General features: G+C 43.1%; 1 protein-coding gene across 1 annotated transcript; it reads right to left on the bottom strand.

Annotated features, from left to right (window-relative positions):
- Positions 1–1,241: 1,241 nt before the first annotated feature.
- On the bottom strand, positions 1,242–57,333 carry rab7a (RAB7a, member RAS oncogene family). The gene is made up of 6 exons (XM_063068254.1): positions 57,194–57,333; positions 33,977–34,038; positions 14,209–14,335; positions 13,425–13,643; positions 9,045–9,173; positions 1,242–1,464 (listed from the first exon to the last, which is right to left on the bottom strand). Exons 2-6 carry the CDS (start codon positions 34,027–34,029, stop codon positions 1,369–1,371), a joined length of 624 nt encoding a protein of 207 aa, XP_062924324.1. The 5' UTR covers positions 34,030–34,038; positions 57,194–57,333; the 3' UTR covers positions 1,242–1,368.
- Between the last annotated feature and the right edge of the window lie 314 nt (positions 57,334–57,647).

The raw sequence follows: 57,647 nt of genomic DNA, 5'->3' as shown, positions 1-57,647 counted from the left end.
CTTTAGAGACAGCGGCAGAGTTGAAGCCAAGTCCCTGGGCTGTAACAAGTGTTATGCTATCGTGCTGTACCACAGTAGTATCGGGATTGTAGGCATTCCAGCATGGAGACTGACAACTTTTGATAAAAACAGAAGAATTGCTGGATGGGTTGGAAGGTGCTGGTCTTGTTTATAGCCTTCAAAAGATATGAAAATCACTGGAGTCACTAATGTGAGCCCAACTGCACACAACTGTGGTAGCCCAAACCAAGTTACAAGGTGCTGTGATTGCGAAGGATCTCAGTTCGACTAAAAATGCCGCCACTGGACTGGATCTGTAATGCTCACCTGCAAAGACTAGACTTGGTTTCTTTATGAAAGAATGCATCACAGCAGCACAATGAAAATCCTGGGTCTGTGCAGGCAAACTCCACTGCAAGTCAAATCAACCAGCTTGCTGACCTGCTAAACTGCAGCTGGAATATTTTAAATAGAATTAAAGGAAGCACACACTGAAATTCACTCCTGTTCTATTTATTGGCAATATCCTCATGATTACAGAAATTTGTCCCATGTACTAGACTGTGAACCTTAAGGAAAAAAGTATTTGTAAGCTGTGAAGCAAGACCAGTAACTTTGGCAAGTTGTCACTAGTAGCAGACATTGCCATCAGCAAGTCTGCTCAGAAATAATTCTAGTCGTCTCATCCTTGGGTAGCTTTAGGTAAATCAAATAGACCTCTAACTTAATACTGATTTTCTGCATATAGTACACAAACACGTTTTAAATCAACTCAAACAGAAAACCAAAATGCCAAGTTTAAGCAGATCAATGGTGGTTACACAATATTGAACCAAAGTTACTTTCATTTAGTATTAACTGCCAATAAAAAAAAATTCTGGCTAGGACTTGGAGGAGCCCATGTAGCATTCCACTTGCCTTATGGAGATCAAAGAGCAATTAATATTTGTTTTGAAGTGGGCTCACTTTGCAAGCTGACAGGCATCAATGCAAGACAAGATAGGGAGCAGGTAAGGAAAGGGAATAAACAGAGGTTAGGTCATTTCCAAAACCATGTTCAAAAATGGGCTTGAGAATAGAGAGAACATTGGTCATTCCAGTTCTCACTTTCAGACAGAACAGACTTAAAAATCATTTTACAGTACAATTGTAAAACATGGGTCTTCAGACAATAAACTTAAGTTCAGTATACATTAGTTTTCCTTCCAATGTTACCAGTTATTATACATTAGGTCTGCTAATTAGGTGCAGCTCTTCCTTGTGCACAGAGGCAATATCCAAGGTGCATGAAGAAATCTGGCTTGTGGTCAAAGGGGAAGGACAGAATGAGGACTGGTCAAGGCCTGGACTGTGGATCATCCCTCCCACTCAGCAGCTGCAGCTCTCTGCTGAAGTCTTTGCTCGGTCATTCTTGTCTAGTTTGATTGGCTCTGGGAATTCGTTGTAGAGCTCCACTTCCGTTTCCTGGGGAGGGAACAGAGAGAGAGAGAGAGAGAGAGAGAGAGATGTACACACACACAGTTAAAGTCCGCCCACAAGTACTAGATTGCAAGTCACTTTCTTACAAGTGCTGCAAATCTGTCATTGACAAGTTAACAGGCATGTAGGGGTAAACCCTCTGACAATGCTGGAATAAAGTTCAAATTCAAAACTCAAAGTCATTTTATTCAGGTACATACATCTCCATTTATTACCTTGACATTCATTTTCTTGCAGACATTTACAGGAAAATTTGGAAACTAGACATGGTGAAAAAATACTAAGGAGTTGTAGAGTCCTTGAAAGCAAGTTCATTGATCAGGGAATCAGTTCAGTGCAGTGTGAGTGAAGCTATCCATGTCAGTTCAGGAGCCTGACGGTTGTCGAGCAATAATTACTTCTGGACCTGGTAGTGTGGGACTTGAGGATATTGTACTCCCGTCCAATGGTAGTAGAGATGAGAGCATAGCCTGGCTGGTGGGGGGAAGAGAAGAGCCCTTGATGATAGATGCTGCCTTCTTGTGGCAGCACTCCTTGTAGTGTTAGAGGAAGCTGAGGCGATTCCAAAAGGCCGACAGGAAAGTAGGTACAGTCATGGCACAGTAAGCAATGTGGGTTCTAAGAGTTGACTAGCAGTAAAGGACAGTGTGGGAGGGAAAGGCTAGATTGACCTTAGGAGTACATTAAAATGTTGGCACATCATTGTGGACTGAAGCGTGCCAACCTGGTTTTTCCATTCAGTTACAATACAATTCAGTAAACACGGTTCAACAGGTCAAACATCAAGATTGTGGATAAAGATACTTGGAACAATGATAAGTTTGTGACCAGAAAGAAATTTTAAAAATACTAGAAACTCAAGATAGCAACTATGGAAAATATTAAATTTTAGGTCAAAGATCCTTAACAGAAAATTCCAAAGGAACAGCAAATGCAGAAAGGACTGATAGGACAGGGAAACTGAGGAAATGAGGGATTGCAGACACTAATATGGAACAGAGCAATCGAGGAACTCAGTGGGTGAGGTAGTATTGACAGAGGAGACAGGCAATTAGAGTTTCAGATCAAGACTGTCGTGCCCACACGAACTCAAACCAAAATGTTGACCCTATATTGTGGCTGATGTACGGTAGGTTCCTCCAGAATTGTGCAGAAGCAGACAGTGGGGAAAGTATTGCTGTGGGGCACAAGATGTTGACACTAGAGCTGCTGGATCAACAGACACAAGGAGCAGGACTTGAGTTTGGAAAGGTTGGTCACATGCTCTAGTACAGAATGTTACAATGTCAGTCAAGAAACCAAAGTTTAGAATTTGAAAACAACTTTAAATTATGGGCTAATGGTGACTTAAACTGAAGCTCAAGAGTTGTGTTGACAAGTTTTCAGACAGGCCAGTTATCAGGAGGGGACCATTTATCCATTAAGATACACCTACAAAGAGCACTGCCACAAAACAATATCCATCTAGGACCCCCACCATCCTTCTCACTGCCACTATCGGGGAGGTGGTAGACGAGCCTCAGGTCCCACACCACCAGATTCAGGAACAGTTATTACCCTTCAATTATCTGGCTGCAGCATGGATAAACTTACACTCACTGAACACAGCCTATGGACTCACTTTCACAACATGCCCTCAGGGCTATTTGTTTATTTGCACAATTTGACTTTTTGCACATTGCTAGTCTATTTCATCTCCCATTCGTTTTAGACCATTTCTTTATGCAGTACTGTGAATATCCACAAGACTATTCTGATAGTATTTGGTGACAGGTGTACTTTGATAATAAACTTACATTGAACTTATCAAACAACTTTCTTGTACTAATGGTAAAAGACGACAAGGACAGAATATGTTCAAGTCGGGGATTAGTTTTAACTCATGAAATACCATAGGTGCCAGGCCATGGAACAATGATCACAAAGGGCATTCAACACACGAATAGCATACAACAAGCCACTCCCCACAGTACCTCAAGTAATTTGAAAGATAGAAAGCAAATGGCTTTACAGTTACAAGAGAAACTCAATTTATAAACATGAAGTGAAATTTCCACAAGAGTTTGCAGGGTGATTAATGCCAACAGTGCATGAGCATCAAATCAACAGAAGCTCTGCAAAAGGACAATGCTGGCAAACTGGTTAGAAGGGATAGAATCCAACGGCAAGGACTCCACAACTCATGTTCTCAGTATTATTTAATCATTTTTTCTATTTGCGGTTTTCTTTTGTACATTGGTTGTTTGCCTGTAGCTTTTCACTGATTCCATTCTATTTTTGTTCAACTGTGAATGCCTGCAAGAAGTCAAATACACGTACACATACCACTTATTTGGGTTAACTCTTAAGAACAAAAGCAAATTCAGAAAATAACCAGGATTCCCACATTTATTTGGGATACTATGCCACTTATTTGGGGAAGGAGACTATTGCTGAACAGTTTTTAATTAGCATCAGACAAGTGCACTTGTGTGGCTGCTAGATGCTACACCATACTTAGAGCAAACAGTTTTTAAGTAGCTTGTGCACAAAAAGCAGTGATTTTTTGTGACTGATGGTTGGTGAGAAATAAGCAGCAAAACAATTCAGAACTATGAAGTGTTAGGTATTGAAAATCATTTTGAACATTACAATTAAAATGAACATAGAACATAGAATAGTACGCACAGTACAGGCCCTTAGGCCCACAATGTTGTGCCGACCCTCAAACCCTGCCTCCCATATAACCCACCTTAAATTCCTCCATATACCTGTCTAGTAATCTCTTAAACTCCACTAGTGTATCTGCCTCCACCACTGACTCAGGCAGTGCATTCCACGCACCAACTACTCTGAGTAAAAAAAACCTTCCTCCAATATCCCCTTGAACTTCCCACCCCTTACCTTAAAGCCATGTCCGCTTGTATTTAGCAGTGCTGCCCTGGGAAAGAGGCGCTGGCTATCCATTCTATCTATTCCTCTTATTATCTTGTACACCTCTATCATGTCTCCTCTCATCCTCCTTCTCTCCAAAGAGTAAAGCCCTAGCTCCCTTAATCTCTGATCATAATCCATACTCTCTAAACCAGGCAGCATCCTGGTAAATCTCCTCTGTACCCTTTCCAATGCTTCCACATCCTTCCTATAGTGAGGTGACCAGAACTGGACACAGTACTCCAAGTGTGGCCTAACCAGAGTTTTATAGAGCTGCATCATTACATCGCGACTCTTAAACTCTATCCCTCGACTTATGAAAGCTAACACCCCATAAGCTTTCTTAACTACCCTATCCACGAGGCAACTTTCAGGGATCAGTGGACATGTACCCCGAGATCCCTCTGCTCCTCCACACTACCAAGTATCCTGCCATTTACTTTGTACTGTCTTGGAGTTTGTCCTTCCAAAGTGTACCACCTCACACTTCTCCGGGTTGAACTGCATCTGCCACTTCTCAGCCCATTTCTGCATCCTATCAATGTCTCTCTGCAATCTTCAACAATCCTCTACACTATCTACAACCTCTGTGTCATCTGCAAACTTGCCAACTCAGCTTTCTACCCCCACATCCAGGTCGTTAATAAAAATCACGAAAAGTATAGGTCCCAGAACAGATCCTTGTGGGACACCACTAGTCACAATCCTCCAATCTGAATGTACTCCCTCCACCACCACCCTCTGCCTTCTGCAGGCAAGCCAATTCTGAATCCACCTGGCCAAACTTCCCTGCATCCCATGCCTTCTAACTTTCTGAATAAGCCTACCGTGTGGAAGATTTAGAGGATACAACTGATAACAGCACAAGTGTGTCTGTGCTGATTTTTGTTCATTTACAGTCAAAAGAACACAGAAGCATACCCTGGATTCCTGTTGATGACCATTAGGAACCAATAGTTTTGTAGTAGTGTTTATAACTTTGATGGTGTCCTATTGGATCCATTTCATTTAAAAATGCATAATATTACTCAGTTAAATGGTAGCTTGTCTTTTTTTAATACCGTTAACTATATCCATGAAACTTTCATTAATTGGGGCAGCAGTATAATCAGGGAAAATGTACTGGTCCCCATGTGTCCCAACTAACTAGAATCCACTGCTGTATTGCTTATTGTGATTTATAGTATTTTGCATTACACTGCAGCCGCAGAGCAATTTCATGATTTAAGAGTACATTAGTGATAATAAACATGATTATACTATGGCTAAACGACAATGAGATTAAATACGATCTGCTATCATTTGCAAATGACAGGCCCTTCATACAAACTTATTCAGTAGGCAACTTGCCCGACATGGACACATTCTATTGGCTTGCATTTGGATCATCTCTAAACTTTTCCATGTACAAGACTAAAATAGAGAAGCAGGATTATGCCATTTGGCCCATCAAGTCAGCTCCTTCTCAGTCCCAATCTCCTGCCTTCTCCCCGTATCCCTTCATGCCCCAAACAATCAAGAATCTATCAAGCTCTGCCTTAAATATACATAAAGACTTGGCCTCCAGATCAGCCTGTTGCAAAGAAATCCACAGATTCACCAAACTCTGGCTAAAGAAATTCCTCATCTCCATTCACTCTTTTCAGAGGCTGTGTCCTCTGGTCTCAGACTCTCACACTATCCTCTCCGTATCCACCCCATCAAGGAATCATCTCTATATCCACCCTATCAATGCATATTGAATGGGGAAGAGTTTCAATTAGGTTATTACTCATTCTTCTGAATTCAGACCCACAGCCATCAAATGCTCCTCATATGACAAGCTGTTCTTTTATGAACCTCCTTTGAACCCTCTCCAGTTTCAGCACATCCTTTCTAAGGAGCCCAAAACTGCTCACAATACTCTAAATGAGGCCTCACCAGTGCTTTATGAAGTCTCAACATTACACCTTTGCTTTTATATTGTCCCCTTGTAAAAAGTAATGCTAACATTGCATTTGCCTTCCTCACTATGACAACCTGCAAATTAACCTTTAGGGAATCCTGCACAAGGCCTCCCAAATCCCTTTGCGCCCCAGCTTTCTGTATTTTCTCTCCATTTAAAAGATAGTGTAGGTGACATACCTACCCTCAGATCTTTCAGTTTCCCCAAGATCCCTCTGACACAAGGAACTTCCACCATACTGCTAGTGTCTTCCACAGTGACTGATGCAAAATACTTGTTCAGTTAGTCCATTTTGTTGTCCCCATTACTACCTCTCCAGCATCATTTTCCAGCAGTCTGATACGCACTCTAACTTCACCTTTACACTTTGTATCTGAAGGAACTTTTGGCTGTTCTCTAATATTATTGGCTAGTTTACTTTCATATTTCATCTTTACCCTTTTTTAGTTGTCTTCGGTTTTTAAAAGCTTCCCAATCCTCTAACTTCCACTATTTTCTGCCCTATATGCTCCTTTGCATCTGTCCACATGTCTTCGAAACAATCGTACTTGCCTCTAACAATTTTGTCTATATACCTACCATCCTCCTGAAGTCTTGCTCAAGTTAACCTTTAAATCTTTTCCCCTCATTAAATCTATGCCTTACAGCTTAAGCTCTTGTACTGGGAAAAGACTGACCATTTACCATCTATGCCCCTCAATTTTATGGACCAAGGTCATCTCTCAGCCTCCATTCCAGGGAGAACAATCCAAGTCCTTTCTGAATCGTTTCTGCATTTATCAGAATCAGGTTCATTACCACTGACATTGTTTTTCAGCTGCAGTACAGTGCAATACAAAACTAAATTACAATGAAATACAGGAGAAAACTAAATAGTGAGTAGTCCTAAACTTGATAATTCTCTTTTGAGCCATATGCAGAGTTGCCATCTTGACAAACACCTTAATGGCATGGACATTGGTACCACAATGATAGCTCTTGACTAACAAGGAAAAAACAGTGAAAGCAATGGTGACAGACCAACAACAAAAGCAGCGGAGCTTGTGGCATTCCAAGGATACAATTGTTCAACTCAAAGACAGAAAGTGGACCCAAAAGGAGCACCTGAAAGATGGTGTGTACAATGGTGAAACAACACAAATTCTGAGATATTTAGGATAACAATCATTTCTTGTTCCAAGCTGCAAGACTATTTAACCATTAGACAAGCAGGTTACATGAAAAACAATAAAAAGGCAGAGGAAGAGTAGTGCAACTTCACTGTGATTCAACTTCACTTTACAGAACAGTGAAGTTGAATCACAGCAGAGAACTTCTGGATTTGTGAAATTGTCAAAGGATTGCACCCAGAACTTGAGAATGAAGGTGACCAAAATAACTTTTGGAGTTCAGTGGGTTAAGTCATTGGCTACATTTTAAGCAGAGGTTCATAGGTTATTGATTAGTAAGGAAGGTAGCAGCTTCTTCCCCCAAGCCGTGAGCCAACTGAACTCCCTGCCATTACTAAGTTACATTTATGAAATGTCAGAACATTATACTGTTTACTTTTCAACTTGTCATAAATTCACCTTATGCCAAATGCCAATCTTCTGGAATACATTTTATGTTAAATTATTTGTGGTAAAATTACTATGTGTTGTGACAGTTGCATGTACTGTGTTGTGCACCTTGGTCCAGAGGAGCATTGTCATTTAATTGTATGCATGTATCCCACCAAATGAAACAAACTTGAACTTTAGCAACCATGACAAAATGGCAGAGCAGACTCCATAAGATATAGTAGCAGAATTGGGTCATTTGGCCCATCGAGTCCGCACTGCCATTCAATCATGGCTATTCCTTTTTATCCTCCTCAGCCCCACTTCCTGGCCTTCTCCCTGTAACCTTTGATACGCTGTCCAAACAAGAACCTATCAAGCTCTACCTTAAATACGCCCAAGGACTTGGCCTCCACAGCTGCTTGTAGTAATAAATTCCACAAATTCACCACCTCTGGCTAAAGAAGTTTCACTGCATTTGTTTTAAAAGGATGCCCCTCTTTCCTGATGCTCTGTCCTACCCATCATGGGAAACAACCTTTCCACATCTACTATATAGGTCTTCCAACATTAGAAAGGTTTCAATGAGATCCACCCCACTCATCCTTCTAAATTCAAGTACAGGCCTAGAGCTATCAAACATTCCTTGTATAACCCTTTCAATCCCGGAATCATCTTTGTGTACCACCTCTGAACCCCCTCCAATGCCAGCACAGCTTTTCTTCGATGAGAAGCTCAAAACTGTTAATAATGCTCAAGAGGTCTCAGCAGTGCCTTATAAAGTCTCAGCATCATATCCCTGCTCTTGCATTCTAGACTTCTTGAAATGAATGCAATTATATTTTCCTTCCTCACCGACTACCTACAAGTTAACCTTTACAGTGTTCTGCACAAGGACTCCCAACTCCCCTTACAGCTCAGATTTTTGGATTTTCTCCCCGTTTAAAAAATAGTCTGCACATTTATTTTTACTACCAAAGTGCATGACCCAAAGGGCCAAATGGCCCATTTCTGCTCCAATGCCTTCTGGTCTCACTCACACTTTACAGCCAAAGCTGAGCATTCACTCCTTATTCACCAAAGCTTTAGCAGCCAAGACAGATTAAAGGCACTAGCAAATCAGTCTGTTCCAACACTGAACAGCAGGTGAAGCCATGCCATCCTCTTACCTGTTTAAGTGCATTCCGTGCAATTGTCTGAAAAGCCTGTTCCACATTTATTGCCTCCTTTGCGCTGGTTTCAAAGTAGGGTATATTATTTTTACTCTGACACCATGCCTGTGCTCTTTTTGTGGTGACCTGAGGGAAGAGAATTGATAGTTCACTACCACAGTTGTGCAAGTTTGATAGCATCACTGCAGCCACACCCAGCAGGTTGTAGACACACCCCTATCTGGCTTCCATAGAGATAGACAGATAGACAGACAAGACGTACTTTATTGATCCAGGGGGAAATTGGGTAAGAAAGTTCCAAACTGGGCATGTCGGGCAGCAACCTTGCCATTTTCTTAGCTCTTGTCTATTTTGTGAGGCAGAGTTGTTAGCTCGATGCTCAACTCAGCTCAAGGAGAACTTGTGCAAGGAGCCAGCCGGATTTCCATCAACCCCATGGTTGTTCTGCCTTCAATTCATTACAGTGCCATCAGTGCTGAATCAGTTTCCGGCTAAGGTTACAGAATTACTGCCTTTCCATCTGGTTATTGGCACTCCACCATCTTGGTGGAAGTGAAATAGGTTGTTTGAGCCAACAACCACAGTGTGAGGATTTGCTGGGCACAGACTGTAGTGTCTGCCATGCTTTCAGTGCCAAGGTAGCACATCCACAACTTAGTAATCCTAAACCAAACCCACATGTTTGCAATGTTGGACAAACTAGTGAATCAGGAGAACACCCTGTGGTCATAGGGAGAACATACAAACTCCTTACAGACACAGGCAGGACTTGAACCCTGATTGCTAGCACTGTAAAGTGTTACACTAAGCGCTACATAACAGCACAGGCCAGTTACAAGACTATTGAACAGTTCTTTAGTATGCTAAAGTGGACTCTATGTCCATCTTATAGCCTTGTACCCCATTGTCTGCCTGCATTGCCCTTCTGTAAATGTAACACTTTTTGCACTGTGGAGGTAACTCAGCAGGCTGTTCAACACAAACACCTTTTATTAAGACAGAGGCGAAGACTGCTGTTATCTCACCATAAGACATCTATTTACCCCGAGGCTTGAAGAAATTTGGGTTTTCTATTTCCACATATATAATCATAGCTAACCTGTTTGATATATCTGAATTTATATTACTGTATTGCGTAGTTACTAATAAATAGTATTAGTGAATAACAATACCAGACTCCAAAGTGTTTTCTATTTCTGCTGGTTCATTAACCCGTCACGGGGTACGTGACAGTAGAAATAGTATGCAAGTTTTCTCCCCGATGTATATGCAACAGTAAACCAATTTACCAGAATGCCAGCTTGAGCTTTCGCTATATTGCGCAACCAGCCAAGCATCTCCATTTTATCTGTTTCACCATCTGCACTTTTACTTTCATTCCAGTTCTAAATCAGGCAAGACAGTGTCTAGTTGGCACTAAGCTGCAGTTTCAATTGAGATTGTGGATCAGACTTGTACTTTGAAAAAAAAAATAATAATAAATTGGGATGATTTTGGGGACAGAGGGGGAGTTCGATTAGATTCAGCTTTATTGGCTTTGTATCTGTACTCGGCACAATGTCAATGAAATGCAGTTAGCATCTAACCAGAAATGCAAAGAATAGTGTTTTCACAAAATAACTGCGAATAAAAAGTGCTACAGCACACAAATATAAAAGTACTGAGACAGTACAATATGGGGGCTTAGCGCTGTGATGTGAGGTTCAGCAGGGTCACAGCCTCAGGGAAGCAGCTCTTCCTGTGCCTGCTGATGCGGGAGCGGAGGCTCCTGTAGCGCCTACCGGATGAGAGGAGAGTAAAAAGTCCATGGTTAAGGCTGATTTATACGTGCGTACGGGCTGCACCATAGGCCTGATTTATACTTTTGCATAGCCCTACGCCATAGTGAGCATGCGTAGTTGTGTCTCCGTCACTCTGCAATTCACTGCCAAAACGCTAGTTGGCGGTGGGGTTTCTATGCCACTGTGTTGAGTTTCTTCATGAGAGACATGGACGAGGAAATGCATTTCAAATATTTTCGGATGTTGGCAGGTAGATCTGACGATTTGGTTCATCGTCTCTAACCATTTATTTCGTATCAGTGTACAGACATGGCGGAGAAAAGCAACCGGAAATGTGATGCTACCAAGCAGACCAATCACAGTCGTTGCGGTCTGCGTCGCCACGACGTGCGATTTACATTTTTGGGGAGGTGTGCATCACCCTACGGCATACATTTGACGTACAAGTATAAATCAGCCTTTTAGGGTGAGATGCATCCCTGATAATGCTTTTCACCCTGCCCAGGCAGCGTTTATGGTAGATGTTCTCAGTGGTGGGCAATTGGGTGCTGATAATCCGCTGGGCAGTTTTTACCACATGCTGGAGTGCTTTGCAGTCCGATATGGGACAATTACCATACCACACTGAAATGCAGTTGGTGAGTATGCTCTCAATGGTACAGCGGTAAAAGTCTGTCAGTATCCTGGGACAGAAGTGAGCTTTCCTGATGCTCCACAGGAAATAAAGGTGCTGTTGCACCTTTTTGATCAGGATGGAGGAGTTCAAGGACCAGGTGAGATCCTCGGAAATATGGACACCAAGGAATTTGAAGCTTGATACACGCTCCACTGGAGACCAGGAGGCTTACAGCTCAGCCAGAGCCAAACTGAGGAGAGGAATCTCTCAGGCTAAACACATACAAACAGAGAATCGAGGAGCATTTCAACTCCTCAGACCCCCGGCATATGTGGCATGGCATACAGGTCATTACAGACTTCAAACCACCTACTACTGTGCCCCCTTCCAGCTCTGCATCCCTCCCTGATGAGCACAATTACTTCTACGCTTGCATCTTGCAAGTTAGGGGTCACATCTCACTCCACACTCAGAGGCCAGTAACATAGTCATAGTCATACTCGTACTTTATTAATCCCGGGGAAAATTGGTTTTCGTTACAGTTGCTCCACAAATAATAAATAGTAAAAGAACCATAAATAGTAATATGTAAATTATGCCAGTAAATTATGAAATAAATCCAGGACCAGCCTATTGGCTCAGGGTGTCTGACCCTCCAAGGGAGGAGTTGTAAAGTTTGATGGCCACAGGCAGGAATGACTTCCTATGACGCTCTGTGTTGCATCTCGGTGGAATGAGTCTCTGGCTGAATGTACTCCTGTGCCCAACCAGTACATTATGTAGTGGATGGGAGACATTGTCCAAGATGGCATGCAACTTACACAGCATCCTCTTTTCAGACACCACCGTGAGAGAGTCCAGTTCCATCCCCACAACATCACTGGCCTTACGAGTGAGTTTGTTGATTCTGTTGGTGTCTGCTACCCTCAGCCTGCTACCCCAGCACACAACAGCAAACATGATAGCACTGGCCACCACATACTCATCAACATGAGTATGTGATGTAGGCCATCCAGTGTACTTGCCTCTTTTATCACATACACATGCCAACAAAAATATCCTGAAGACCAACTATGTGAGGTTAGAGCATTACTGCTCTGCTCCAAGTCTGAAGGCCTGTGATGCGGATGGATGACGAAGGACACCCGTGGACGTTGGCTATCCTGGGGTGCGGGAAGAACTTGATGGCTGGTGAGTCAGCATGCTGGCAGTTAGAGCTTGGAGTTTAGGGTCTCGCCCGGAAGTCGATACTGAAGATCAAAGCCAAAGAGGTTGATTGGAAGTCCAGAAGTCAAAACTAGAGACGGAAGACCTGGCCTGCAGTTGGAGGACCATCCATGCGAGACTTGCTGCTTGTGTTCTGCGGAGCATTGTAGACACGCGGTGCTGGTGCCTGAATGTGTGCCAACACTGACAGGCTGTCCCCCAACACATCCTTGCGTGTTAGTTGTTAACACAAATTATATGTTTCATTGTACGTTAACACGTGCATGCGATAAATCTGAATCTGTGGGCAACTAGGACACTCAAGGATTGGGGAAGTGAGGTAACCAGCTATTAGAGTAAACTTAGCTGCCTTGTATCTGTGGGTTTAGGGACATGCCTGAATTAACGTGTGAAGTCAGCTCTGGCAGACTGGATGGATGAGATCTATAGTGAGATCCAACGGCCAGGAAGGTGGTTCTGCAACACTCCAAGGAGAACAAAGGGCATGAAAAGGCTCAAGACATTTTGCTCATCCACTGCAACCAAGGAACCCAGTCTGAGATGCCTGTTTGTACCACTGAATCCAGACAGAGCTCACGAGTGGAACTGCCCCACTGAAATGGTTTTTCCATGTTTAAAAACTCATGTGCAAGTTTTCTGTCATTGGACACAATGGATAACCACAACCACCATTTATAGGTTGCAGTTGTGACTGCTCCTGTACAGGGGAGGGTTCAAGGAAAGCTCAAGGTGGCCAATACTTCACACACTTACCTGTCTGTTTTCCAGGTCTATCTTGTTACCAAGGACCACAAAGGGAAAGTTTTCTGGATCTCGTGGACTAGCCTGAATGAGAAATTCATCTCTCCAACTATCAAGGGTTTTGAATGTATTGGGCGCCGTTACATCAAAGACCAGCACGCAGCAGTCAGCTCCTCTGTAGAATGCCACACCCAATGACTGAAAACGCTCCTGCCCTGCTGTGTCCCATATCTAAGGGAAAGAACCACATTTGAAAAAAAAATCCAATTATATTCTTTGGACCCTTGCAAAGCACAAAGCTAAAAATTCTGTATACATTAGAATGCAAGACTATTCTATTAGGTTAACAACCCAATTAAGGAATTACAATCAATCTGCTAAGAGTCAAAACTTCAATAGCTCAAACATAAACAAAGCAGATATTCTGACTGTGATTCTGCATTTCAGATATTCAATGTGCAGAGAGTTAAGTTTGCTCAGTCAAAACACTAAGAACCTATCAACATCTATAATTAGAAGGGAAATTGCCCTCTTAGTGAGAATACTCCAACTTTCTATATTTGCAGGACGCAACCGGAAAGTGGAATGTTTCCTCTTACTGCAGACAGCTGCAGCTCTGAAAGAAAACAGGAAGAACAGACCTCTGGACAGAATGGGGTTTCAGGAACTTTGCCACACAAGCAGTCAACACCCACTGAATTGAATCAAGTTACATCAACCCAAGCTCGAGACCAAGTTTTGCTCCCTGTTGCCCCAACCCAAAGAAAGTCAAATTGTACCTCAAGTTTTACATTACCTGCATTGTCACCAATCTATCGTCCACCATCACCTCCTTTGTTAGAAAGTCTGCCCCTATTGTTGCCTTGTATTGGTTACTGAACTTTTTGTTTACATACTGGTTCATCAGCGAGGTCTTTCCTACCCTGAAAAGAAACAAGAGTTGATCGTCAAGCTACGTTGCAATTTCAGAAACTCCACAACTGGTAAAGTGTTGCATTCCAGGTGGCCTTGTGCACGTTATACATCATCACCAAAATGTCACCTCTGCTTTCTAGTGAAAAGCTGATCCTGTACATCCAAGGCTTTTATGTCATAGACCCTTGCCATTATCGAGTGGTCTGTGGAGTCCAGGTTGCAAACCCCTGTACTGTGTACACAACAGGACTGAGGGAAAGGATGAAGGAGAGTCCAGAGCAAGAGCCCGACTGAATTATCAATCTTTGCCATGTTGTATTTACACCACCTCTCCCACCTCACAGCAAACAAGGGGTTATTTGCAAATGTCAAATTAAGATAGGATATAGAAGCAAAGCAAGTAAAAAGACAAGGCAAAAGCTCGTTAAATGATAAGACCATTTGGTTTGTCAAGTCCATTCCAATTCCAAAGGCAGGCACCAGTCATCCTTGCAACTCCCTCCCAACCCTGATTTATCAGGAGCATTGTATACAAAAGGCCCAAAGCATAGTTGAGGATGCCTACCACCCATCACATAATCCATGACCCGCTACTGCCAGGAAGGAGATACAGGAGTATCAGGACTAGGATTGCCAGGCAGGGTCACAGCTTCTTCCCCCAGTGTGAGAGACTGATGAATACCTTGCCATAGAGGCTTCGTCACTAGGATAGTGAGCCGTTTACCTCTGCTGCACACTTCACATGTGCATTTTCAATTATATTGATCAACTTATTACATACATGTACAGTCAAATAATGAAGTCAGAATAACAGCACAGAAACAGGCCCTTTGGGCCATCTGGTCCATGCCAAAATCATTTAAGCTGCCTGCTCCCAACAACATGCACCTGGACCACAGCCCTCCATACCCCTACTACCTATGTACCTATCCAAACTTCTTAAAACATTGAAATTGAGTTCACATACACCACTGTACTGGCCACTAATTCCATACTCACAACCCTCAGAGAAGTGTCCCCTCAAACTTTTTACCTTTCACCCTTAAAACATGATCTCTGGGTTGTTGTCCCACAACCAGAATGGGAAAAAGCTTGTTTGCATTTACCCTATGCCCCTCAATCTCACATCTGCTCAAGTTTCTACGTTCTAAAGAATACAGTCCCAACCTATTCAATCTTTCTTTATAACTCAAGTCCTCCAGACCTAGCAACAACCTTGAAAATTCTGTACTCTTTTAACCTTATTTACATCTTTCTTTTAGTTAGGTGATCAAAATAGCACACAGTACTCCAAATTAGGCCTCAATGTCTTATACAACTTCAACTTGTATCCACCAACTCTGATCTTTTCAGATCTACGCCAAGGGATTATTTTGACAATAGTCATTATCTAATGGCACATCCAAAGGAAACCAAAGTGCCCATGGAATACACAGTAATCAGTTCTTCAATATCAAAAACACTGAACCAAGGAAAGAAAAATGTTACATCCAAGATGACAGATACCACAAGATATAGGAGCAGAATTAGGCCATTCCATCAGGAATGATCCTGGATCCACTCAACCCCACACACCTGCCTTCTTGCCATATCCTTTGATGCCCTGATAGATCAGGAAACGAGCAATTTCTGCCTTAATTATACCCACAGACTCTGCCTCCACTGCAGACTGTGGTAGAGCATCCCACAGATTCACTACTCTGGCTAAAAAAAAATTCCTCCTCATCTCAGTCCACCATCCAGTCTGGGGATTTGCTCAAGTTTTGCATGCTTCTGGCAGCAACATAGCATGCCTACAACTCACTAACCCCAACACTTGTCTCTGGAACGTGGGAGGAAAATGGAGTGCCCAGAAGAAACCCATGCAGTCATGAGGAGAACATTCAAACTCCTTCCAGACAGTGGTGGAAATTGAATCCGTATTCCACCCACCCCTTCCCCAAATTGCTGCCATTAAAGAGTAACCGCTACCCTACCATACAAATGTAGTTTAACAAATGAAGACCAGAGTTTAGGCATATCAAGAAGTTGATAATTTAGAAGTAGGATCACACCTGGATCTTCTGTTTTTCAGTGCCTAGTGTACAACTGTTTAGACACAACAAGCAGTTAGAAAAGCATAGTAGCTGCTGGCCTTCATTGCAAGTGACAAACACAAGAGCAAGGCCATCTTTGTGCAAGACCAAGCAGACAATTCTTACTTGGGTGTGCAACAGATGCTTGAGGTCTATTCCTGGACCAGTAGGAGATTGGATCAGTTAAGCCTATAAATGTGTAGGCTTGAGACAAGGGATTTCAAGCTTACTAATTCTAATAGAACTAGAAAGACACTGTTTTGCCCTTTATCCTGAGGCTATGACCCCCAACTTTTTCCTGTGTTGGCCACTGGCAACATCTTAAGGAATTTCACAATGGAAATGTGAAATCCTCTACCACAGAAAACAGGCTCTAAATACATTCAACTCTATGTTTAAAAAATTCAAAGGCTATAGAGGGAATACAAGGAACAGGTTCTGATCAGCCTTGAAGTCAAGCCATTTTATTGGCGAAGGATCTAGTCTTTCAGTCATTTTCTACGTTCAGGAATGAGTCATGGGGTACACCTTCTACAGAAGCAAACTGGAAGCTGTAAATGCATGCCTACTGTGCAAAAGCCAGCATGTTGTACTAGCATATACAGGGAGCATCAGCTGAAAGAGCTTCAAGATGCCTACTGGTACCTGAGCAACAAGGGCATTGCGGTACAACAGCTGATCACTCAAGTGGTTGCCTTGTAAAACAAGGTATCTATTTTGATATGACCTTGCACCTTTTTTCCCCACAGCATTCTATAACTGTTACATTGATTCTTCATTGTTATTGTTTTACCTTATTCCAATGCACCACACCAATGACCTGATCTGTATGAACAGTATGCAAGACGAGCTTTTCACTGCATCTCAGAACATGAAAAGAATAAACCAATTTGGGGGTGTTTATAGCAAACTTAGGTGGCAATTGATGATTAGTGGTGGGCTTAAAGGCCCCTATGTCACTGACAAGTCTGACAGCAGTTTCAAAATTGCATTTGCAGTTTGGAAGGCAGAGGGAAAAAAATTATAAAAATTTGATAGAGGACTGCAGAAGTGATAGGGGATTCTATAGTTAGAGGAGTAGACAAGATTCTGTAGACGTGAAAGAGACACCCAGATACCAGGATCTGCTAAGTCTCAGATCAGCTCCATGGTATTCTAAAGAGGGAGGGTGAGCAGCCAGAAGTCTCAGTACAAATTGGCACCAGTGGTATAGGTAGGAAAAGGGAAGAGGCACTGAAGAGATTTTCCGGAGCTAGGTAGAAAGTTGAAAAGCAGGATCACCAGAGTAGTAATCTCTGGGTGGCATCTGTGCCACGTGCCAGAGGGCAAGAATAAAGTGATTTGGCAGACAAATGCATAGCTGAAGAACTGGTGTAGAGGGCAAGGGTTCAGATTTCTGGATCATTGTGATCTCTTCGTGGGAAGATATGACCTGTACAAAAAGGACAGGATACACCCAAACCTGAGGGGCCAATATCCTTGCAGGCAGCTAGATCAGTTGGGGAGGGTTTAAACTAATTTGGCAGAGGGATAGGAATTGGAGTGATACAGCTGAGGATGGGGCAGTTGGTATACAAGTATATCAGTCTCACTACATAGCGCATAAAGGACAGGCAGATTGAGCAAAATTGCAGTCAGTGGGATGAGTTGCAGTGTAATAGGGCCAAAATAGAAAAGATGAATACAGGACTGAAGGTGATATATTTGAATGCACACAGTATATGGAATAAGGAAGATGAACTTGTAGCAGTTAGAGATTGGTAGGTACTGTACAATGCTGTGGGCATCACTGAATGGTGGCTGAAAGATCATAGTTAGGAGCTTAACAAAGGATACACTATCAAAAGGATAAGTGGGGTAGTGGGTCTGCTGGTTAAAAAAATGAATTCAGATCTTGAGGTGACATAGGATCAGAAGGTGTAGAATCCTTGTGGACAGAATTAAGAAACTGCAGGGTTAAAAAGAAAGAAAGACCGACCCTGATGGGAGTTATACACAGGCCTCTGAACAGTGCAGTTGCTATTACTGGGGAGGTGCTTGGGAAGCTGAAAGGTCTGAAGGTAGATAGTCACCTGGACCAGATGGTACACAACACAGGGTTCTGAAAGAGGTGGTCAAAGAGACATTGGAGGTATTAACAATGATCCTTCAAGAAAAAGATTCCAGCATGGTTACAGAGGACTGAAAAATTGCAAATGTCACCCCACTTTAAGCCGGGGGGGGGGTGGGGGGGAAAGAAGCCGAAGGAAGTTTAGGCCAATTGGAGTCAATTGTTAACGGTAAGGTCTCAGGGTACTTGGAGAGACATGGTAAAATAAGCCAAGCCAGCATGGCTTCCTTAAGGAAAAAACCTTGCCTGAAAAATCTGTTGGAATTCTTTGAGGAAATAACAGGCAGGATAGACAAAGGAGACTCTGGCTGTTGTGTACTTGGATTTTCAGGCAGTTCATGAGAATGATTCCTGGAATGAAAGGATCATCATACGAGGAGCATTTAATGGCTCTGGGCCTGTATTCGCTGGAATTTAGTTTTTTTTTGGGGGGGGGTTATCTTATTGAAACCTACTGAATGTTGAAAGGCCTAGTTAGAGTGGATCTAGAAAGGGTATTTCCCATAGTAGGGAATCTAGGATCAGAGAGCACAACCGCCAAAATACAGGGAAGACTATTTAAGAATGGAGATAAGGAAATTTTTTTTGGCTTGTGATGGGCGAATCTACGGAGCCAGCTATGGAGGCGAGGTCATTGGGTATATTTAAGGTGGAGGGTGATAGGTTCTTGATTAGTCAGGGCATGAAAGGTTACATGGAGAAGGCAGAAGGGAAATGAATCAGCCATGATGAAATGGGTGCCATGATCTCTGAAGATCTAACCAGGTCCCAAAATATTGATGTAGTTAAAAAGACAAGACAGCGGCTATACTTTATTAAGAGTGAAGAGATCTGGCACGTCAACAAATACACTCAAAAACTTCTATAGTTGGACTGTGGAGAGCATTCTGACAGGCTGCATCACTGTCTGGTATGGAGGGGCTACTGCACAGGACTGAAAGAAGCTGCAGAAAGTTGTAAATCTAGTCAGCTCCATCTTGGTTACTAGCCTACAGAGTACCCAGGATATATTTGGGGAGCAGTGTCTCAAAATCCATTGAGGACTTCCAGAACCCAGGGCATGCCCTTTTCTCACTGTTACCATCAGGTAGGAGGTACTGAAGCCTGAAGGCACACACACCCAGCGATTCAGGAACAGCTTCTTCCCCTCTGCCATCCCATTCCTAAATGGACATTGAATCTTTGGACACTACCTCATTTAAAAAAAATATACAGTATTTCTGTTTTTTGCATGTTGTTAAAAAAGTCTATTCAGTATATGCAATTGATTTGCTTATTTATCATTATTTGCTAGATTATGTATTGCATTGAACGGCTGCTGCTAAGTTAACAAATTTCACGTCACATGCCGGTGATAATAAACCTGGTTCGGAAATGGAGCAAACTCGATGGACCCAATGGCCTGATTCTGCTCCTGTGCCTTATGGTCTAATTATTCTATCCAGTGCTAGACCAGTGGATAGAAGCAACGAACAGATCAAGACTGATTGTTACTAGAAGAGCAACACACAAGATAGTGGAGGAACACAGCACATCACTCAGCATCTGGGGAGGGAAATAAACAATTGACCTTTCTGGCTAAGCCCCTTCATCAGGACTGGAAAGAAAGGAGGGAGAAGCCAGAACAAGGGGGGGGGGGGAGAGAAGAGTACAAGCTGGCAATGGCAAGTGAAACCAGGTGGGTGGGGGAAAGGAGGGGATAAAGTGAGAAGTTGAGTGATACAAGAGCAACAAAATGCTGGAGGAACTCAGGCCAGGCAGCATCCAGGAAGGGAAATAAATTGTCCATGTTTCAGGCCAATACCTTGTGTCAGGACTGAAACAAGGCTTGAAGATGGGCAGAATAGTACACACATTCAGATGAAATAGATAGGGGTAAATTAGAATTATTTTAATAAGGAATCAGTTATTCCTTAGAGGTTTTGTACACCAGATTAAAAAGTCATGAGCTGTTGAATTCCAGCAAATTAATCAACTACCATTACGGCCACTAAACACCCCTACAAGGTGAACTTGTTGTTCTAAAATTGCTCTTAAAATTGTGTACACTTGTGTGAATGCTGCTAACGTTGCTAACTGCCTGTGTCACTGCAAGTTTCTGACTGCACCTGTGCATTGAACAAACAACTTAAACTTTGAAATAGCAAATCACACTGATGGCAAGCAGGGAAACTGAGGGAATTGGAGAAGCGAAGGCAATGAATGCTGGTATCCTTCGCTGAATGGGACAAACCAAACAGCAAGATTCAAATGCTTTGAATTATAAATTAGTACATTCATTGGAGAAAGGGGAGCAAGTACCAGACCCACGGATGCAAAAGAGTATGCAGATGCTAAAATCAGGAACAAAACCTCAAACCCAAGGCCCATTTTGGTCTCAGCCCAAAATGCTGACTGTTTATTTATTTCCATAGATGCTGCCTAACCTCCCGAGTTCCTCCAGCATTTTGTGTGCTGCCTCAAACCCATGGACTTAGAGCACTTCAGCACAGAAACAGACCCTGCAGCCCATCTAGTCTGTGCTGAACTAGTCCCATTGACCCCTCAGTGGACCATAAGCTCTCCATACCCTTCCAATCTGTGTGTTTATCCAAAATGTTCAAGTGCTCCAAATGAACCCACAAACATTTCCACTGGCAACTAATTTCTCACTCTCACCACCTTTGGAGTGAAGCTCCCCACCCCTCCCCAGTTAAGAGTGAAATATTTAAGGGGGAAGCCTATGACCAAGTTCCTGCTACAACTGGAGGTCAAACAGTATTCTTGAGGTGGGGTAGGGGGAAGAGCAGGGAGTCTGGGGGCAGGAGGAGCTGGGAAAGATGTATGTAAGCAGACCAGAGGCAGATGCCACATATTGTTGGGGAGTGGGGGTGGGAGAAAAGAGAAGAGAAGGAGATTGAGATAGTAGCCTGGAGGTTAAGCAGGGAATACAAAGTTCAAAGTAAAATTATTAAAGTACATTCTGTATATTACCATGTACTACCCTCAGATTCATTGTTTTACTGTGAATGCCAAGAAAAAATATAATCAATGAAAAACTACACAAGGGGAAACTTCTTTAGAGGGTCATGAGAGTGTGGAATGAGCACAAGTGTATGCATGGGAGCTGGATTTCAAGAGTAGTTTGGATAGGTACATGATCGACAGGGATATGGAGGGCTATGCTCCCAGTGCAAGTTCATGGGACTAGGCAGTTTATTATAAACCAACCGACTCTCACAGCAACCTCTCTTCCTACCCTGGTACTTGTAAAATGCCATCTCCTCCTCTCAATTCCCCCGACTCTGCCACATCCGCTCTTGGATGTGATTGGACTAGGAAGTTTAAATGGCTCACCATGGACTAGATGGGCCAAAGGGCCCATTCCTGTGCTGTACTTTTCTACAACTATGACAAAGACTGATAAACAGCCAATGTGTAAAGACAACTATGTAAATACAAAGTAGATAAATATACTGATTAAAGAACATTGAAACAGTTTGCAACCAATAACTCAGTATGGCAATTATAGACAAAGCATGTGTACCCTGCAAATTTCAACTTGGTCTTGCCAGTGCAGAGAAGGCACTGTTGTGATTAAATGCTGGAGATGAGACTGGAGTTAATCTCTGCCTCATCTGGAAGCTGCTCAGATAAAGAGATTGTGTACAAATGGGTTTCACACCTGTAGTTGCTAGGGAGGGTGAATGGTCCAGGAAGGGAGTGGTCCCTGGGGGACAGAAGGTGAAGAGAGGAGGCTGGGGTGCAGCTCGCAAAAAGTGAAGTGGTGGCTCATAGGTAAAATGAGAGGGAAATTTGCATTTCATTTTTTGGGGGATGAGAACTGAAGTTTGAGTTAACATAGAAACATAGAAAATAAGTGCAGGAGTAGGCCATTCGGCCCTTTGAGCCTGCACTGCCATTTATTATGGTCATGGCTGATCATCCAACTCAGAACCCTGCCCCAGCCTTCCCTCCATACCCCCTGACCCCTGTAGCCACAAGGGCCATATCTAACTCCCTCTTAAACATAGCCAATGAACTGGCCTCAACAGTTTGCTGTGGCAGAGAATTCCACAGATTCACCACTCTCTGTGTGAAGAAGTTTTTCCTAATCTCGGTCCTAAAAGGCTTCCCCTCTATCCTCAAACTGTGACCCCTCGTTCTGGACTTCCCCAACATCGGGAACAATCTTCCTGCATCCAGCCTGTCCAATCCCTTTAGGATCTTATACGTTTCAATCAGATCCCCCCCCAATCTTCTAAATTCCAACGAATACAAGCCCAGTTCATCCAGTCTTTCTTCATATGAAAGTCCTGCCATCCCAGGAATCAATCTGGTGAACCTTCTTTGTACTCCCTCTATGGCAAAGATGTCTTTCCTCAGGTTAGGGGACCAAAACTGCACACAATAAGAGTTGGAGGAAATGCACGAACTGCAACCACAGTGAAAGGGATACTGGGTCTCCTGAGAGGAGAATCATTTGTTCTAGACTGGAAGGTCACATCTTGAGTACAGATGTACTGGAGACAAACTGAAAGGATGGCATCCATACACGAGAGTAAGAAGGGGTAATGGTCTACATAGCTGTGGACTTGTAGTGAGCCAGCTCATCAAGGATAGCATGGAGGCATAGTGGTTAGTGTAACACTATACAGTGCCAGTTGTAAGGTCTGGGTCTGTAAGGAGTTCGTACGTTCTCCCCAAGACCATGTGGGCTTCCTCCAGGTGTCTTGGTTTCTTCCCACATTAAAGATCGGGGTTAGTAAGTTGTCAGTGTGCCATGTTGGGACTGGAAGCATGGTGACACTTGTGGGGTGCCTTCAGCAGTTTGGACTGTTAGTCATTGACACAAATGTGTTACACTATGTTTTGATGTACATGTGACAAAGCTAATCTTTTAACCTTAATCAAGATGAAGCAGATCCAGAAACTGGAGAGTGCTGGAAATGGTCCAACTGAATTTGAAAGCAGGGTTGAATTTAGTAGCAAATTACTAGGCCTAGTTTAGGGGAAATCAACATGCTTGGAGAACAGAAAGGGTTTGATAATTGATTTTTATTCCTATATTGCCAAACCCTTGAACCAAAGCTTAATTGGCTACGGTCAAATTTTACTAGAATGAAGTTTTAGCCTAACTAGACTGGAAATGAGTGCAGTTTATCTACTAGTATTTGAAGATTCAGAATAGAAACCCATTAGGAAAGGAGGAAATTCCATTTCTCAATAGCTGCCAAGCAACACATTAGGACAATTATGACATTTACCTAGATCTGTGCAAAAAACCTGAATGCAGGAAATTAGAAATTCAAGAGTACAAGAAAAAAAAGATTTCAGCAGCAAAAACAAACACCTCCCCCATCAGCCTTCCCAGAGGACCTACATCCACACTGGTTGTCATCTTGAGTAGAATGTAGCATCAGTTTAAGCAGAAATTATATGCAATATACAGCTTTCAGATACCATTTTGTCATCAAATTGCAGAACATGAAAGACAAGGTTTTGTAGGGTCACATTTCTCAAACGGGGATGTGAAACTAGCGTAACAACTTCACTGTTGAATGGAGATGGGTTCAAGCAAAAAGCAGTTCTGGCTTCCAAGAGCTTAAAAATATAGTTTGAATGGGGTCACATCACGAGTCAAACTGTAGTCTTCAGGTAGAAGTGGCTCTTAGGCAGAGGTGGGAAAAAAAAATCAAAATTTGATCCTTAAACTCAAGCTGAACTGCAATTTTAAGGAAATTGTGCTGAAAATCAATTTCCTGCAGCTTTGTTCTCCTACCACACATTTTATTTTTAACTATTTAAAGCCATTAAGCTTTTCTTTAGGAGAAATGTCAGGGCCATCATCTATACAAATGACCAAATGAACCATTACATTACAGAATTTATAGCAGTTTCTGAGGACAGCACTTCATATACAAGAGGAAGTGAGATCTCACTGCTACCAAGAGCAACTTGTCATAAACCATCTGTTAAATCTATTCCTCCCCCACCCCCAAAACTAGAAGTCAGCTCAAGAATTCTACAGGCAAGCACGAGGTTCCTGTACTGTACAGACTAGTGTTTAAAATCTCAGTCAGCTGACATTAATCATGATCATTAATGGATCACGGTGGTGCAGAGATTTGGACCAGGATCAAGTTTATTATCACTGATGAGCATGTCGTGAAATTTGTTATTTCACAAACGGTGCAATACACAAAAATATTATGAATCAAATATATTAAAATAAACTAGTGCAAAAAGATAAAATAGTGAGGTAGTGCTCATGATTGGTTCATCGTACGTTCAGAAATCTGATGGAGGGGAAGAAGCTGTTGCTGAATTGTTGAGTGCGTTTTCAGGCTCCTGTACCTCCTCCCTGATGGTTCAATAAGAGCATGTGCTGGGTGATGAGGTCCTTAATGATGGATGTCACCTTTCTGAGGCATTGCCTTTTGAAGGCATTTGACACTGGGGAGGCTAGTGCCCATGGAGCTGGTCGAGTTTGATGTGTCTGTGTACACAAAATGATATCCAAAGTATTTTAAAGACAAATCTCACCCCCACCTGTTACTTCAATACTCCAGTTTTAAAACAGCAATTTCAGCAGCATGAAATGTTTTTATAATTTCAAATTGAAGTTTCATTTACTGTAGCTCAAGAACTAATTAAATATCAATCCGAATCAAATTAGCTTTAGAGAAAGGCATCAGTCCAGGTTTGGAGTAGGTATACTAGCACACACCGAGAATAGATTCTTCTGCCCCTTTGGAGCATTGATTCTACAGCAAAATCTGCTGATGCAAGGGCCCGTGTTTTGATTCACCCCCAGCAGTTGTGTGACTGATTTATGAGCTGTTCAAAGGAATACAGAGATGGACATCCAATGCTGCTGGAAGATCATGAACTCAATGGAAGCTGGCCTTTTGTTTGCTAGCACTCTGCAATGTCTGGAGAGGAATGCTGCCAAATGGCACATACCTGGCTGCAAGAGAATGTGCTTTAAGCAGGGTTTAGTGGGGAAGGACCACAGGGCAGGGTTCTATTGGACAGGGAGGGACCAGGCTAGGTGAACAAGTTCACAAATTACAAGACCGTAAGATACAAGAGCAGAACCAGGCCATTTGGCCCATCAAGTCTGTGCTACTATTTCATCAAGGTTTTCCTCTCAGCCCCAATCTCCTGCCTTCTTCCCGTACCCCTTCATGACTTGACCAATAAAGAATTTATCAACTTCCTGCCTTAAATATACATAAAGGCTTGGCTTCAACAGCTGCCTATGACAACAAATTCTACAGATCCACCACTCTAGCTAAAGAAATTCCTCATCTGTTCTGAAGGATATTCCTCTATTTTGAAGCTGTCCTCTGGTCTGACTCTCCCGCTATAGTAAACATACTCTCCACATCCACCATCAAATCCTTTCACCATTGGATAGGTAGTTGTATACCATCCTAGGGGCCACAAATGGTACAGTGTTATTGGTTTTAAAAAATGTAATTCAACATTAAATGCATTGTCTGCAAATGCAGAACGGAAAAGTTTTATTTGTGTAAAATACTTTTAAGTAAAGTGTATTTTCCGTATAAAAATGACCAAGTGCCAGTGTGTTTAAATGTTAGCCCTCAGGCACCAAAGCCGTGTCTATCTGCTTTAAGATGGAGGTGTCTGGTGTCCTGCATACTAGTCAATTGGCACATCTTTAGCCAATGGTGTTTATGTGACAGCTTGTTCTGCAGAAGTTACCACATTTCCCCAATCACAACTGACTACATTGCAAAAGCAGCTCATAGCCAAGATTGTGAAAGGTGATGCAGAGGCCTCATCTTTTCATCAAAGGTGTTTACAGGATCTGTTTGCGGAGGTGTTGCAACACTGCAGTTGGAAGATTACGCAGGAGTTTAGATCGGCATAATACATTTCAGAAGGAAAGAAGTGACCTCCCCCTCTCCCACCAGTGTGACTCCAGACAATTTTATTATGCAATTATTTTGCTCAGTTTGAAGGCATGATGTCAGATTTGTTTATGTGAAGGTTCCAGTTGCGAGTAAGCAACACTGCCTTCACAAACCAGCTCTTAAAAAAAAGTGTTACTGAATGAATACCAAGCTCAATAGTTGGTTCCTCCTTCCACCCAAAAAAAATGCTAGTTCCTTACTACCGGAACACGTTTTAATGTCTATTATTGCAACCCATCTGGCTGCAGTCAATGTTGTGGGAAAAAAAAATGAAGCAACCAGCACATTTAAAATTTAATGAACTTGAAGATTTGCTTACAAAATCCCTCACAAGGCAGAGATCAACGCTGAAAAGCTGCAGCAAAACATCATGGAGCAAGAGCTCGTCATACAGCAGATGGATCAGTTACATCTGCAAAGGGGCAATGTGCTGCTGGGACATTTCTACACTGAAGACAGAACCATATTTTGAAAGTTGATTACATTCAAGCAGAATAACTATACTGAAAAGATGCAAGGCTGCAGGAAACAAGTGAGATGGTCTGAGTTAGACCCTTTGTAAAGAATTGGTGCTTGCTAAACAGACCTCTTTTGCAGAGCTCAATTACTGGAAGCCATTATAAATATACCCATCTGGGCTGTCCCTGACAGCCAGCAGCACCCTGCATAATCAGAACTCAACCAAATTAACAGTTAAATCCAGCATTAAGAAATCGAGGAAAAGGAGCTACAACAGGTGGAAATGAAATCTAAAATTAATTGACATGTAAAATAGTTTAAAGGATAGTATGAAAGTTATTCATAGAGTGCATGTGAATATCACAGCATGGTTACAAAATAGATTTAATCAGGTTGAAAGGTCAACATTTGTGCTCGGTCAGTTTATTATCTGAACATGCTTCAATTACCAAAAGGCTACAGAACAAAGAATTGCAAGGGACAAGGCAGCTGCTTAATGGAACGGCAGATAATGAAGACAGGTACTCAAAGGCAGACTCAAGTACTCTTGTATGAAGCAGTGATACATCTCCTGAAAAGGGCAGAATGAACAGTGAGGAACACTTGTGCAGCAAGTATTCCTCACTGCCCCATCACATCAGGGGATGGTGGCCACTGAGACCTCCAGACAGAATCAAAGGACATGACACTACAGCACAGAAACAGGCTATTCAGCCCATCAAGTCAGTGCTGAACTATTTATGAGCCTAGTCCTACTGACCTGCACCTGGATCACTGCCCCTCTATACCCCTCCTATTCACGAACCCATCTCTTAAATGTTCAAATCTAATCCACATCTATCACTCCACTGGCAGCTCACTCCACACTCACCACCTTGAGTGAAGTTTCCCCTCATGTTCTTCTTAAACATTTCACCCTTAATTGTGTTCTCTAGTTCTAGTCTCACTAAACCTCAGTGGAAAAAGCCTGCATTTACCCCATCTATACCCTTCAGTTTTGTATACTTCTATCAAATGCAGAAAAGGAGGGACGAGAAGATGGCGGCGTGACGCAACGCGTACGGCCGTTCCGAATGAATATCAATATGTGTAACTAGGGGTGCCGTGCACAATCTAGATTTGATGGGGACAGCTGTGAGAAAGCATGGAGGAACATCTGGAGAAACATCTGAAATGCCTGCTTCACTGCCGCTGCTACTGTGCGATCGAGAATCTCCGGAGGGGAAGGCCCCAAATCCTCGGCTTTGCGTATTGCCTGTTGCCAGGGCCGGGGTTGAAACGCTTGGCAGAGATGGTGCTCGGTGCCAAATAGGTGGTCGGAGGCTCGGAGTTTTTCAGACGGACTAAGTCGGACTGTGGTCAGATGCTTCCAGGATATTGCACTGGCAAGTTGGCGGCGCTGGAGGTTTACCGTCTGCGTGAGATGATGGGACTTTCGAGAGACTTTGAGACTTTTACTGTGCCATGGTCTGTTCTTATCAAATTACGGTATTGCTTTGCACTGTTGTAACTATGTTATAATTGTGGTTTTTGTTAGTTTTTAAGTCAGTTTGTTACGTGTTTTCATGTCATCATTCTGGAAAACATTTTTATCATTTCTTAATACATGCATTACTAAATGACAATAAAGGGGACTGCATGTCCTCAACCATAAAAAAATCTCTCCTCATTCTCCTACACTCCCTGCCCTGGAATAAAGTCCTAACCCATTCAACCTTTCCCTATAACTCTGGTCCTTAAGTTCTGACACTAACTGTGCAAATATTCTTTACACTTTCAATCTTATTTACATCTTTTCTGTAGGTAAGTGGTCAAAACTACACATAATACTTTAAATTAGTCCTCACCAACACCTTATACAACTTCAACATAACATCCCAACTCCTGTACTCAATACTTTGCTTTGAAACGATCTACAGTACATCATAAATCAAAGATTCCAAATGCCTCTTCACCCACACACTAACCAATGCAGCCCATGTAATACATGTTCCCTCCAATTCATGTTATGGAAATGCATTACAGCTTACCTATTACACCCCTATAGAGAGGACATGTTCTTATTAAACTATTTTCCATGATGTAAATGCTTAAATTGTCAACACTAACTTTTAAAATTTCTTATCTTGCAAGAACAAATTTAAGTTATTCATACATGGAGCTTAGAAAAATAGACAGCTATCGGTAACCTGAAGTAATTTCTAAAGTATGTACATGTTCGGCACAGCATCGTGGGCTGAAGGGCCGATATTGTGCTGTAGGTTTTCTATGTTTCTATAAATTTAAAGGCAATTTTGTTCCTCAAACTGTTGTAACTGATGGTACACCATTCTGAACCCTTTAGGCTTAATGATCCACTATCCCTGCACAATTTAATTGATCTGCATATGGAAATAAGTTTTAACTGTCCCCTTTCTTACCATCTGGCAGCTTTTAATGAACCAGGTTTACAAATAATAGTCGCAACATGATCTTGTCACCTTACCAAGGTAGGGAGCATCTTGCCCAACTTCAGCCACTAATCAAGTCAATTTGCTTTCTCCACAAACTTCAACTAAACCAAAACTCTTAAAAATCCCCAAATGCAAATAATCTAGAAAGACAAGGATATTAACTGGACCCTGTATGGCATTGGTTTTGCCATGGGAACCTATGAAAAACCTCTAGAAGCATTTTCCTAAAAAATTAGTATGCCTTATCCCTTTCAGCACAAGGCAGATGCCTGCAAATACAGCTTTGGTAATATACTTGGACACTGGTCTACACTACATTAGAGATGCACTGGATTCCATGGGGTGTTGGCAAGATACGTCAGAGCGCCACAGCACAGAAACAGGCCTTTAGCCCATCTAGTCCATGCCAGCCTGGTCTTCTGTCTCATCCCAGCTACCCAGATCATAGGCCTCCATACATCTCCCATCCATGTACCTATTTAAGAGTGATGTTAATGTTACGACTAAGTCTGCATCCACCACTTCTACTAGCAGTCTGGTTCACATTTGAACCACCCAGAGTTCCCCTTAAAAATCTCAACTTTCACCCCAAATCTACAACCTCTAGTTCTAGTCTTACCCAAACTGGGGAGAGGAGGGAGAAAGGAGCCTGCATGCATTCAGTGTATCTACATCCCTCAATTTTACATATCTCTAATATCTCCCCTCATTCTCCTACACTCCAAAGTAATGTCCAAACCTATTCAACCTCCCAAAGTGCAACACCTCACACTTGCATTAAATTCTATCTGCCATTTTTCCAGTTGGTTCAGCAACTTTGATAGCCTTTGTCACCATACACTACACCCCCAATCCTGGTGTCATCTGCAAATTTGCAGATCCAGTTTGCCATACTGAAATCATTAATATAGATGACAAACAGTAGACTCAGCACCAACCCCTGCATCAATTCCCAAGTCACAAATCTCCAATCAAAGAGACAACCAACTTCTACCACTCCCTGGTTTCTCCCTTGAGGGGGAGCAATATCCTCGCAGGTAGGTCTGCCAGCATGGTTCGGGAGGGTTTAAACTAACTTGCAAGGGGGATGGGACCTGGAGTGATAGAGCAGTGGAAGTGCATGGAGTAAAGCCAGATCTAACATATAAAGAGGCTTTGAGGAAAGAGAAGCAGAATAAAGGGTGTAAAGGTAGTAAGATAGAAGGGCTGAAGTGTGTGTACTTCAATGCAAGAAGCATCAGGAACAAAGGTGATGAACTGAGAGCTTGGATACATACATGGAATTATGATGTGGTGGCCATTACAGAGACTTGGGTGGCACCAGGGCAGGATCGGATTCTCAATATTCCTGGATTTCAGTGCTTTAAAAGGGACGGGGGGGGGGAAGAAAGGGGAGGAGGGGTGGCATTACCTGTCAGGGACATTACAGCTACAGAAAGGGTGGGTAATGTAGCAGGATCTTCTTTGAGTCAGCACGGGTGGAAGTCAAGAACAGGAAGGGAGCAGTTACTCTATTGGGAGTATTCTATATGCCCCCTGGTAGGAGCACAGATTGGGAGGCAGAGTTTGGAAAAGTGCAAAAAAAAACAAACAAACAAGGTTGTTATCATGGGTGACTTTAACTTCCCTAATATTCATTGGCACCTGATTAGTTCCAATGGTTTAGACGAGGCAGAGTTTGTTAAGTGTGTCCAGGACGGATTCCTGTCACAGTATGTGGACAGGCCGACCAGGGGGAATACCATACCAGATCTAGTATTAGGTAATGAACTGGGTCAGGTCACAGATCTCTCAGCGGGTGAACATCTGGGGGACAGTGACCACTGCTCCCTGACCTTTATCATTATCATGGAAAAGGATAGCATCAGAGAGGACTGGAAAATTTTTAATCGGGGAAGGGCTAATTATCAGGCTTCAAGGCTGGAACTTGCGGGTGTGAATTAGGATGATGCTTTTGCAGGGAAATGTACTATGGACATGTGGTCGATGTTTAGGAATCTCTTGCAGGATGTTAGGAATAAATTTGTCCCGGTGAGGAAGATAAAAAATGATAGGGTGAAAGAAATATGGGTGACAAGTGAGGTGGAAAATCTAGTCAGGTGGAAGAAGGCAGCATACATGAGGTTTAGGAAGCAAGGATCAGATGGGTCTATTGAGGAATATAGGGTAACAAAAAAAAAAAGGAGCTTAAGAAGGGGCTGAGAAGAGCAAGAAGGGGGCATGAGAAGGCCTTGGCGAGTTGGGTAAAGGAAAACTCCAAGGCATTCTTCAATTATGTGAAGAACAAAAGGATGACAGGAGTGAAGGTAGGACCGATTAGAGATAAAGGTGGGAAGATGCGCCTGGAGGCTGTGGAAGTGATTGAGGTCCTCAATGAATACTTCTCTTCAGTATTCACCAATGAGAGGGAACTTGATGACGATGAGGACAATATGAGTGAGGTTGATGTTCTGGAGCATATTAAGAGAGAGGTGCTGCTGGAGTTGTTAAAATACATTAGGATGGATAAGTCCCTGGGGCCTGATGGAATATTTCCCAGGCTGCTCCATGAGGGGAGGGAAGAGATTGCTGAGCCTCTGACTAGGATCTTTATGTCCTTGTTGTCCGTGGGAATGGTACCAGAGGTTTGGAGGGAGGCGAATGTTGACCCCTTGGTCAAAAAAGGTAGTAGGGATAGTCCGGGTAATTATAGACCACAGAACAATACAGCACAGTACAGGCCCTTTGGCCCACAATCTTGTGTCGACCCTTAAACCCTGCCTCCCATATAACCCCCCACCTTAAATTCCTCTATATACCTGTCCAGTAGTCTCTTAAATTTCACTAGTGTATCTGCCTCCACCACTGACTCAGGCAGTGCATTCCACGCACCAACCACTGAGTAAAAAACCTTCCTCTAATATTCCCCTTGAACTTCCCACTCCTTACCTTAAAGCCATGTCCTCTTGTATTGAGCAGTGGTGCCCTGGGGAAGAGGCGCTGGCTGTCCAGTCTATCTATTCCTCTTAATATCTTGTATATCTCTATCATGTCTCCTCTCATCCTCCTTCTCTCCAGAGAGTTAAAGCCCTAGCTCCCTTAATCTCTGATCATAATGCATACTCTCTAAACCAGGCAACATCCTGGTAAATCTCTTCTGTACTCTTTCCAGTACCCTTAGGATACTATGTCACTTAATTGGGAAAGGAGATCATTGCCGAACAGTTTCTAACTAGCATCAGTCGCACGCACACCACGAGTCTGTTAGACACTACACCAGAGTGAACAGATTTTAAAAATAGCATCAGATGCTTGTGCTTATGTTCAAAGAGCAGGGATTTTTTTTTTGTCACTTATAGCTAGCAAGAAATAAGCATCAAGACAATTCAGAACTGTTTTGCTCAGTGGTTTCAAGCATTCAGGTTTGGAGTTGCCAGAAATGGCCAGGAGTGAAAATGAAATTGTTTCACTATTTCAACAAGTTAGGATTATGAAGGTATCATCAATCTTGAACGTCACAATGAAAATGAAGATTTGGAGGATGCAATCTTTGAAAGCATTATTTGAAGGCAGCCCATGATCTGCACTTGGTGTGTGCTGATTTTGGTCATTTGCAGTGAAAATAACAGTAATATGTATTGGATTAATTCATCCATCAATAACTTAGAAATTCAGTTATGGTACAGTAGTAGGTTTAGGAGTGTTCTAATATATCATGCATTTAAATTAAATACAGAATGTTACTCATTAAAAAACAATAGTATTTCCATGAAACTTTGGGTAATTGGGGTAGCCGCTTAATTGGGCCAAAATGTACTGGCTCAGATGTGCCCCAAATAATGAAATACTTTTATGCTGTGCCTTAGAACATCTTGCTCATGACTGACATCTGGCTCTCCAGTTTATTCTTAGAGCCTTTCTTAAGCAACAGAACATTAGCTACCTTCCAGCACCTCATTTGTGGCAAAGGACATTTTAACTATCTCTGCAGTTTCTGCACTCACCTCCTGCAAGGCCCTGGGGATTTACTCACCCTATTTGCCCCAAGACAGCAAGCACCTCTTCTGTAATCAGTCCACACTTTGCTACTCTTCTGCCTCAGATCTATAGGTTGTGCAGCCGTCTCTCAAGTAAATATAGAGATTTCTACACGCTACAGCCTAGAACTCAGTATCATGCCAGGGCAAGGAGAAGAATAAAAAACACTAAGGAGAGCAAAATGCAACTTCACTGCTGCAAGTCTTTAATTCTCTGCTTCAGGAGGACCATGCATCACAGATGACCATTTATGAACACAATTTAGGAGCACTGGAGTTCAGTGGGAAAGTATACTCTTGATACAGTTACAGTAAAGAGCAGGCTGCTAATTTACTTCAGTCAGAGGTAATAGTTTACTGGCTCAGTCCAACTTCAGTTTAAAAAAAATTGCATAATACCTTAAAGTGAGGGCATTTCACTACTAAGCAAAATTTCAGATTTGGCCTACATTACTTCACATTTTAACTGAACTTTTGACCATGTCCCCAGCAATATAGTACAGATGATTATACATATATCTATTCAAGTCAGTAATAAAATGGCTTGTGACCAACAAGCTAGTAACGGTTTTATTAATAGTGGAGGTGGCATTTAGATGTCAAAATTACCTTACCCTGAATCGCCCAAGATGATGACTTTCAGCAAAACTTTCTTCCTAGACGTCATCTTTCAAAGCTGGAAAAGAGGTAGACAGTTTAGACAATTCTTTCTTTGTTGCTCATTTAAGCATTGAGATTTTTGCCTTCACTTTGCTGCAAACTCTGCAGTTACTGTATGCTAGTGATTTAGTTAAATTTAGAACCCTGGTATAATTATCACATCATCTCCCACTGGGAAAACACCCAATTGGTTGGGGTTGAATGCTTCAGTGACCTTCGCATAAATGGAACCATCACCCCTACATTGTCAGGTTTATGCATCTGCAGTGACATGATGATTGGCTGGATGTTCTTCAAGGACCGTTGCCTCAGAAAAGCTGCTTACCATTAGGAAGGAGGTACAGAAGCCTGAAGACAATTCAGGAACAGCTTCTTTCTCTGCCATCCAATTTCCAAAAGGACATTGAACCCAGGAACACTACTTTGCTACTTCTCACAAAGTGTTTTTGCACTACTTTTCTTAATTTTACATATGTACATACTGCAAGTCACTTTTTCTATATTTAGCATGCATTGCAATTGCACTGTTGCCAGTGTCAACAAATTTCAATACATTTGCCAGTGACATGAAACTAGATTCTGAAGTACAAAAGTATACCATTAGACAAAAGCAGAATTGGGCTATTCTGTCCATCAATCTGTCCCGTCATTCCATCATGGCTGATATATTATTCCTCTCAGCCCCATTCTCCTTGTAACCTTCGATGCCCTGATTAATCAAGAACCTATCAATTTCCACTTTAAATACCCATCCACTTTGCCTCCACAGCTGTTTGTGGCAATGAATTCCACCAATTCACTACCCTCCGGCTAAAGAAATTCCTCCTCATCCCTGTTTGAAAGGGACATCCTTCTATTCTGAGACTGTGCCTTCTGGTCCTAGACTCCCCCATATTTCACTTTCTGAAATATCCTATATAAATCAATGGCATTCAATAAAATTAGTGGTGGAAGACGACCATTTGATTTGCACCTTCTAGATGTACACTTTTCTAGTCTCATTTCACCGAACATGCATTCAGTTCCCTTTCCAAAGAAATGGCCACAAGGTAATGGACCCCATTTCAGATCTAACTTTCATCCACAATAACAAATCTCCAGCAAGGTTAATTTATCAGTATCATGACGACTGCAGGGTCACAGTTCAGCTGACAGGTGCAAAGATCAAGTCCAAGCATTCCTAATCAAACCAAAGTTCACAAGTACCACATTTTCAACTGTAAATAACAAAAATTAACCAGTGCTCAAATGCTTTTCCCAGGAACTTGATCATCTCCAGCTTTTTTCAAATTCTTTCCCTCTCAACTTCAATTTTTAAAAAGTTAACCCGTACAAAGGTGCACTTTAACATTTAATAACAGGCCAGCGATTCTTGGCAGGCAAATCTGCACTTAATTCTGTCAAGGCAATGTGTCAGAAAAACCAACTGAAAGCTTAATTTTAGATTTGAAAGTGACATCAAACCATGGGATCATAATTCTTTTCCTCAAATCACTCACGGATAGAGTGATTGGAGAGGATGCTAGCTCGACACAATTTACACATGCCTATGGGGGCCCTCCATTGGTCAGGATTGGCCATGGATATTGAGTCATAGCTGTTTACATAATACACAAGCCAGGGCAGTACAATATGGAGAGCAAGCTGTTGCCCATGTAGCAAGCTCCCCCTCTCCACACAGCTGATGAATCAATAACAGCACAAGATATCGGAGCAGAATTAGCCCATCTGGCCCATCGAGACTTGTGCCATTTCCTCTCAGCCCAGTCTCCTGCCTTCTCCCCAAGACCAATCAAGAATTTATCAACCTCTGTCTTAATTATACATGAAGACTTAGCTTCTACAGCTGTTTGTGGCAACAAATTCCACAGATTCAGCATACTGTGGCTTAAGAAATTCCTCATCATCTCCATTCTAAAATGACACCCCCTCTATTCTGAGGCTATGTCCTCTGGTCCTAGGGACTCTCCCACATCCACTATCTTGGCCTATTATCATTCAATAACTTCAATGTCATCCCTCAATCTTCTGGACTCCAGTGAACACAGGCCCAGAGCCATCAAACACACTTCACCTGGCAAGCCAATCAATCCTGTAATCATTTTTGTGAATCTTTGAACCCTCTCCAGTGTCAACACATGCTAAGATGGGGGCAAAAACATAGAAACATAGAAAATAGGTGCAGGAGTAGGCCATTTGGCCCTTCGAGCCTGCACCGCCATTTATTATGATCATGGCTGATCATCCAACTCAGAACCCTGCACCAGCCTTCCCTCCATACCCCCTGACCCCCGTAGCCACAAGGGCCATATCTAACTCCCTCTTAAACATAGCCAATGAACTGGCCTCAACAGTTTGCTGTGGCAGAGAATTCCACAGATTCACCACTCTCTGTGTGAAGAAGTTTTTCCTAATCTCGGTCCTAAAAGGCTTCCCCTCTATCCTCAAACTGTGACCCCTCGTTCTGGACTTCCCCAACATCGGGAACAATCTTCCTGCATCTAGCCTGTCCAATCCCTTTAGGATCTTATACATTTCAATCAGATCCCCCCCTCAATCTTCTAAATTCCAACGAGTACAAGCCCAGTTCATCCAGTCTTTCTTCATATGAAAGTCCTGCCATCCCAGGAATCAATCTGGTGAACCTTCTTTGTACTCCCTCTATGGCAAAGATGTCTTTCCTCAGATTAGGGGACCAAAACTGCACACAATACTCCAGGTGTTGTCTCACCAAGGCCTTGTACAACTGCAGTAGTACCTCCCTGCTCCTGTACTCGAATCCTCTCGCTATAAATGCCAGCATACCATTCGCCTTTTTCACCGCCTGCTGTACCTGCATGCCCACTTTCAATGACTGGTGTATAATGACACCCAGGTCTCGTTGCACCTCCCCTTTTCCTAATCGGCCACCATTCAGATAATAATCTGTTTTCCTATTTTTGCCACCAAAGTGGATAACTTCACATTTATCCACATTAAATTGCATCTGCCATGAGTTTGCCCACTCACCCAACCTATCCAAGTCACCCTGCATCCTCCTCACTGCTAACACTGCCACCCAGCTTCGTGTCATCCGCAAACTTGGAGATGCTGCATTTAATTCCCTCATCCAAGTCAATATATATTGTAAACAACTGGGGTCCCAGCACCGAGCCTTGCGGTACCCCACTAGTCACCGCCTGCCATTCTGAAAAGGTCCCGTTTATTCCCACTCTTTGCTTCCTGTCTGCTAACCAATTCTCCACCCACACCAATACCTTACCCCCAATACCGTGTGCTTTAAGTTTGCACACTAATCTCCTGTGTGGGACCTTGTCAAAAGCCTTTTGAAAATCCAAATATACCACATCCACTGGTTCTCCCCTATCCACTCTACTAGTTACATCCTCAAAAAATTCTATGAGATTCGTCAGACATGATTTTCCTTTCACAAATCCATGCTGACTTTGTCCGATCATTTCACCGCTTTCCGAATGTGCTGTTATCACATCCTTGATAACTGACTCCAGCAGTTTCCCCACCACCGACGTTAGGCTAACCGGTCTATAATTCCCCGGTTTCTCTCTCCCTCCTTTTTTAAAAAGTGAGGTTACATTAGCCACCCTCCAATCCTCAGGAACTAGTCCAGAATCTAACGAGTTTTGAAAAATTATCACTAATGCATCCACTATTTCTTGGGCTACTTCCTTAAGCACTCTGGGATGCAGACCATCTGGCCCTGGGGATTTATCTGCCTTCAATCCCTTCAATTTACCTAACACCACTTCCCTACTAACATGTATTTCACTCAGTTCCTCCATCTCACTGGACCCTCTGTCCCTTACTATTTCTGGAAGATTATTTATGTCCTCCTTAGTGAAAATAGAACCAAAGTAATTATTCAATTGGTCTGCGATGTCCTTGCTTCCCATAATCAATTCACCTGTTTCTGTCTGCAGGGGACCTACATTTGTCTTTACCAGTCTTTTCCTTTTTACATATCTATAAAAGCTTTTACAGTCCGTTTTTATGTTCTCTGCCAGTTTTCTCTCATAATCTTTTTTCCCCTTCCTAATTAAGCCCTTTGTCCTCCTCTGCTGAACTCTGAATTTCTCCCAGTCCTCAGGTGAGCCACTTTCTCTGGCTAATTTGTATGCTACTTCTTTGGAATTGATACTATCCCTAATTTCTCTTGTCAGCCACGGGTGCACTACCTTCCTTGATTTATTCTTTTGCCAAACTGGGATGAACAATTGTTGTAGTTCATCCATGCAACCTTTAAATGCTTGCCATTGCATATCCACCATCAATCCTTTAAGTGTCATTTGCCAGTCTATCTTAGCTAATTCACGACTCATACCTTCAAAGTTACCCCTCTTTAAGTTCAGAACCTTTGTTTCTGAATTAACTATGTCACTCTCCATATTAATGAAGAATTCCACCATATTATGGTCACTCTTACCCAAGGGGCCTCTCACGACAATATCGCTAATTAACCCTTCCTCATTGCTCAAAACCCAGTCCAGAATAGCCTGCTCTCTAGTTGGTTCCTCGACATGTTGGTTCAAAAAACCATCCCGCATACATTCCAAGAAATCCTCTTCCTCAGCACCTTTACCAATTTGGTTCACCCAGTCTACATGTAGATTGAAGTCACCCATTATAACTGCTGTTCCTTTATTGCACACATTTCTAATTTCCTGTTTAATACCATCTCCAACCTCACTACTACTGTTAGGTGGCCTGTACACAACTCCCACCAGCGTCTTCTGCCCCTACGCAGCTCTACCCATATCGATTCCACATCTTCCCGGCTTATGTCCTTCCTTTCTATTGCGTTAATCTCTTCTCTAACCAAAACTGTTCATAATACTCCACAAAGTATCACAAGTGCTTTGAAAAGCTTCACCAGAGACTCAACCTGCAAATTAACCTTGGGGAATCCTGCACAAGGCCTCCCAAGTCCTTTTGCCCCTCAGTTTTTTAAATATTTTCTCTATTTAGAAAAGTCATCTATCAAAGTGCATGACCATACACTTCCAGACACCGTATTCTAACTGCTATTTCTTTGCCCATTCTCCCAATGTCCAAATCCTTTTGTACCTTCTCTACTTCCTCAAAACTACCTGCCCCTCCACCTATCTTCATATCCAAAAAGGAAAGGTAGAGACCAATAAAGCTTGACACTAGTGGCATTGCAGGAATTACCAGTCAGCATTAACTTCAATATAGGACTGTCTTAGGGTCTCCAGTTCCAGATTTTTTCCCCTTCAGGTTTCATTTCAAAACTTTCCCCCATGAGTGGGTATAGCTGCAAGGTAGCAGAGATTTGACATTAGTTTTCCTTCTCCTAGTTGAGCTGCCAACCTGAAATGACTTGATAAGAGTGAATGTGGAGAGGATGTTTCCTGTGGTGGTGGTATCCAGAACTAGAGGGCACAGCCTCAAAGTTGAGGGGTGACCTTTTAGAACAGAGGCAAGGAGGAATTAAAAAAAAAATATATATATATATAGAGAATATAAAAAGCTAGAGAGTAGTAAATCTAGAATGCTCTGCCACAGACTGTAGTGGAGGCCAGGTCTGTGGGTATATTTAAGGGAGAAGTTGATAGTTTCCTGATCGGTCAGGGGATTAAAGGATATGGCAAGGCGGCAGGTGTGTGGGGTTGAGTGGGATCCAGAATCAGCCATTATGGAATGATGGAGCAAACTCGATAGGCTGAATGGCCTAATTCTACTCCTACATCTTTGGTCATGGTTAGTCCATGAACCCCATCTGCCCAAAGTAATTGGCATCAAGCTGCCAGTAACTCACCTTTGCCTCCTCTCTATCAGTAGCAATGGTTCCACCAGGCTTAGTGGCCAACATGAAGGGCAGGAGCAGAATTTGGTTGTCAGAAGCTATGTCAGACATGCCATTGGGAGCATTTAATAGGTAGGAGCTTGTCCCCACTACCACCCTAGCTATAACAACCTTAAGGAACCATGTGCCTAAATATACTTTAATCCACCACCCATTATCTTCAAAGCAATTAGTCTGTATTAATTCAGAACCACAGGCTGATTTGCAATGCATTGGATAATGAAAATTTTGATGTGTCTAGATAGACTGCATCATTTGAAACAATCAATAGGCAGTTTCACCTTCTTTACAAGCTTAGACACTGAAAGCAACCTTTCACCCCAATGGGAATATTTAGCGCCAAGTCACTGATTACCTACCATATTAACTCAAACTATGTTTAGGAATTCAATTACATTCCTATATACACTGGTTCTTTGATAAAACCACAAGACATAGAAGCAGAATTAGGCCATTTGGCTCATCAAGTCTGCTCCACTATTTCATGACTGATCCATTTCCCCTCAACTCCATTCTCCCCAAAACCATTCACACTGACTAATCAGAAACCCATCAGCCTTTACTTAAATACACTCAAACACCTGGCCTCCATGTTGTGCTACCTGTGGCAACAAATTTCACAATTTGCCACCCTCCCTATCTGTTCTAAATGATCATCTCTATTGAGGCCGTCTGGTCCTAGATTCCCCACTAGAGGAAACAGCCTTTACATAGGCGGGAGGAGAAGATGGCAGTGCAATGCAGCGCGCGCAGCGCTCCAGTGAAATGATATTGTTTCTGTTAAATAGGGGCCGTGGACAATTCTGCTTTGATGAAGACAGACGTGAGAAGCAGAGGAACATCTGGAGAAGTTTCTGAAATGACTGGTTCGCTGCTGTTGTTACTGTGCGATAGAGAATCTCCTGAGGGTAGGCCCCAAAATCCCCAGCTTGGCCTGTGGCTGGCCACCAAGGCTGAGGTCGAAGCGTTCGGATAGAGATGGCGCACTGTACTCTGTGTTGGAGGGCTGATCAGAGCTCGAAGTTTTCGGACAACTCAGAGTCGGACTGTGGTAGGGCATGGCAGGGAGCGTTTTCTTCCTTCTCCTGTCTGTGTGAGATGTGGGACTTCTGAGAGACTTTGAACTTTTTTTTTTAACTGTGCCATGGCCTGTTCTTCATCAAGTTATGGTATTGTTGCACTGTTGTAACTATAGATTATAATTGTGTGGTTTTGTTAGTTTTCCAGTCTTGGTCTGTCCTATTTTTGTGATATCACACCAGAGGAATATTGTATCATTTCGTAATGCATGCTTTACTAAATGACAATAAAAGAGGACTATGTGTCTTCATAATCGAATCCAAAATCTAATATCCACTCTACCCAGGCCTTTCAACATTTATTAGGTTTCAATGAGACTCCACCCCCCCCCCATTCTTAATTTCAGCATTAGTCCCAAAGCCAAACACTGCTCACGCAAAAACCCATTTATTCCCAGAATAATTTGTCAGCATCGCCCCAAACCCTCTCCAATGTCAGTACATCCTTTAAATAAGGGGCCCAAAACTGTTCACAATACTCCAAATGATGCCTACTGGTACCTTATAAAGCCTCAGCATTACACCCTTGCTTTTATATTCCAGTCCTCTTGAAATTAATGCCAACATTGTATTTGCCTTCCTCACCACAGACCTAACCTGCAAATTAACCCTTAGGGAATCTTGCACAAGGACTCCCAAATCCCTTTGTGGCTTTCAGAACCCTGGCACGTAGGCTATGTGACTCTACCTTCAGTTTCAGTTTCTCCAGCACTTTGCCTTAGTAATAGCAAGTGCACTCACTTTTGCCCCGATACCCTTGAACTTCCCATAGTGCTAGCATCTTCTATACTAAAAACTAATGCAAAACACTTACTCAGTTCATCTTTCATTTCCTTACCATCCACTACTACCTCCCCATCAACATTTTCCAGCAGCCCAGTATCTAGGAATATCTGGAACACTGAGGCTGTCTACAAGAAGGGTCGGAGCCACCTCTATTTCCTGAGGAGACTGAGGTCCTTTAACATCTGCCGGATGATGCTGAGGATGTTCTACGAGTCTGTGGTGGCCAGTGCTATCATGTTTGCTGTTGTGTGCTGGGGCAGCAGGCTGAGGGTAGCATACACCAACAGAATCAACAAACTCATTCGTAAGGCCAGTGATGTTGTGGGGATGGAACTGGACTCTCTGACGGTGGTGTCTGAAAAGAGGATGCTGTCCAAGTTGCATGCCATCTTGGATGATGTCTCCCATCCACTACATAATGTACTGGGTGGGCACAGGAGTACATTCAGCCAGAGACTCATCCCACCGAGATGCAGCACAGAGCGTCATAGGAAGTCATTCCCATCAAACTTTACAACTCCTCCCTTGGAGGGTCAGATACCCTGAGCCAATAGGCTGGTCCTGGACTTATTTCCTGGCATAATTTACATAATACTATTTAACTATTTATGGTTCTATTACTATTATTTATGGTGCAACTGTAACAAAAACTAATTTCCCCCGGGATCAATAAAGTATGACTATGACTAAACCTTACTCTATGCAAATGAAAACTTTATATTTCATATTTCCCCCCTTATGCCTCTTTTAGTTGCCATCTGTTGGTTTTTAAAGCTTCCTAATCCACTAACTTTTGCTGTTGTATGCTCTCTTCTGCTGTAATGGAGGCTTTGACTGACTTTGTCAGCCATAGTTGCGTCATCCTGCTTTTAGAATACTTCTTTGGGATGTATCTATCCTGCATCTTCCAGATTGCTCCCAGAAATTCCAGCCACTACTGTTCTGCCCCTGCTAGCATCCCCTTCTAATCAATCCTTGGCCAGCTCCTCTCTCATGCCTCTCAATTCCTTTGCTCCAACATAGTACTAATCCATCCGACTAGCTTCTCAAATTGCAGGGTGAATTCTATCATATCATGATCCTGAGGGTTCCTTTACTTTAAGCTCCCCAAATAAACACAGTTCATTACACAACATTCAATCCACAGTTTATCTCTAGTGGGTTCAACCGCAAGCTGCTCTAAAAAGCTGTTTCAAAGGCATTCTACAAACTCCCTTGGGGAAAATCAAGGTGGTACTGAATCCCAATCTACCAGCACATTGAAATCCCCTCATGACTACTGTAACATTGTCCTTTTGAATCTTCCACTGCAATTTATACCCTCATGCTGGCTACTATTCTGTATACAACTCCCACTAGGGAGTTTTTAAAACACTTGCTGTTTCTTAGCTCTACCTAGAGGGTTTCTACAACTTCCAATCTTATGTCACCTCCTTGTACGGATATAACTGATTTTCTAAAAACCAGAGCCATGCCACCCACTAACCCTACCTACTGTCCTTTCAATGTGTATCCTTGGGTTTTAAGCCCAAAAAATATAATCTTCTAGCCACGACTCAGTGATGCCACAATGTCAAACCTGCCACTCTCCAACCGTGCTACTAGATCTGCCTTCTATTTGAATGCCCGCAATATACAGAGTAACCCCTTTAGTCCCATCACCCTTTGATTTTCTTCCCCCCCCCTTTACCCTGCAACGTCCCACTGACTGCAATTTTGCCTTATCTGCCCATCCTTCCTGACGGTCTCACTAAACACTGCCTCTGCTTGTAAACCAACAAGTCCACCACTCTAATTCCCATCCCCCTGCCAACAGCTCTAGCAAACCTGCCTGCAAGGATATTGGTTCCCCCTGTGGTCCAGGTGTAATGTGTCCCTCTTGTATAGGCCATACCTTTCCCAAGGATCCAGAAATCTGAAATCCTGCCCCGTGCACGAGTTCCTCAGCCTTGAAATCATCCTATTCTTACCCACACTGATGCATGGCAGAAGCAGCAATCAAAAATTGGTACCCAAGAGGCCGTGCTTTTTAGCTTTCTACCTAGCTCCACAAATTCTCTCCAGGACTTCCTTGCTTTTCCTACTTGTGTCATTGGTGCCAATAAGTACCAGGACTGCTGGCAGCTCACCCCCCCCCCCGCCCCTTTAGAATGTTGTGGACACGATACTAAACATCCCCAACCCCAGCACCTGGGAGATAACATACCATCCAGGAGTCTCCATTGTATCCACAGAAACTTGTTTCTACTCCTGTAAGCATGGAATCCCTATCCCTGCAGCAGTGCTCTTCTATCCCTTCCTTCATGAGGAACAGCACCAGACTCAAGCTACAAGGAAGTTTTGTTATTAAAATAGTCCAACAGTTTTGAAGAGATTAGCATGTTAAGATTTGTTGACTAGATTAGATTAGTTTTGCCACACATACAATGAAATGTATAGTACAGAGAAATGTACCTTTTGCATTAACATCCACAGACTGAGGATGCTTTGGGGCAGCCAGCAAGTGTCACCATGCTTCTTGCACCAACATTGCATCTCCACAACTAACCCCACCCCATACATCTTTGGGACGTGGGGGGAAAAAAAATCAGTGCACCGAGGAAACCCACAGTCATGGGGAGAACATACTAGCAGCAGTAGAAATTGAACCCCGATATTCAGCTTTATCCTAAGATTTGTACACACGATTTGCTTGCATTCAACCACTGCTGCAGGGGTCCATCTTGTATAATGATAAATACTGTAGGAAATCTTTCACTTTAGTGATAAAGTTCTTAACAACTGCCCCTTCCTTAACCTTTTGTTCTGCACAGCAGTTACCTTAATACATTCTGATGTAGCATGACATGGTACCAGGATGTTATGCAACCAATTCAGAACTGTCACATTAATATTGAAACACACAATAAAATGTGGCATTTGCAGTAACCACCAACACCAAGGTGGTCAAATCAGAGCAGGCAGATCAACATGGCATTTGACCCACCAGGCAAAGCAACTCACTTCAACCAAGATGTGAGCAAGTCCACTTAAAACCAACCATGTACCATTTATTAGACCATACCCAAATGCCTGGCAGAAGGCTCTACATGGAAAGAGATGGCATGGTGTGCAGCAGTTTCCATAACCCACTGCAAGATTAGGATTCTGTGTCTGCTGCTGTCTGTAAGGAATTTGTATGTTCTCCACATGACTGAGGTTCCTCTGGGTGCTCCAGTTTTCTCCCACCTTCCAGACATGAACAGGTTAGGGTTAGCAAGTTGTGGGCATCCCATGTTGGCCCAACAGAGAGACAGGAATGCAAAAGGAGGAGTGAGTTGCACTCACAATATCACTGCTGGACTCAGGGAAGTAATGGAGGGCTGATCCATTGAGTCTATATGAGTAGAACTCAAAAAAAAATAGGAAGGTTGCCATCACGAATGGGATTGTACTACACACCCCACCCCCCAACAGCCACCGGGGCATTGAACAGATATGTAAGCGGACTAAGGAAGGTGCAAAAAAAAAAACAACACAATGGTGTTGAAATGAGGAACTTCAACTTCCCCAATATACACTGGGACCTTAGATGTGGGAAATTTGTTAGGTGCATCTAGGAGGGTTCTTAAATCAATGTGGATAGTCCAACAGGATGAGGGGCTGTACTGGACCTGGTGTTGGGTAATAAGCTTGGTCAGGTTGCCAACCTTGCAGTGGATGAACAGTTAGGAAACAATGACCACAACTTCTTAAGTTTTAAGGTAGCTATATATGAGTATGAACCTTGCAGGAGTGTATTCAATAGGAACAGGGCAAATTATAAGAGCATTAGGCAGGAACTAGGGAGAGTCAATTGGGAATAGTCAATTGTTTTTGAGCAAGTCCACATCTGAAATGTGGAGGGTGTTTGAAAACACTGCATAGAAAACAGGACAGGCAAGTTCCAGAAGGACAAGGATAATAAGGAAAGAGAACTTTGGATACAGGGAGGTGACGAATTTAATCGAGAAAGAGGAAATGTAAAGCTTAGAAAGCCTGAATCAAAATGTGTCCTTGAGGATTATAAAGAAGCCGGAAAAGAACATGGAATTAGAAAAGCCATGAGGAGCCATGAAAAGTCCTTGCAAGTAGGATTAAAAAGAATCCCAAGGCATTCTATAAATACATCAAGAGCAAGAGGTTAACTAGGGAGACAGTAGGATTGCTCAAGGATGGGGGGGGGGGTGGGAGGAGAAGAATATTTGTTTAGATGCAGAATATGTGGGCAAGGTCATTAATGCATACTTTACATCCACATTTACCAAGGAATTAGAGCTTCAGTGTCTTGATATGCTGGGGTATTTTGAAGTAAAGGAGGTGGTGTTGGGTCTCTAAGAGCATTAAGATGGACAAGTCCCATGGCCTGATGGGATATACCCCAGGTTATTGAGCAGGGCAACAGAAAGAGATTGTTTGGCACCTTGACTAATATCTTAGTGTCCCCTCTAGCCACAGGCAAGGTTCCAGGGGACTGGCAGGTAGTTAATGTTCCATTATTAAAGGAACCAGGGATAATCCTGGAAACTGTAGACCAGAGAGTCTCACATTAGTTGGGGATATGAGCATTTGGCCTAATTAGGAGGAAAAGAGCTTAGCTTAGTGTGGGGCAAGTCATGTCTTACTAACTTGACAAGGTGATGAGGGTGATTAATGGAGGTAGAGCTGTGGATGTTGTCTACATGGACTTTAGCAAGACATCTGACGGTCCTATATGGGAGGCTCATGCAGAAGATCGAGATGCATGTGATCATTAGTGAATTGGCTGTTTAGATTCAGAACTGGCTTGCACACAGAAGACAGTGTAGTGGTTGAAGGGACTTATAATTGGCGGTGTTCCACAGTAATCTGTAATGGGACCTCTGCTGTTTGTGATGTATATATGTAAGAGGGTTTCGACTTTTATGTTACTGCGGAGGCTAATTAAAATGGCGTTTTTGTTAAGTTAATCTGGGAATGCAGCTTTGTTGTGCTTTAACGCTGAGAAAGTTTGCGCTAGCAGCTTATTGTGGTTTAGAGGGTGATATTAACCAATTGGGATAGTTGTTATGGTTTTGGTGTATTTGAAGATACTGTTTGCGAGGGGTTTTGGGGCAGAAGGCGGGAGAGCGAGACAGAGGATGGACCAGGTGCTGTGAGTCCACTAACGGGGTCGGACCCTGAGTGGGACGTTCGGCAAGGAGACGGAGACGGACTCATGTGGAGCATCTGGTCGACCACCGTTGTTGGTCCCAGGCGGCCGGTCGAGGTGGTCCGGGGAGGGGGGGGGGGTCGCAGGGTGAAGAAGGTGGTCCTTGAGCTCCAACGGTTTTTGTGCACGACGAGATTGAACTTTGATAAGTGTTGGCACCATTTTTTCCCCATTACTTTCCTCTCTGTATCAAATGCATATTAATGTCATAGAATTAGTAATATCTATAAACTGTAAATCATTTAATTGCATCTGGTGTATTGTCTGTTATTTGGGCGGAGTGGGGTACCTCACACAGCATCCACACAAACGAATTACCCAGTTTGGCGGGGCCGAGGCTGTTTCCCTAGACGACAGCGAGCCGAGCGACCCTGAGGGTGACCGGGGGGCTACATATAAATGACAGATGAAAATGTAGATGCGTGAAGATAATATGAACATTTGTAGTGAATGTATTCTTTGCTAGTCTTCTACACTATCCACAACAGGATATAGATCAGTTGCAGATATGGCTACAGAAATGGCAGACAGTTTAAACTGGTAGATCAAATATAAAAAGACTATTAAGGGCAAGATCCTTAAATGATGATGAGCAGAAGAATCTTGAGGCCCCAAGTTCATAGCTTCCGGAAAGTGGCAACAGGTTAATAAGGTGGTTAAGGCATAGGGCACGCTTGCCTTTACTAGTTGAGGCATTGAGCTCAAAAGTCAGGAAGTTGTGGTGTAGCTTTATACAATTCTAATTAGGCTACATCTGGAGTATTGCAGACAGATCTGGTCACCCATTCTAGGAAGGACGTTGAGGCTTTGGAGAGGGTGCAGAAGCTTACCAGGATGTTGCCTGGATTAGAGGGCAGTTATAATGAGGATGGACAAGTTTGGGTTGTTTTCTCTGGAGCAGTGGAGGCTGAGGGGAGATCTGATAGATGTCCGAGATTTACAAGAGGCATAGACAGACGGCATTTTCTCCCCCCCACCTTCAGAGTTGAAATGTCTAATACCACAAACAAAGCAAGCATCAGCATTCAGAATGAAATTGAGTCCATAAGCCCAAAGTAGGCCCAAAGTCTCAGTTCAGGGGCACATTCCTGTGAAGCACTTCGACACCATTCAGACCATATTCTGGTACCTGGTAACAGTAACCAGATTGAAGTCTTTGTGCAAATTGGTACTGTGCTTTAACAAATGGTTTTGTAACAGAAAGTGTTGAAAGGCAATTCCAGAAGTCAAGGAAGCATTCTGCTTAAAATTACAAAACAATTCTGCCAATGTACAAATACACAGCAGCATACACAAAATGCTGGAGAAACTCAGGTCAGGCAGCATCTTTGGAAAAATAGTTGACATTTCAGGCCAAGACCCTACTTCAGTGTACAAATACGCTCATATTTCACTTGAGCAATGATCACTGGAGTTATCAGAATAGTTCAAAGGCAAGAAAAGCTACTGGGGTCACAGGGTTGAAGACATTTCCCGACAAATCCTACCTACTGATTGACAAATCAAGATTAACATATTACATCAAAACCCTGACAGCTAGGAAATAGCTGTAGCAAGTGCAGCAAAGTGGCAAATAGTTACTTTGGACTGGCAAAGAAGAAAAATGTTTTTAAATGAAGGTCCCCCTTTCAGGTCAAACTAAAGTTGCTTCAGGAATGAATTTCACAAAGTATTTGGAGAATGGAGACAAGTGAGAATTAGATTCCCACAGATCTCCAAGGGCTGAAGAGCTAAAGGAAGATGCACTGTTAAAAATAAACAAGAGTTTCTGCAGATCATGGAAAACTCGAGCAACAGAAAATGCTGGAGGAACTGAGCAAGGCAGGCAGTATCTATGCAAAGTGTAAACAGTCAACATTGCAGGCAGAAGCTTCATCAGGGAGCTGATGCTGCCTGACTTGTCGAGTTCCTCCAGTATTGTGCACGGTGCACTGTTAAAGGATACATTGGAAATGTTAAAAAGGCGGTGTTAAATATGAATTGTGGCTACCAAGCACAAATGAACGCAAACCACATAGATACAGGAAAAAGTGTTTAGATTATAGGATACACGAATGTATAGTAGAATTGAACATGCTTACAAGAATACAAACCATCCCTTGATGCGCCTCATCTAGATTTCATATTAACTTGTAAGTGACAAACATGAGCATTATGAACAAAAAGCCAGCTGGGTTAATATGACACCTCACTCCAGAATGTGTACTTGGAAGTTTGTCAAGCAATGTACGATTTTTGAAGATTTATGCAATACAGCTGCATTAATACATGAAGACAAGGTGCAGTTCCTGTGTTTAACTTCAACTTGGCAAGAGATAGCAATGGGCAAAATAGAATACAGCACAGAAACAGGCCCTTCAGCCCATAATTGTGCCAAACCAATTAATAAGCCAATGGACAGCTAAACTAATCCCCTCTGCCTACACTGTCCATATTCTTTCATCTTCCTCACATCCATGTGCCTAAATGTCTCTAAGTCCCTAATGCATCTACCTGCACCACCACCCCAGCACTCGAATGTCTGTGAGAGAGACAGGGAAGTAGAATTCAAGTGGCAGGCTACCAGGAGATCCTTAGACAGAGCAAAGGTACTTGAAGCCATTGCCAATCTGCACTGGGTCACACCAATGAGGACCTCACCTTGTGACTATGCAATATGGGCTGTTCTCAGTAACACATCAAGTCAAACACCAACTGCTTCTGTACATTTCAAATCTGCCTAAAATTTAGTTCCTTGCACTGAAGCCAAATGTTGCTTGCCAGCAGATTTGAAGGACCAGGGTACACACCAAGGGTCGCACTGAACCAATACAACTAATGCAGAGGTTCACTGAGGTAGGTCAGTCTGAGGACCCTGGCCCACTCATTGCAGTCCAAACACTCACGTGAAAGAAAATTCTCAAATGGAATAACTAATGTGACTGGCAACATATGGTACTGTTTTCAAAATTCCTGTTCTATCCAAAACCTCCAGGCAGTACAAAGGGGTTTACCAAAATAGTTTCAGGAACGACAGAATTCAGCTCCAAGACCTGGAAGGTGCAGTTACAGACTAGATCTGGTAGAATACACAGGGGGTATTAGACAGAAATTAGTATTCCATTAACAACTTTAAGGTGATTGAAGGAAAGTAATGGAGAGGGGAGGTGGGGGAACTTCAGAGCCATTTTTTAAAAAAATATAGGCAGTGTAGAACATACTACTAGGGGCCATTGCAGTAGCAGCTACCCTGAGACATTTACCAGACGTACATGGATGATAGAGAAATGGAGGGTTTTGTGGGAGGGAAGGTTAGAGTGATCTTAGAGTATGCTAGAGGTCAGCACAACATGGGTCAAAACCCCATACAATGTTGTAGCATTCTATGCCCTCTTAACAGACATTAGAGCAGGTATAGGGGTGGCGATGGCAAGGAGCAAGGGAATGAGTTGTAAGATTCAAGAATGTTGGATCTACAAGTGAGCCAGGGATAGTGGTTGACTTAATTGCTCTACAAAGATTTAGCAGAAACAGTAGCCATTTAGTCTCCTTCGCACCACAAGAGATTTGTGTCAGTATTTCTATTAAAAGTTGAACACATTTTAAGTGTGAACTATCCATGTAGTTCCTCCAGGGTCAATCCCACGAGAGGGCAGCATCAGAATGGTTTGTTTTGTGGCAGTAGTACAGTGAAACCAAGACCTGATGAACCCTCATCTTTACTGATTCACACCCTCAACTGCCTTCCCTTGATGGCGGATTTGTAGTTGCAAAATATCCTGACTCCAGAACTATAATTTCAACTCTAGTACGAATTTACTGCGGTAACAATGCGGCAGCTGAACTTTACAGTATTTGCCCAGCTCAAACATACCAAGAATGGACCTTTACCAAGCATAAGATCTTGCAGAAGTAGTTGTGGAAATGTTGATCATTTCCCACCTCAGAGGATGGCAGATAATAAAAACTAAAACTACGGCCTTTGGCCAAAGGACCATCAGAAAGAAGACCTGTAGCTTAGCAATAAAACTGAACCAAACATTCCCTGCTCTTTCACCAAGTGCTGACAAATTGACTCTGCAGAAAGGCTCTAAATCTAGACCAGGGGTTTCCAACCTGGGTTCCACAGACTCCTTAAATGGTGTTGGCCCATGGCATAAAAACAGTTGAAAACCCCTGATCTAGATCAATACTAATAATTTAGCAAAACTTAAACAGCACAATTCTCCAAATCCAAAATCTGCTTAAATAACCCGAGAGATTGATCTCAGTATGGAAGAACAGCAGTGAGAACCAACAAGCAAGCCTTCCTGGAAGATGGATGGTATATACAAACCGGTATATCCAGACAGAGGTGAAGCACAGGGGGAAATGTCAGAGTTATATATTTTTTAAACATATACAAATACAGAGGCTGGAGTGTGAACCCTGCCAAGATTGGTGGTTGCAGCAGATACATTAGGGATATTTAAGAAACTTGGGCATGTGGATGAAAGAAACAGGACAATGTGGGAAAGGTTAGATCAATCTTAGAGTAGGTTAAAAGGTCGACACATGGTAGGCCCAAGGACCTGTACTGTGCTGTTCTATTTTCTAACCTAGTCAAGTACCATGTTACTTTGTATAGCATTCAGCCACCTTCAACCTTTGTGCAAATGGAAGTGATTCTGAACCCAAGTTTATGACAATTATCAGAATACTATTTGACTAAATGTTTAAACAACTGTCACTGTTAAACCCACATCCTCAGTACTTAACATGTGATATAACACTTCAAACGATACTGATAGGAGCAAGGTAAAAATATTCAAGTCTCCCACTGGGGCTGGCAACAGTCATCAGAATTCACAAAGACTTCAGAAAGCAAGCAAACCATTCATGTGGTAATTTCCTACAGTTTCAAGCATTATAGAGGAAATGTGCTTATAGGACATATCCCTACTGTGGTTCTCACCATTTTAGGAAGTTGGCTTTTATTTTTTTAAAAAATCAATGCCGATGCTGGAAATCTGTAAACAAAATGTGTGTACTCAAGCCAGGCAGCAGTTTAATATTCTTTGAGCAACAGCAGCTCCGGGCAGAGTTGAGTTCCATTCCAACACTGTACATTGTTCCTGTGAGTGCAGAAGTTAAATCCAGGTGCTCTGGTTTACTTCCACAGACATGGGTGAGTAGGTTAATTGATTAATACAAATTGTCATGTGCTCGGGCTAAATAGGTGGGTTGCTGGGTGGTGCAGCTCATTGGTTCTGAAGGGCCCATTCTGTGCTACACCTCTAAATAAAAATGATGCCTAACCCAAATGCTTCCAATATTTAATTAAGACCAGTCACTTCAGAACCAAAAGAATGCTGGAACATGTCATAATCTCTGCATGGATAAACAACCTATTACACAAACCACACACATCAAAGTTGCTGGTGAACGCAGCAGGCCAGGCAGCATCTGTAGGAAGAGGTGCAGTCGACATTTCAGGCCGAGACCCTTCGTCAGGACTAACATTTATTACACAAACCAAATGCTTTGAACACTCTGCTCTCTATATAGCAAGTGAAAGTCTGGCACAGAGTTATCAGTTGGTCCATAAAATTATCCAAGCAGACTAATGCTTCTTGGTACCAGCTTGCTTTTCCTGAAGGAAATAACTGGTGCAAAAAACACGAGATTCTGCAGATACAAAAAAAAAGTTGGATGTAAATGCGAAGTCCTGATGAAGAGTCTCAGCCTGAAACATCTGTATTCTAGATGCTGCCTCACTCACTGAGTTCCTCCAGCATTTTATGGGTGTAATTGGTGTATCAATATCCAGTAACCCTAATGTACTGTCTTAGTTAGATTCAATTAAAATATTGTTTAATTGACAAATTTTGTACCAGGTGTCTGAGCCACCCACCCTTCCTCAATGATCAATTACAAATATACTTCACTGCACACACCTGTGTATTGTTACAACCATCTAGATGTGACCATCAAAATAACCCAACCATTTTCATCTGTAAAGTGAAGCTGACTCAGGCAATTCTATTGTAAACTGATTTTAACTGAAACAGGAAGGCAGCATAGCAGATGAGAATTCAACCCAAGTACTGCATTATGCATTTTCTCTTGACACACACTTCCCAGTTTAGTAAGCTCTTGAGCTCATTTAGATTGAAAGTAGCACCATCTTTGTGGTGTTGACGTACTAACTGTCAAAAGAAAACAATGTTCCTTTCCTGACACCGAACAAATTCAGTGGTCAAGCAGCATCCTTGGAGGCAAAAAGTTGTTTCAGGTTGAGTCACTGCAGCAGGGTTGAGAGGGAAAAACTAGTATACAACGATCCAAAAGTGGACTGGGTAGAGGCTGTCAGGCAATATGTGGAACCAGATGGCGAGGGTTGGGTGGTAAAACAAAATGACCAATTATGATCAAAAGCTGACCAGCCTTTACCATTCCTGGAAACAAAATCTGTTGGGCATGATGGAAACTAATAGCAAGCTGTAGCATTCAGTCTCCATTCATCTTGCAAGAAAACAGGAACCAGGCTATAGATCCGAACAGAAGATCCAACTACAGAAGCAAGGGTCCACAGTCAACAACTAAAACATCCTTGCCTTACCCTCGAAACACTACCACAGTTTGGGGAGGAAGGAAAGGAGGAAGATGTATTGTCCAGTTGCCACTGCATCAAGTTACTTTCAACAATATAACCTTGAAAGCAATGAATTTAAAAAACAAACAGATTCTACAGAAGCTGGAAATCTCGAGCAACACAAAATGCTGGAGGAACTCAGCAGGTCAGGCAGCCTCTATGGAGAGGAATGCAGTTGACATTTCAGGCTGAGACCCTTCAGCAAGATTTAAAACTCAGCTGTTATTAACCTGGAACCCCTGCAAAACGTAAAAGCAGTATAGTTAGCACATTAGTCAATGGGGAAATGACCAGATACTGTCACTGACATCAGTAAAATACTTACCTCCAGCTGCTCCCCACTCAATATTTTACCGGCACATCTGAGCTAAAGCCTTCTCACTCCATTAAAGGCTTCTGCAAGTCAGAATCAGTCTGCCATGTCACGAAAGAACAGACCACACTTTAACAACTGTATCCCACACAGCTGTACACTTCCTATCTTGCCAGCACATCTAAAATGAAGGCATCTCACTGCATCCTGTCTGAAGGAGAACAAAAAGACATCTAAACCAGGTCGGAGGAACAACATCTCACATGCTGTCTGGGTAGCTATCAATCTGATGGCATCAACATCCATTTTTCTAACCTGCTAACTTCTTCCACCCTCTCCACTCCCCATTCTGGACCCCTTCTCTTCCCACCTTTCTCTGGTTCACCTCCTTCCCTTTCTTCCACTCTTCTCCCCTATCAGACTCCTTTTTCAGCACCTCTTCCATCTATCGCTTCCAACGTAATTCATTCCTCTCCCCCACACACCCATCACCTGGCAGTTTGTCCTCCTTCCCCCCGTTTCTTATTCTGGCCCCCCCCTTCATTTCCAGTCCCAGTGAAGGATCTCTGTCTAAATGGTGACTGTCCAATCCCCTGCATAGGTGCTGCCTGACCAGGTGAACTCCTCCAGCATTTTGTGTATGTTGCTGAGGATATCCAGCATCTGCAGGATCTTTGTGGTCCTCTTGGGTTTAACCATGTAGTGCTAGTACAAAACTGTCAGTGCTTACAAGGTCTTTAAAGAAACTGCTGATGGCTGATTCCATGGTTACAGAGAAAGACTCCGGAAAAGGGCCAGTAACATCATGAAGGGATCCACCCATCCTTTCCCCACTCCCAGTGGTGAGGAGACCACATAGCATCCACACCAAGACAAACACCACGAGCACCAGAATCAAACAGTTATTCTCCCCCCCCCCCAGCAGCAAGCCTGAACACCTCCACCCACTAACCCAAGCCTACATGCCACCCACCAACAATATTTTGTCATCATTTCTGGTCAGTACAGACACTCCTGTACCTCCTGTCCCTTTACGGACATACATTATATGCCATGTCATATGACGTGGCTGGTCCAGGTCGTTCGATGACCGTGATTGTTCTCAGCAAATGTTTCTACAGAAGCAGTTTGCCATTGCCTTCTTCTGGGCAGTGTCTACAAGACAGTGACCCCAGTCATTATCGATAATCTTCAGAGACCGTCTACCTGGTGTCAGTGGTCACACAACCAGGACGTGTGATATTTACAGGCTGCTGGTACAACGGTCCACCACCTTTTCCCATGGCTTCATGCGGCCCTGATTGGGGGCTAAGTAGGTGCTTCACCTTGCCCAAGGGTGACCCGCAGGCTGGTGGTGAGATGCGCCTTGTACCTCCTTTGCTAGAGGAGAATCTCCACCGTGCTATCCACAATGGCCAAACAGCTGCCTTATGTATTTAGATCTCATTTTTATTGTTACTATTGTGTTCTTCATCGTGTTTTTTTTTGTTCTGCCTCAGATAAAGTGACAATTACTCTGTTCTCCTTTACATTTGAGTACTGAAAATGACATTAACTATCCTGAAGACGCTGTTAGTTGCGAGTCATGTGTTTAGCCGGTTGTGAGAATCACGAGAAGGGCAGGACCACAAGCCACACCCGGCCATTCCTATTGGATAGAAACGATCACACACTACAGCTGACCACAGGCTGGCTTCCTATTGGCTCATTCCGCCATCCATCAGCCAGTAGCCGTACAAAGCAAGTAAATAACTAAGAGAACACATCGGCACATAAAGGACAACTATAACAAAGCAGCAAACTAGTGATAGACTAGTTAAACTAACAAGATTACAAGCAAGAAAAAACGATCGGTATTGTCTACTTAAATCGCAAACCTTCATGAACAACATCCACAGCAAACAACTGAGCCACCGTTAGAGGGTTCTTAACACTTCAGATCCAGATGTTAAGACACTAGTCATTTAGCTCACGTGGTTCAGTGCAAAGTAATTTGGCAAGGCTCGAAGACAGGGAGCTCACAAACAGGTCCATGCCAATATCAAATACCCAGCTACAATTTCATTTACCACCATTGTCCCATTGCCTTCCCCAGGTCAGGCAGCATCGACGTTTCTCAGACCAAGACCTTCATCCTTCCCACAGATGTTGTTTGACCTGCCGAGTCCCTCCAGCATTTTGTGCTTGCTGCTCCGGATTTCCAACAACTGCTTGTTCTTGAACTGCCAAAGCACAATAAACACGAGGATCTGCAGATGCTGGAAACCCAAAGCAACACACACTAAATGCGGGAGGAACTCAGCAGGCCAGGCGACATTTATGGAGAGGAATCAACTGCCGACTTTCCAGGACAAGGCAGTTCAAAAGCTTGTCCAGATACGCACTTCAATGTCTGCTTCCACAACCCTCAGGCAGAAAATGCCCAAGTCCAACCATTCTTGGTGAAGGGATTACATATATCCCTTCTTACTCAGTAGCACAGCACAGAAAGTCTCTTCAGCCCATCTAGTCTATGCCAAACCCACGCCCTCCAATAAAGAACAGCTCTTATTGGGAAAAGATTCAGTGATAATGCTCTACCTTTGAAACAGTACATGAAGATATCTGATACACAGTACATTTAAAAACCACTATATAGAGAGAAAGAGACTGCAGATACCCCCGAATGTTTATCGGACCATAAACATTTAAGGTGTGGTTACTCAAATATCATCGCCAATTCACCGTGAAGGCTGTAAGCTATTGTGAGAACTACTGAAAGTACCATCGAGCTCAGACACTCACTAGCTCAAACGTTTTGGAAGAAAACTTTAAAATAAACCTTAGAGAAGATGCAGCAAAGGCCGGGAGAGAGAGAGAGAGAGGGGGAAACAAAAGTGTACAGTGACACGGTGCTCTATACCTTTAAGGTCAGTTTCACAACAAGAAAGCAGCAATGTTTGAATAGGAAAATGAAACCCCAATACACATTTAAAGACCCACCGGGAAAATTAGCCGGTGCATCGGGCCACCGGTGAGACGCTTAGTTGCTAACACCCGGAATGATGTGTTAAAAGCCAGCCGAGAGGGAAGCGCTACCATCGGGTGCAGCGGGTCTGCTGCTGCCCGGGGCTCCAGCGCCCGTCCCGGGGACTCGGGGGCCTGTCAATCTCGCGGCCCCGAGCTCCAGCGCCTGGCAATCTCCCGGTCCCGTTGCTAGGCGGCCCCCGGAGCGCGAACGCGGCCGTTGGGCGCGCCCAGGCCTGTACCGCACCCCGGCGCCTACAAGGCCAGCGCCGTCGAGCGGCCGGCGGCAGCCATCCCGGGAGGGCCCGCCGCCGGGGACTCACCTGAAGCTGCGGGGGGAAAGCAGGGGCTAAGTTCACCGACCGGCCGGCCCTGTCGACGCCGCTTCCCGACTGAATCTCACTCGCTGGCAAAACTGCGGCTCCGGCTCGACGCTTATCACCCGGAGGCTGCGTCACCAACACTAACGGGAGCGTCCCTTTGCGCGTGACGTCAGGCCGTTCGCCAAAACTTCCGGCTGCGGAAACGGGTGGCGCCGAGCGGTCTTAGCGCCGGTGATTGCGGGGCCTTCCTGCAGAAGCAAAATCCTGCAGCTGATGGAAAACGGAAATAAAAAACACAGAAGCTGCTGGAAACCGATCGGACAGCCTCCGTGGAAGAAGGAACCTTTCATCGCAACTGGGAGAGGTTAGTGCTGTAGCACGTTTCAGGGAGGGAGGGGTGGAGGGAAGCAAATCTGGGAGAGGGGAATGACCCTCCAGAATTGAGGGAGACGAG

The sequence above is a fragment of the Mobula hypostoma genome, chromosome 15 (assembly GCF_963921235.1).
Source record: "Mobula hypostoma chromosome 15, sMobHyp1.1, whole genome shotgun sequence".
Taxonomy (NCBI): Eukaryota; Metazoa; Chordata; class Chondrichthyes; order Myliobatiformes; family Myliobatidae; genus Mobula; species Mobula hypostoma.
Note: the sequence above shows the minus strand (reverse complement) of the source record. Positions and strands in the feature narration are given on the sequence as shown.

Bases quoted from the DNA above. Each gene is read 5' to 3' on its own strand.
- rab7a (XM_063068254.1), bottom strand. From the start codon at position 34,029: ATGACGTCTAGGAAGAAAGTTTTGCTGAAAGTCATCATCTTGGGCGAT. The intron at 14,336-33,976 runs GTAAGGTAATTT...GTTTCTTTTCAG, and splicing joins ATCATCTTGGGCGATTCAGG to GGTAGGAAAGACCTCGCTGA. The intron at 1,465-9,044 runs GTAAGAGGATGG...TTCCCTCCCCAG, and splicing joins CACGGAATGCACTTAAACAG to GAAACGGAAGTGGAGCTCTA.